The 72,089-nt window shown below is 46.1% G+C and overlaps 1 protein-coding gene across 1 annotated transcript; it reads right to left on the minus strand.

Moving 5' to 3' along the window:
• Positions 1 to 13,839: 13,839 nt before the first annotated feature.
• Positions 13,840 to 34,112, minus strand: LOC112564806. Its single transcript, XM_025239880.1, has 8 exons — positions 34,087 to 34,112; positions 33,685 to 33,921; positions 16,998 to 17,379; positions 16,283 to 16,319; positions 16,019 to 16,078; positions 15,643 to 15,717; positions 14,842 to 15,037; positions 13,840 to 14,253 (listed from the first exon to the last, which is right to left on the minus strand). Exons 1-8 carry the CDS (start codon positions 34,110 to 34,112, stop codon positions 14,082 to 14,084), a joined length of 1,185 nt encoding a protein of 394 aa, XP_025095665.1. The 3' UTR covers positions 13,840 to 14,081.
• Between the last annotated feature and the right edge of the window lie 37,977 nt (positions 34,113 to 72,089).

A 72,089-nucleotide genomic window follows, 5' to 3' on the forward strand; every position in this document is an offset into this window, starting at 1 on the left:
TGCCAAGACATCAGGCTACAGGTGTGGGCAGGTGTGGGCAGGTGAGGGCAGGTGTGGGCAGGTGTGGACAGGTGTGGGCAGATGTGGGCAGGTGTGGGCAGGTGAAGCAGTTCGTCCCACTATTGTTGCAATTATTTGGTGTCTGAATTAGAAATCACGGCCCACGTTGTCTGTTATCGCCATCTTGAAACAACAAGGTGTTGGTGGCAAAGCTACACAATGGAGCCGTTGACACACGAGACAAAGTGTCCGGCCACTGTGGCGGCCTCGCCTGCAACGTCCCCGTCACCAGACGCACGCTGACCGACCGGAAGTCGTTGTGCGCCGTCTGGGCTGCGCACGGCAAGGGGCGCTTCCGGTGCTGGCACTTCCTGTCAGGGTATCTCCCGTCATGCACTGAGCTGCCTGCTTGTTGGCTGCTGGTTGTGATGGTGTCGGTGATGTGTTATTGTCGTAGCCGCAGCTAGGCTCACTCGACTGTGTCTTCAGGTTGGATACCTGACATACTTGACTCATTTGGTATTTCAGGTTTGATGACTAACATACCCGACTGACTGTGTCTCTCAGAGTCCATAGTAAGTTCTCAGCTAGAACTTTCGAGCCCATGCGGGGCTTGACTGTGATCCTCCAGTACACAAGTTCACAACTTTACAATCTTACAGGGACTATTGTTTGGGTGCATCGTGGGTTTTGTCTGTTCCACCTCTCACACATTATTAATCCATCCAGCATGAGCAGTACATATTATATAGATTTATAGATTATCGAGAATAAAAAATATTGACAGGGTAGGATTCAGTCAGGAACAGAAAAAAAAATAAAATACAGAGACAAACATCCCCCCTGGCACCTCCCCATCCTCCAACACATGCATACAAGGATGTGGACACACGAACAATAAAGTATGCCAGATACATATGTTTATTGTGTTTGTTAATGACATCTTTTGATGACTATTACATCACATATAAACATATATATAAACATGACACAATGACATACTATAACTCTGAAGGGTATGCTCTATATTCCTAAAAAAGAATGAAGTACTCGAAAAAGAAAAAAAAGACTATTTCTAAGAATACTCCTAGACACCTTACCTCATCTTGCTAGTCTGCTTATGAGAGAGAGATAGAGAAAGAAAAAGGAGAGAAAAAGAGATGAAAATAAGACAAGCAGGTATAGAGAGGTTGTTGGCTATTATAAGTAACTCGTATGCCAGGAAAGTAGAACGGTAGAGTAGAGGGTGTGAGGAGGAGTGGTGAAGGTCGGCTACCCTCCCTCAGCTGGCGGCGGTACTTTCTGACAGACGATGTTTGTGTGGTATCGAGCTCCCCCAGACCTGCAACAAAGGTCCAGAAATAGCAGCCACGGGGTGCTGCCAACAGGGTGCTGCCCCCCTGCCCCCCTCTGGCCTCCCCGGGACGGGACCCTTGCCAGACAACGTGTAGACGCTGTAGATGTCGTGGTAGATGTGGTAGATGCCGTGGTGCCAGCGCCTCCTGACACGCTCGCTGAGTTCCAAGCAAAACAAGGAGAATCGTGGAGCGGAACAGAAACACGAGCAGAATCACCGGCTTAGTGCTGGGTGGATGAACTGGCGAGAGAGAGAGAAAGCGAGAGAGGGAGGATCCATGATAGAAAAAAAAAAAGAAAGTACGAAGGAAGGATCCAATGAACGAACGAACGAAAGAAAGGCTAGACTAAATCAAGAAAAAAAGACAAAGAAATGCAAAAAAGTGAAAAAAGAAAAAAAAAAGAGAAACAAAGGATAGAAAGAAAGAAGTAAAGAACTGAGGGAGGGCACATGTTAGCTACAGCATATTATGGAAGAGGGATGGTGGTGAATGCTGTCTACAGCAGGCTGTCTGTGGGGTGAATGTGATATACCTGTGTGATTTTCTAATGTGGGTAGACAACATTTTCAGAACTGTAGACAAAGTGCTTGTAAGTGTAGCCACCCGATCTTTGTTCAAGTAATTTCTCTCAATTTAGTTTTTAATGGACGGCCCCCCTTTCACTGTCTGTTTGTTTCCCAGAACAAAGAAAGATAACTTGCCAATGGAGAAGAATTATTTTTATTTAGAAGGTAGGCCGACATCTGGACATCACAATAATAACAAGAAAAGTGATCACACGTGTCAACAAATATCTCTAAACACGTTACTATATGCCCGCCATAACACTCTCTTTGTAGCTGTAAATATTAGCAAGGCCAGTCTCGGGTGGCGGGTGGCGGGTGGGAGCTGTAAACAAGCTGAAGATTGTACTTGTGTACACCCATCCTCTTACATCCGGGGCCCGCGCACAGCCGCGCTGATGTTGCAATCTATTCGCTGTCTTATTAGAGATGATTTATGCTCTTTCTGCTCTTTATCTTGCATTTCAACTGCAGGGAAAGTTTAGCAGTGACAGTTGTGGTCGCCGCCTCATTAATTCTGCCTAATGACCGTTGAACAGGAAGCCAGTGTCTTCAACCGTCGGCCGCTGCTCGTGAAATTTCAAAGACAAGGAATTAAAGCCGCTTTCTCACCTGCTGCAGCTTCTAGTCCCGAGAATGTGTGGCTCCAGTCAACATGGGTTTGAACCACAGGGTTGTTGTACTGTTACACTTCCGGTAGTGACTATGGCAATGCTCAGATACTTTTGCTCGCAGGGACAGTGTGTGGGACACATTATGCCCGCCTCACACTGTGTGACAATAAGTCCAGTGACAAACGATGGTCAAGAACTAACTACTCTGATGATCTGCAACATCTGTGGAAAATATCTCCGATTCACATCACATTTATGATTCACACTCAAAGGATGCCGATTGTAAACTATGTTAAAAGACCAGCTGTCAGTGTCTGGAGCATGGACATGAAAGTAATCTGGTTTTGAACAGTCAACAAGAAGTCGCAGTGTTGTGACTTTCATTGCTGCCTCTTAATCTTGGCCCTTAAGATAAAGTTTAAAGAAACCCATTTGCAATTTTGATGGAAGTGCAGTTTTACTGGAAACATGATTGATGGCGAGTAATGACCGTCCTTTTTCTGTTTACTGAAAATAGAATTGAATACAATCCCTCATTGTGCCTTCAGTCGCCATGCTGGCCTTACAAACAAGCCATCAACATCACGGTAAATAAACTGAGTGTGGTAAATAAATGTTAGAAGTAATACTTACAATCGCTGTTTAGAAGTTTTACTAGGAATTTATCCTTCAAAATATAGCCTAAGCATTAAAAAAGTTTTAACCATGTTGTTGATACAAGTTTGTATCTACTACATCTTGAGCACAGAGGCGAGTTTATACTCAACTATAACCACCACACTCTTCTTGAGATAATGATAAGGTGTGACAATAGCATTAATAACAAACTCATTAACTCTAATGACTAAAGTCCTTGCTCTCACACACTTGAGGAGCTGAGTACCTAGAGACTAACCACGTCTGTTGTGTTCAGTGGTAGAGGGACAAGCAGCCTCCTGGTTGTTGGAAGCCTACACTTGCAGGTTTGGGAGGTACTCGGGAGGTCCCTCCCATAAACACGGCCCCATGAGGTTTGTGTAGGGGAGGGGAGGCTTTAGTAGAAGTGAAATACCTGCTCCAATGTTTTGCCCTCCCGCAGTGTCGAGGTCGCTAACCTCTTGTTCATGAACCTCTGTTTGACCTGACAGACACGTGACTGCCAGCTTGGTGACACAGCTTCAGGACATCCAAGTCTATTTATAAAGTCCATTAGCATCTTCAGTCACACCTAGCAGACTCCTCTCCTCAAAGAACTGTGCACAATGCCAAGAGTATTTCCCTCCCATCATGTCGACCTCCCCCCACCGACAGCTTCAGGCCACGCATGAGTGGAGCCGTGTTCATGTCCGTGTGAACTGCACTTTGACCTCCCAGGCCGCTGTGAGCACCGTTATCTCCCAGCATCTACTTCTCTCCTCCATAGTTTCAACAACAGAAGGTCGGCAATCTCCTCAGCACCTCAAGCTAACCATCTTGTACAGGCCCCCATCTCCTCCAGAGAGAAAGATTAAAGCTGTAACCCTGGTTCGTCTGAGTGCACAGAGGGGAATGCTTTCTGTCCGTCTGTCTGTCTCTCCTTCCATCCATCCTCTCTCTGTATATAGTGTGTGTGTCTGTGTGTGGTTCGTGCGTGCGTGCATGGCTGTTGTTATGAATGGTAGTGGTGGTAGTAGAGACATCTCGCTTTGACTGCTCCTCCTCTCCACCCCTTGCCCGTGGTGTCAGCCTGTAGACTATCGTGTGCTCCTCCCAACATGTGCGCAGTGCTTGTACTACAGACGATTTACTGCGATAGTAGGTTACAGGGCATCAGAACAAACATCAGAATTTTTTGTAATAGTTAAGGGAAGTTTACACACACACACACGTGTGAACACACCTACGCGCATACTCATGCACAAGCACAGAGTACTGAAAGTATGAAAATAATAAAGACGAAAGAGAGGAAAAATACTCAGAACTAAATGCCCATACGTGGAGGGTTAGGGGAGGAACCTGAAATTGGACTTTGTTAATTGGACAATGTCTGTAACTCACAGAAGGGAATATGTTTGATTTCCCTAGAATATCATCAACGTCCTCAGTGTAGCGGGGAGTCTGGAGGAGAACCTCAACGATTTATAGCAGACAGACAACAACAGCCGCCACCACCGCCCACATCAACCCTAGCCCCACTCTCGATCCTCCCTGACAAAACCGGAGGACAAAATGTGGCGAGAGTTGGGATGGTGTGTGAGGACGAGGGCAGAACTCACGGCCAGACAAGCACCAGTCCGTGCTGCAGACCTCACCACACCCGCTGCAGCGCCACCGACAAGTGCCGCGCGACAATAGCCGGCGGTTAAGGTGGTCGCCAATCTCATAATGGCCGCCGGCTTCACTCAGCATCCCGAGGTGACGATGAGCTTAGGGAAGGGGAGGGTGGAGTGGCCCACTGAGCCATCGGGTCCTCCTCTGTCGTCACGTGGACAGCGTTGCCCTCCCTCTCCCTCCCACACACACACCAGGGCCACTGTCCTTCTGTTCATCTCTTGGTGTGCTCAGTCATAATAACAACTATTTCCTCACCGAGGTCGTGATCATCTCCAGCACACAGATTGACTGAAGACTGAGTCTATCCCCCAAACAGACGTGAGAGGCAGGCCTTATCGGCTGCCACGTGTATTTGCTCCCCTCCCTTCCCCCTTCCACCAGCGACCGATACCAGTCAAAGGACGAATGAATGAGCGTGAAAGTCCTCCCAACAACCGTTGTAGAGATGGTTTAAATTCCACTTGAAGGTCGCTGACATTGTTTCTCTGCTCTCTCTCTCTCTCTCACACACCGCTCCTCACTCCCCCTCCCGCATCCATGTTTTATAGATAAATGCAGGATTGCAGGTGCGAACATTATCACATACTGGGACGTGAGCTTATGTATCTGTATTGGTCAGTCCATCCCTTAATTACAGACAGGCCTACAATAGCATCCTTTATTTCTGCTCTCTCTCTCTCACACACACACCCGCTCCTCACTCCCCCTCCCGCATCCATGTTTTGTAAATTTTGAAGGATTGCATGTGCTTACATTATCACATACTGGGACGTGAGCTTATGTATCTGTATGGGTCAGTCCATCCCTTAATTACAGACAGGCCGACAATAACATCCTTTATTTCTTCTCTCTCTCTCATGATGGAGGAAAGTGCAGTACTTGGAAAGAATCACCAACGGGGGGTGAGTGTGAGAAGGTGTTACATTCGGAGAGAAATGTGGCGGAGAACCGACCCTCACACATTTTCTCATTATGGGGATGACAAGTGCTCAGCCACTTCGCCACCAACCGCCATCCTCCCACTTGTCTCAGACACTGAAGTCAGTGATGCCAGACTTGTTCAGAAGAAGGTCTGTCTGTCTGTGTACACGGCACTGACGGCACCAGACATCGATACACTCATCGATGTTCACTAATGTGCTATATTTAGCCTGTGTGTGTGTACGTGTAACCACACGTGCGTAGTGCGTGTGTTCATGTGTGTGCATGTGTACGGAGAACCCAGTCGTAACAGCACCGGGGTCCAAGAGCGGAGTAAGGTGTCCTAGCCGGTTCGATTCCCGTGGCGCCCATTGTACTTTGTACGAGGCTTGGGGGGTAAGGTGAGTAAGGTACAGAGAACAGCCCTACAGGTGCCATCCTCTCATGTCGCAATTTCCAACAACTGAAGGATTAGACAAGGCCTCCTATTTCGATACATGTGTATGTGAATGAATGGATGGATTTGTAAAAATGTATAAAGAGATTTATAATGACTTGTAAAACCATCATCAGAACTTTAATACCATTGTGAAGACTTCTTATGGAAATTCTTTTCTTATTTGTGCAGATTGTATGAAACTCCGGAACGATTTTCGTGAAGAAATCACAAGGTAAGCAAGTTTCTTCTTTACATTAGAATTGTTGACAACAAACAAAGTGCGCACAGACATAAAAACAAACATATTGTGCCCAAGCTGTGGTTTTGTGGGTTTTATCATTCTCAAATGGAGGAAGGCGGCCCGGGAGCGACGAGACTGGAGGGGAATGGAATCCCGTGACGTCATCGTCATTCACAATAAGCTTTAATTACAATCGCTGTCACGTGACCTCTCAGCGGGCGAGACAGTTCGTCCCATCACATTTGACAGGTGCCATGTTTACTGTAGCGGGTGTCGGAGGTTTCCTGGATGGAATGACAGACAAGAATGTCGGATGTCGGTGTCTTACAAGCATCCGCTAGAAACTCGAGTCCTGCGACTTCAACCAACGGAAAGACGGAGTGAGTGAAGGGTGAGGGAGTGGTGCACTGGTCAAGGAGTCCCCTAATGACACCTGTTGTCCTGGATGCACGTGCTTGTGATTATGTGTCTGCGCGCGCGTGCACGAGTGTGAGCATGAGAGAGAAAGAGCATGTGCGGGGGGAGGAAATGGTCATTCTTTTCTTTCCTCTCTTCACAAATGTCCTAGAGTGACAGGATCATCAGGCTAGCGACTTTCGCGACATCTTTCCTCGCACCTTCAGGGAAAAGAATACTTTATACAACTCGACAAACATAAGAAAATATGGAAACGTAAATGTACAGAGAGAGAGAGAAGGGGACAGAGGACAGTTTTGGTGGATGGTGTAGGGGATCCCCATTTCCTTCCTCTCACAGCGCTCTAAACGGTCAGGTTCACATTTAATGGCGAGGTCGACTGCGGAAAAAAAATCCCTGCTCTCACCGGGTATCGAACCGGCTAGTGCGCCAGACCCCATTGTAGGACGCCAAGTGCTGTAACCACTCGACTTACCGCCTCTCGGCTCAACACTCCCCCCACTGCATGAAGAGTGTGAGGTGGAGATGGCCAGGTGCAGGAGGCTCGGGGCGATAGCAAGAGATTAATGTGCAGCAAACGCTAAGGTGGGATTACGGCGCTGCAGCTGCTGCAATGAGGCTGCATGCAGACAGCTGTACAGCTGCACCGCTGTGCTGGGGCCTCAGTCTTTAGTTCCGGGGCTGCAGGTTTCAACCATCCATTGCTGATCGCAAGCTCTTCCTCTGACATTTCCAGACCAAGTGCTGCAGTGTATCCTTCCAAGATGTTTAGAGACAAGAGGATGTATAAAGAGGTCGTGCCTCAGCCTGCGCATGCGCACTGCATGGAGTTGTGGTTCTTTCTTTTCTCTGGTTTTGGTTGTGGGTGTAGGAGTAGGTACATGTATACACATGTGCTTCAGACAGTCTTCACTGTGACTAGAACTGTCTGACAGAGACAGTCTTCAGCACCGAGACCAGCTGAGTAGCTGAATTCTCAAGATGGAGGGACGGACTGACGCGGAGTTTTGTTCCCGGAGAGAGAGATGAAAGCCATCAAGGTGGTGCGGACAAATCAGTTGAAAGGTTGGCCCATTGCAGTGCCCAGTGACCACAACCGCTCTGTGTGCGAACCCTACAGTCGGTATCGTCAGCAACAGAAATAATTACAACGAAAGATCATCTAAAGAAAGTCCAACTTATACCGACAGACTATTCGCAACTGTGGAACTTTCTGGAAGACAAGACAGACTACAGAAATCACAGATGACAAATCCTACACACTGTCCTGTCCTGCCCACTGTCTCTACCACACCAGCAGTTGTGAGTGGTTCACAAATGCTAAATGCACTCTGGGAAGGCCTCACAAGACACAGCACTGCACTCTAACATGACAGCCTGGCCAGGGCGACACAAGAAATGAGAGAAGGAAGACAGAAATCAATGAGAGAACTGCCATCTTCTAGCGCTAATGGAAAACAAACCGTTTTAAACATGCTTCACTCAGTTCCGGTGCTTAGAAGAGGAGGAGTCTTTGAATATGACAAACAAACAAAGTCATAAATCACCGGCACATTAGTTCCTTCACACTGGTCTTTGTGAAAACATCACGAAGCTCAGATATACAGGACTCACACAATGCACAGGTAACAAATGGATCTGTGTACACACAAACAGTTCTTACAATATACATACCTCTGTCTCACACACACACACAAACACACAAACATAAACACGCACGTGCGCACACACACACAGACACAGTAGACAAAGACTGTTGCCCACAAGGAGGACACACCAAGTCCCAAAAGCCTCTTTGTCCCAATAATGTGCCGCATGTGGGGGTGTGGTGGGAGGGTGGTAGAGCGATGGACAGTATTTCCCGCCACTACACTGGCATGGAGCGAGTGCTGACTACAGTTTGTCTAACGAGAGGCTGGCGGTCTAGTCTTCATGCCATCGATCCCGGGGTTTGCAGAAGGCCTCCAGGAGTCCACACCAGGGTCTGGGTGGTGTTGTTTCAATTACATTTGCTGCAGGTTTGTGGCGGGGGTGACACAGGACTGTACTAAGGGGGCACCGACACCAGTACCGGATGCAGTAGATGAAACAAGGACATCACAAATGTTTTTGTTATCGCAGGTCGTCTGGAGCTCAGTCCGTCTGGTCTGGTACCGTGTCTATGGTTTCTGTCCTGTTGTCAGTCGGAACATTTCTGTCAGAAGACCAGTGTGTCTAGTATGAATGAGGATGTGTGTGAGTTTGTACGCGCGAGTGTGGATGTGTGACGTGTACATTACCTTCTCCTCCTAAGACTAAACGATGGAATGTTGGAATCCCAGCAGTCTCCTGTACGAATTTAGTGCCCAGGTAATTAGGAACAATTTCCACCCACTTGTCTTGAATGACACTTACGGGAGTTGGTGGAAAATTCCAACGGAAATTAAAGACAATTTCTTTGGTCTTACATTAAGTTCTCAGAAATTGTCATCGCACCAGGTAATAAATTCATTCAAACCTACATCATGGGTATCTACTGGAATGTTAAGAAGACAGAGGAGTGCAGTGTCATCAGAGAATGTGACGAGATGTTGAGCCTCACGGTTACTGTGACAACTGCTGGTCTACAGAATAAACAGAAGGGGAGATAAAAACAGCCTTGGTGTGAACCTGTGCACCTTGTGATTGTCGGAAAAAGCCATCGACAAAACCTCGCTGCTGCCTGTCAACCAAACAGGGAATGATCCAAGACACCAGCTGATGGTCAAGAGAACATTCCACAAGGAGTGTCCTGGCTAGGATATGTGGATGGATGGTGTTGAAAGAGGATGAGAAGTCATCGGACAACAGTCCCGCATGGACGTGGATTCTGTTGGTGTTTGAACAAAGTATGGAGGATAAACTATCATTTGTGCAAATTAAATAACTAACTTTCTTTCAAATTCCTGTAGTTGCTAGAAAGACTGTCAAAGAGATGATTACTCATCAAACTAAATAAACATGTTTAATGCACTTGATGACATTTTATGGCATTTCCTCCAACCCTTCCATCCAAAATATTAACATGAGCTCCTAACCCTATAGGTAGGGGAATAGCAAGAGATGTTTGGCCAATCTGGAACCAGTAGCTGTGAAACAGAGTTACCTCTTGTCACGGACCGTCCGCAGACATGCGCATTCTTTCCACAAACCAAAATATCCTGATCGCTTCAGGGTGGGCGTACCTTCTTAGAGGCACAAATAATTATTCAATTTAAATACAATGTCAAATGAAACAAAGGCAAAGTATCAACACTGATAGATTCACTCCTTCATTCGCCACACAAGATATATTACCATTCATCCATCGTACTATTAAAATTAACATGAAATCGACTCCCACAAATATTGTCACCGATGAAGACCCAATGTTCGCTCCCGATGAAACATCAACCTCTTATTAAAGTCTTTGAGACCTCCCAAGTCCTCTAATCCAATTAGTCCCACTGATCTTCTTTCACGAAGTCTATTTATTATTGGAAATTAAATGGTTTTTCACAGTACCGCACAGTTACGAGCGGAACGTCTCTGTCTTGCGCATGCGGCCGCCTCCTAGATGTTTGGCCGGATGACGTTAGATCAGCTGAAGGCCGGGAGGAAACCTTTCCTCCACCGGCGCTTACTCTCGGCTGTGAAGAACTGTCCCTTCCAGGCGACAGATGGAAGTCGGTGCCCTGACCAGTTCTTGCACCAAGTTTTTCCGTTCTTTTCTCGCTGATACAGTGTTTGGTTTCTTGACCCCCCAGAAACAGTGCTGCGGGATGCCCAAGCCACAGAGCTCCCCCACGGTGCGAACACGGACCTACAGTGACTCACGACCTGTGAAGTACATCCACCTGTAGTTTACCCACGGTATACTTCCCGTAATACTTTTTTCCGCTGTCGCAGCAGTTGCGAGAAAGTCCGAGAAAATCCACCAGCTTCCAACTTCCGTTCCGCCGTCTGCTCTCTGCTTTCCGTTTTTTCTCTCTAACGTTATTTTCCTCTATATTTACGTCACCTTATTTTGACGTCCCCGTTTACGTCATTTGCTCAAGGGCAAACAACTTCCAGCCCACTACGCTAAATCAGATCAACCCACGGTTGTCGATCTTCCCTCCTAACCCCTCTACTAAATACTTATCCGTTACATTCCTCCCTCCTGAAAAAAAAGAATGAAAAAATCAATTTAAGAGTTTTTCTTTCTTTCACTTCCTACGGATAAATTCGTCCCACTCGATCCGGGATAGATTGTCAGCGAGAAGATTCTCTGTTCCCTTAAATGTTACAGAACGTTTTTCTATTCAACTACTACCATTTCTAATACATAACAGTTTTCTGACAATCAGTTCAGTACAAGAAAAATACATTTTCCATGAAAAACACAAGACATTCTGTTTCAACTACTTTACAAGTGACAAATAAAATTCTCTTGCAGTTACACAGTTCTTCTGGATTATGGATCTGTTGATCCGTTCTGATCGTGACAGAAGGTCGGCCGTTGATTCTAAGTGTTGCAAGCTATCTCACAGCAGTCCTCTATAAATGTCCATTTTCTTTTCTTGACTTTTCCCAGCTCGGTTTTGGACTTAATGAAGCTCTTCTGATGGTCCTTACATAAGATAACCGTAACTTGTTTCTTCTTTTCCTCTTTCCTTTTCCCAAGTTGACTCTCAGATACACTTTCATTGCTTTTCTCTCATCGTATGTCTGTTCAAGTTCCCCTCACTTGTTTTATCAAATCTGCCCCATCATACTTGTTAGCTGATTTCTCCGCTTCTAATGTTTTTCTCCACGTTCCTAAGGCGCAGCTGGACGTTTTCTAAGGTAGATTTGGTTTCCAGGTGAGCAGCTCTTTCTGCCTCGAATTTTTCCTCCAGCGATTTCACTTGTGTGATGATATTCTCAGATCTTGCTATCTCTTTTCTCATTTCCACTCGTGGAATCTTTGTATTTATGGTTGGGACACTCCTTGGCGATGTGTCCAATTCTTGACATGTGTAACATTGGCGCTTTGATGTCCCTCGATGGCCGATTGCCAGAAGATGTTGTTTCTTTCTGAGCTACTTGCATTTCTCTTGTGACATAAGCTGGTTCTTCCTTCTCAGTATGAATTTATTGGGTCCTAAATATTGAGCTCTCTGGTAGAGGAGGACAGTTCCGGGCAATGTGACCATAACGTCCCAATTGTAGCATTGCCTCCGGGAAGTCCCTAGTGTGTTGGCGCACACTCTGGCAATATGTCCGAATCCCTTACATGCGTAACATTTGATCTTCCTACTGAATTTGGAGACCTCTTCTCTTGTGTATACCGAGCTCTTGGGAAATAATCGTGACACCGTGTGCTGTCGTCACGCGGCCCGTTCTTTACGAGGTGATCGCGGCCCTCACCTGCACCCTGGCTCACAGCGGCGAACTCCTGACCGTCATTTTGTTCGGCCTCAGCTTCTCTTTCGTTAGCTGCCCTTTCAGCTTCACCTTCTCTTTCTAATCTGTCTGCTGTTCTCACTCTTGATAATCTTTCTGTTTGTAGCCTAAGTCTTTCTAACTCAAACTCCCTTTCTCTCTCTCTTTCCCTTCTTTCCTTTTCTCTTTCCCTTTCTCTTTCCTTTTCCTTGGCTATCCATTCCGCTTCTTCTTTCTTTGCTAACCTATCTCTTTCTTCTTTTTCGGCTGCCCATTCCGCTTCTCTTGCTGCCCATTCTCTCTCTTGTTCCTCGTCGAACCTCTCAAGACACTGTTCGACGTATTGTTGTAGGGCACTGTTAGTATAACCCAGTTCCTGACCCTGGGCTATGAAGCTATCTATATCCGGGAATTCCATGTCTCCCAAGAACAATTTAAAGAAATGTACCCTACGATGGTAAAACACGAGTAGTCAAAATAATCCACCAGATACAGTACTAATAATACCTTTTGTACAATATTTGTAAACCACCTCGCCTAGTACCGCCTCACCCTAAAGCGATCACGTCGGGGGTCACCAAAAATGTCACGGACCGTCCGCAGACATGCGCATTCTTTCCACAAACCAAAATATCCTGATCGCTTCAGGGTGGGCGTACCTTCTTAGAGGCACAAATAATTATTCAATTTAAATACAATGTCAAATGAAACAAAGGCAAAGTATCAACACTGATAGATTCACTCCTTCATTCGCCACACAAGATATATTACCATTCATCCATCGTACTATTAAAATTAACAATGAAATCGACTCCCACAAATATTGTCACCGATGAAGAACCCAATGTTCGCTCCCGATGAAACATCAACCTCTTATTTAAAGTCTTTGAGACCCTCCCAAGTCCTCTAATCCAATTAGTCCCACTGATCTTCTTTCCACGAAGTCTATTTATTATTGGAAATAAATGGTTTTTCACAGTACCCACAGTTTACGAGCGGAACGTCTCAGTCTTGCGCATGCGGCCACCTCCTAGATGTTTGGCCGGATGACGTTAGATCAGCTGAAGGCCGGGAGGAAACCTTTCCTCCACCGGCGCTTACTCTCGGCTGTGAAGAACTGTCCCTTCCAGGCGACAGATGGAGGTCGGTGCCCCAGTCTTGCACCAAGTTTTTCCGTTCTTTTCTCGCTGATACCAGTGTTTGGTTTCTTGACCCCGCCAAGAAACAGTGCTGCGGGATGCCCAAGCCACAGAGCTCCCCCACGGTGCGAACACGGACTACAGTGACTCACGACCTGTGAAGTACATCCACCTGTAGTTTAACCACGGTATTACTTCCCGTAATACTTTTTCCGCTGTCGCAGCAGTTGCGAGAAAGTCCCGAGAAAATCCACCAGCTTCCAACTTTCGTTCCGCCGTCTGCTCTCTGCTTTCCGTTTTTTCTCTCTAACGTTATTTTCCTCTATATTTTACGTCACCTTATTTTGACGTCCCCGTTTACGTCATTTGCTCAAGGGCAAACAACTTCCAGCCCACTACGCTAAATCAGATCAACCACGGTTGTCGATCTTCCCTCCTAACCCCCTCTACTAAATACTTATCCGTTACACCTCTGGACCCCTGGGGCAATTGTTGCGTTATCTCCCCTCAGTACCTCAGACTTATCAAACTTTCTGTAGCCATAGCTGTGAACATTATGCAAAAGAGAAATACAGATTTACGCCTGTCTTTACTGTTTCTTTTTTCTTTTCTACATCTGCGCCTGTTGGGGACCGTTGGCTGGTTCTTTCTAGTCCATTCACAGCCTTGGCGGTCTTGGACACTGCTGGTGTCATCAGATGAGGAAAATGCCGAGGTAGTTGGACCTGCTGGCGTCGAGGTAGAGTCTGCTGGTGTCGGTGCGAACACTGATGTTATCGTTTTGGCGGAGGAGGAACACTCCCTGGACAAAAGGAGTTGGCCCTTGGGATTCCAACAGCTTCCGCCGGCCGTCTTGGCTGTTGTCCCTGCAAGAGAAACGCCAAGGGTTCAAATTTCAGAGCTCGAGAAAGAGAAAAAAAAGGGATTTCCATACAAACTTAACCTGATGATATTATATTTAAGACAAATTCTTAACATATTAGTTGAATCCTAGCCACCCGACACGTGCTAGCAATTCGCAAACTTGGGTTTCACGCCCTGAAGTGTCTACCACTGGCCTCGTTGTAATGAAGACAGTTCGTTTGTTGTAAATGTTTCTTTTAATTGACACTGTGTACACTGTGACATAGGCTCTCAATTTTTCTGTAGTCGTTGGGAATTTCTCTTCTCTTAATAGTACATTTATTTGTAAAAAATGAATTCGACATCATCAATGTTTTGCGCAAATACAAAACAACAGTAGATGATGAAGAGTGAACGAGTCTGAGGAGTGTTGTAGACGAAGAGAAGATGTGGACGAAAGAGGAGTGTGAGGAGTGAATGTGCAAGCATAATGAGGGGAAATGTAAGAAAGAGAATTCATAGAAGCGGTGGAGAGTGTGAGGAATGAAAGAAGGTGAGGAATGTCGAGAGAGGAAACAGTAAAAAGCGGGAAAGCTGAAGCGGGTGCTGACCTCCAGTTCAAGTACAACTGAAGTCTTGGTGGGTCCTGCGGATCAGCAACAGAGGGTTTGAACTGCAGGTGACTGTAGATGTAATAGTACCCGGGTATTCTAACAACCAGGTCTGTCTTGTTACCATTCAGCATCATGTCCCTCCACTGAGACCCCGCCATACCGCTGCTCGCCCACTTCACCGCCATTTCGTCCTCTGGTAAACAAGAGTGCAAACAGATACAAAATCAGAAATAAGAAATGTGTATGGAGAAAATAGACACAAAAAGCAACTGACTAATAGTCTATGCTGTATTTGCTGTATACCCGCACTGTAGAACGGTTAGTTGTTTACAGATCATCGTCTAACAACACAAACTGTCGATGATGATCGACCATTCACTTTCAGAACTCGTATCAAACAGAAAAAGACGAATGATTAATAAAAATCTTTGTCCTGAGAGCCTCCCTGTGACAGTTATGTAGTGTCCACTGCCTCAGCATCAACCACAACGATTGTACACAAGTCTTATCTACAAGGACATCAAGTCTCATTTCTTTCTGGAAAAATAATTAAATGGATTTAAAGGAAGAGATGCTTCGTGACACAGTGATGCTGGTAGTGGAGGGGAGGAGATGGTGAGGAGATGGTGAGGAGATGGTGAGGAGATGGGGCTCATACCAATGTCTTCATTTCAAACTTTCATAGCTTTCCTTTTGCTCCCGCAGACTAGCGAAGAATTTCAGTCAAACAGCAGAAATAGGTTTCCAACTTTGGGATCTGTGTTGTATGGATTTGTTTATCTTGTCTGATGTTCTCACCTGTGTAGACATGTCTAATGTCCAGCACCACGTGACCAAAGGGTCGAGGTTGGTACACGGGTAGTGGCCCTTCACCTGTCAACAACAAAAGTGAGATGCAAGTTTATGAGTGAGGATTTTTCACTACCATTTACAATGTTAACTGGTTACAGCTGTTTTGGACCCACATTTCTCAGTATCGGTTATAAAACGTTTTTAAACTCGTACAATTAATTATATTTGACCTAAATTTGTCCTAAATTTCTACTGAAATTCTTAACAAAGTGAACCATGCAAGAAGAAACAAAGTACATTAAAAGGAAAAAAAATCCATTCTATTTAGAGCATTCAAATAAGAACAATAAGAATAATAATGTAAAGACATTATCGCCTTTACCTTTATCGTCGTTTGACGTAGCCAGGGTTAACCTGCTGCTGCCTGCGCCCATTCCTTCCTCTGCAAGACAGAGGATTACAGGATTAGAGGACTACAACGACTAGACGAACCTTCACATGTCATCATTTAATGGAATATGTTGTCGATGTTGTTAAGAAAACGGAATTTTATCAAATGACAGACTGGAGCTCGGTGGGTCAACCCACACCTTTAAAATAAATGCTAAAAATTAGATAAATAATTTTTCCTACTTGTCACACTCACCTGGTGCCTTTATTCGTTTTTCCAAATCGTCGTAAGCCTGTTGACAAAAAGTAAATGATCTCGATGAAACGAATGATGCTGAGAAGCACGGGGCGTAAAGAAACAACATGGTGGAAGCAAGGGAGATCACTGACAGACAAGAGAAGAAAATAAAGTAAAAAGAATCACAAAAAAACAATGATGATGATGATGATGATTTCATCACTAATCTTGCTATCTTGATATCAAAAATATGATATGATCAGTCTTTTACTTCAGTCACATAAAATCTTTCTGTGTGTTTGTTTGCTTGTATGTTTGTTTGTCTTTCCGCTTGAATTAGACCGACGGTGATGTAGGTGGCGTGGGCACAAGCCGGAAGACGAGACACTCTAAGTGTCGCCACCTTGTCCAGTCTTTGGCTTTGAAGTCAGTTTCGGTTGATGACTCACAACCTTCGCTCCATCACTTCCGCGATCACGTACCTGGGCAAAGGGCGGCCCGCGGGTCGGATCAGGCCCGCCTCCTGTGTCTGACCGGCCCGCCCGCTGGCCCGCTGGCCCGCCCGCAGTATATATACTATATATACAGTATTGGGTAAAACTGAGTTAACTATATTAGTCCGGCCATCTAAAACCATCACAATTTCTCATGCGGCCCCTTGGGAAAATTAATTGCCCACCCCTGGATTAGCTCATGTCACTCCACGGATAAGCTCACCCAGGTGGCAACTCACCCGATTAAGGAGAGCAGGGATCCAGTCGAGGTTGTTGAAGCAGTACTTGTTTCTGGTCACTCTGTGGTCCATGTCTTCCCACGCCTCTTGCTTGTACAACATGTTCTTGGACACACAGTACGGATGCTCTCTGCGCTCGCCACCAAAGCCATCGTCGTCGTCAAGAGGAAACCGCCTCCAGAGGTCGACGATGGTGGCGACGTAAACCGCGAAGACGATGATGCAGATGCCGGCTATGATGTGGTTGACCAGTCGGAGGTTGCTGCATTCTTTGGCCATTCGGCGACAACGATGACAGACACAGCTGCTGCTTTCTCCTTCGCTGCCCAGGAGAGGGTAGCGGGACATCGGGGGTAGAGCATCAGAAGAGGAGGAACTGCGACTGTCAGTACAAACGTGGCTGTCACTGTTCACGCTTACAGTCGGCTGGGTTGACATGCTGTTGGTAGTTGGTAGTTGGTAGTTGCACCTGTTTTGAGGTTTCTTTTTTTTTTTTTTTTGCTTTTAATTTGTTTTTATCGTCCTTTCGGAAGCCAGCTCAATCCTTCCAACAACAAAAAAAATCCAAGTTTCCCTGGGAGCCAAGAAATGTTCCACTGATTCACTCAGTTTCTCTATTTTTAGAATGATTATGCCTTATACCTGCAGGTTGTTATTTGAAACTGCATCTTTGTTCATCTGCGTAAACTCCTATCTGACTAACCTCACATTTGTATCACGTGACTTCAAACTCTCAGCCTTGCGTGTCTGTCAGGGACCTAGGACTGAGCATGGGCGATGATAGAAGGGTGTGAATGATGGACTTTGTTGTTGGACGTTTTCGGAATGGTGCCTTTTAGATGTTTTGTTTAAAAAAAAAAAAAGAGGTGTGACTGGAGAGGGAGAGGGGAGTGAGCAATGAGAGATTGGGGGAGAGAGAGAGAGCAAAAGGCGAGAGGAGGGAAATGGGATGCTTAATTGTTGAGAGGGGGATTGTGTTTTTGGAATTGCAAGGGTGAGGTTATGATGCAAGGTTTCATCACATCTTGGACTAATAATATACCTGTATAGGCTCCCGAAGTTTTTCCCTTCATTGAGACCTTTGCGAAAAATAAATCGTTAGAAGTTACGAAGTTGCCCGAGCTGCCCACCCGCGGCTACAGTGTTTTTGTTACAACAATCTAGCATTTACTCTCGAACTGTTTTCTTAAATACGTGCGTGCGCGTGCGTACCACGTCACAATGAAACTCGCGAGTCTGTCGAGTCTGGCGCCTGGCTACAGACGAGGGCGTTGTTGTGATGTCTCCAGTCCCAGCGGCCTGTGCACCTAGGGTCCCCCTGTCAGGGAAAGAAAAATAAACAACAGTCTCACTGGCGCCGTGAACTTCTTTCATCGGCTGATACCCACCCGCTGTTGTGGGTCGCCCCACTATGTGTCATCAGTGTTTGTGGGAGGGACAATAGGTTCTAATGATGGCTGTTTATATACGCCAAACTTCTCTCTCATCACAAACTTGCAACAAGCGGGCACTCGCGCGCATGCACACACACACATGAAAACGAATGATAAGAGTTAAATAAAATGGTAAAGAAACGAACCCTACAAAAAACTTGTTGAAAATGTCTATGGGTAAAACTGAGTTAACCCTGAGACCGACCTACCGAACCCCTAGGGTTCCATCGAAACCCGTGAAGAACAGAGATTTCTCTTTGGTCAGCACTGCTGAAGGTTTGTTGTTTGGGTAAAACACAAACTATTTCGATGCAATACAGCTGTGTTACACAGTCCGTGATCATGATCTCATTGCATGCTACACTGCACAGGCGGCACCTTCACTTGTAGCTTCATGATAAGAGCATTATTGAAAATGCCCGTATGTTCGTGATCTCATCAATCTTCCAGGATGGCGTCTTGGCAGAAGTGTCACTGAGTTATGTGCTCATATTTATGATTAGCCGAGCTCCATCACATCTTTTTGACCTCCTCAGAGCAAAAAGGTCAAGCCAAAAACTGCTGGGAACTTGAGCATCTCTCCTCACGACATTCCTTTTCTGCCATTCCTCAACGTAAGCGGGGACCGAAAATAGAGCAGTCGATATCAACTGGTTGCCTAGGTTACAGCCTTGAAAACGGCGAAGTCCACTCGGGTGGTGCTCCAGCACAGAATTACAGTCCGACTTCATATCACGCGGTCGATGCTTCAAACGCGGAATTGAACTCCGACACTGTCTTGCTCCGCCTCCGGCATGTCAACAAACCCGCCGGAGCTCAACAGGGAGGAAATGTTCTTTTCCCCCAATTAGTGTCTGCAACCTACTTTTTATCTTCATAATTTAGAGCTTTATCCGAGAAATGGGTTAGTGATCTACTTCCTAGGTAGTAATAAAATAAATAAAGCACGCGTTCAAACACTCAAACGATCGTGTTGACGATTTATTCACTTTTTAAAAAAAACAACTCCCTCATCCTGAGGACAACCTCGGCAGGCGCCGGGCAGCAAGACAAACACAATTACCAGGCATCCGACAGCAGGCCACAAGTGTGTAAATTCTGTGTGTTAAGCAAACACCACTGTGCTTGTCTTCCTCCAAGAAATGGCTTCCAGAATTAAATTTGGACAGAAATTTCCTTTCTTCTTTCTTTCCCTTCTTTTAATCATGCTGCCAGAGCTCTAACGACCATTTTGTATACCTCTGTCTGTCCTGTCTGTAGAGGAATGTGTACAGTCGGACACAATAACTGTGACCGTTATTACAGTCCACAAAACACTTGTAGAAATGTCCAGAATGTTCTGACACTAGGGTGTGCTATTCTGGTAAATTGAGAAAGAGAAAAGGATTTGAAGACGATGCTGTGTTTGAGGATGGCCGTAAGACTGAGATAAAAGCTGGTTTACTAGTGTTTGTAGGAGAGCAGTGTCACGTGCTCATTGTCGTAGGAGTCAGCAAAGCCATTTCTCTTATTTTGTTTTCCTCTCCATTGTAAAGAGCAAGCGGCGGGGTCTGGACTCTCTGTCTTTGCATTACTTTTTCAAAACATAAATACTTACTTGTCTGGCGGCGAGATTGGAAAGTATTCAGACTGGATGAATAGGAAATCAAACAATCATCATCATCACCGTGTCATCTCTCACTCACACACACACATCGTCACACACACAGAAGTCAGCCGCATACTCATACACCACACACACACACAATATACACAAATTACACACACAGATATACACACAGTGCACATAAATAATAACTTTCATACGCACGCACAACACATACAGCTACACAAATGCGAACACACCCACAAACACCCGCTTTCCTACTAACCACACTCTCACAACTCTCACAACTTATCTTCTGCTGCATTTTCTTATCTCCTCACTTTTCCATGTCGCCGACACTCAGGTAGATGTTAGATATTTCCAAACCTCCATATTACACGTGTTTTAGGTTCGTATCTCACATGAGGCTTATTTACGACAGACTGAAAAGCAGAACCATTCTTTTCTAACTCACTCTCTCTCTCTTATGCCGTCCTTCTTTTTTCCTCCTTTCTGAAAGTAACAGGCAGCTGGAAAAATCCCTGTCTCTCTTTATCTTCAGTAGACCTTGCTTTAATCTGACCATGGATGATTTCTGAGTATATTGTGACTGTGTGTTTGTCTCTCTGTTTTCTTCCACGATGAGCCCATGAACACGAGACGATGAGTAGTTAGTTGCTAGGTGAGGGAGATGAGTACAGGTATGAGAGACACGAGTTCACTGGAGGGTGGAAAGACTTCGTGCATTTCAGTCACAAAATGTTGTCTCCACCTCACAGCCCATCGTAACTAAGGAGACAAACTATTTGCCATTGATTTTCTCATTTAGCCCTCGATCGACGACTTATCTCCTCATCATGGACACTGCCTCTGAAACAACATCTCTGTCACTCTGTCTCTGTCTCTGTCTCTGTTGTTGTCGTTGTTGCTGATGATACTTGGGCTGATTTTATTTATGTTTTCTATTTACATGGTGTTTGTCGTCCCCCGGGTTTGACTTTTGACATGAAGCTCTGCTTTCAAGTCTCGCCATTTCTTTTTTCTGGGACCGAACTATTTTTTCTTCCTTTCATTTCGTCTGTGGACTTGGACGGCAGACTGCGAGCAGACAAGAAGCGGAGACTGTGGGCATGCACGCACCTCGCTGATGGCCATGTTTTTATTCCGGTTTGTTCAACTCTGAAAGGAATCTTTGCACGGGGGATGCACAGGGAGGCAACACGGGGATACACAGGGAGGCAACACGGGGATGCACAGGGAGGCAACACGGGGGATGCACAGGGAGGCAACACGGGGACACACACGGGGGATGCACAGGGAGGCAACACGGGGGATGCACAGGGAGGCACACGGGGGATGCACAGGGAGGCAATCTCTTGGCTCCAGGGCCGCAAGATGGATGAGGTCTTGTCACAAAGCAGCGGCCACCCTACCTACCCTTCGCTTGTCATTGTGCAGACCTATAGGCTTTCTGTTATTTCTTAGTCTATTAAACTGCCTTCCTTCCCAGCTCTCTGTTCTTTCATTCAATCTTTCTTTCTTCTTTCTTTTATTGTTTGAGTTTTTTTTAATTATGCAAGTCTCGTAACGCAGGATTTCTTGTGATGCTTCTGTTATACCTTCAAGTTGTATTATATACAGGTGTGCATAGCAACAGGTAAACACTTTTGTCAACAAGCTCTTCATACAGCATCAATTATTTGTTACCCAGAGCTTTTTCCTGTAGGAGGAAGTATAAAGTGAGGATCTCTATAAAGTTGAAGCAGATTTTCAGTGAATAACGGTCTGCAGTTGTATTATTTAGGTTAAGATGGTGAGATTCTCCAAACATCGTCAATATTTTCTTTGAAACAATGGTGGCGTTTTTTTTTAACAAAGCAGTCTTACATGATTGTTACTTCTCTTGAGGTCTTCCACTCTCTTTGAAAGAACTCAGTCACCGCGAGTCCTTGGTGCTCTGGTAGTGCAACGGTTAGCCCGTCACCATGACAACTGACTGTCCTGGGTTCAGCTCTCGTCTCGGCCACGCTGTTTTTTCTCTGCAAGTCTCATGTTTACAGAGCTGACTGTCTTGCCGTGATATAATCTTAGCTGCTGACTCGGCGTGAAACACCCATCCTCCCCTCCCCGCTCTTCAACAGCGCGTGGCTGTTAGTCTGTTAGTCTGCTAGTCTGTCAATCTGTTAGTCTGTTAGTCTGTCAGTCTGCTAGTCTGTCAGTCTGTAGGTCTGTCGGTCACTAGGCAGTTACAGGTTGAACTGGTTGACAAACCTTCAGTGTCTCCAGCTGAAAGTAGGAGAAATGGGTAAACACGGGGTTGGTTTCCTCAAGTGGAGCTTCAGCCGGTCTCAGCGCTTGCATCACAGACAAAGGCCTGGCTGTCTGAGATTACAGGACAAACCAGTGTGAAGACACGCTATCCAATAACACAGCATGTGAACAAAGAAAGAAATGAAAGCGGAAACAAGATAAAAGCAATAAAAAGTAAGGAAAGGAATAATGTAAAATGAGTTTTTATAAGAAAACTAGTTACATCGTAGGTTGTCGTCTTCTTTCAGTATATCATATTCTATTTCTTTTGCTCTTGTTGATATCTATCTATATATCTTATATCTTAATATAGTATCTTAATACCTGCATTAATTCCCTTTTTCCAAGAACTGTAAAACTGCTCAGTTTTTTTATTATTATTTTAATTCCTACTGTTCGTTTCCTGATTCTTTGTGTCTTTTTGTCTTTTTTGACTTGTCTGCATCACTGTTTCTTCCTCCGTCCTTCATATTCTGTCTCTGTCTCCCCGTGTCTGAAGTGCTGAGAGCCCTTGCTGGGCTTGATTATGTATTATTATTGATTATGTTTGTTAATATTAGTATTTTTTAATCGTGCAATGAAGACAGTTCATTTGCATGCTGTGTATTGACATTCTTCGAAAACTAACCGATCGCTGTTTTTTTTGTCATTTTGTAAGATTGTCATCTCTCGTAACAGTGTCGTCTTGTATCTTGTAGCAGTATCATCATGTAGCATTGTCATCTTGTAACATTGTCAAAGAGAAGCATCCCCCATGTGGACTGGGAGGATAGCACCGTGCCGCCTGTGCTCCTCACCACCAGATGACTAATCGATGAGACGAGGAGGAGAGGCTGCGATGGCCGCGCTCCATCAGGAGGAAGGAGAAGGTTAATTAACCATTACTTGGCGACACCGTTGTTGCTTGCCTGAATTAAATTCGCCCCCAACAGGTTCTGTTTCACCCATTGCCTCCGTCTCACCTACTTCTGCTCCACGAGGACTTGTTGCTGTAGTCTTGCTAGGCGCCTGTCCCTGTCCTCCCATCCCCCTGAAACTAGAAGTCAACAGCCAACAGCTGACCATCACAAGCTCAGTTTATTCCCCTGTAGGAGACTATTCACTTGTATTTTATCCTTCATTACCTCTCGCAGTCCTACTGAACACCGAGGTTAATTATCAGAAGCTAAAGGAAAGAAAGTGAGAAGCACAAAAACTAGCCAAGAAACGCAAACAAGCTAAAGAAATAAAAAAAAACCAAGAAAAGTGCAATAAAGGAAGTAAAGTGGGAAAGGGCAGAAAGGGCAGGAAAAAAGCAAGGAACGCAAAACAGAATAAAATACAGACACATGAAAAAAGAAAAAACAAAATAAAATGAAAGAAAAATTAAAGTTTGTAACATGGATTAGCATTTTTTATGCATGTTTTTGTAACGAGGTTAGCAAGAAGTTACACGCTGTAGATGCGTATCTTAGTTTTGAACGCCTTCTGTCACAAACTACAAGGGGAGGTAATAGTGGAGAAGATGTTATCTCCCTTGGTCAATCTGGGCAGCTTACGTGAGGGCAGAGGGAGTTAGCTCCCTGCTGGAGGTGCCATACTCGCGGGTGCACATGTTATCTCATTGTTAGGTAAAGCGAGATAGTAGCCCGCCTTTGTGTCCAGATCCGCTAATCCGTTCTCGAGAAACGAGTCGACAAGCATCGCGAGACAAACAAGATGTCTGCCGCAGCAAACCTTCCAACATGGATACCGTGACGTTGTGCAGACCTCAGCCAATGGCGTACACACGTGACGTCACTAGTTTGACCTCTGTACCCATGTTTGTAAATCTCTGACCTCCTAGTTTACTATCTTGGTGAAACATGGAATGTACCCGACTGTGTGTTATATCCGGGTGGCAGGGCCACCTAATACATCTGTCAGGCTGTTGGCGTGAAGCATGTTTAATAAAACTTTTCTGAAGTTTGCGGAACAAAGTAGAGATCCTCACAACACCTGCTGATTTCCAAATGCGGTGCACGTGCTGAAAAGCACACAGACTATGTTTTCACGAGCGTGCATTTCCCATGATGCCCTGACTCCGAGACTGGCGGACATCCTCCACTGCGGTGATAATCTTGCTACATACAACACAGTATTCAGAGACTATTTTAAGCAGTTATTCTTTAACCCTATCATAATGTTGTTATACCTACATTGCAGATATCTAATCTGAAATAATATTTTTAAAAATAACTTTTGCGAAGATGAATGTCTGGCTACAAGAAATGCCTTAAATTTGTTGCTAAATATTTCTTGCACCCAGCGATTAACCGCCGGGTGTCGGCCTCTCATCGCAGAAAACATCAGAAAATGCGTTAGCGTAGTCGTCATGAGATAGCGCCACCTATCTACAATTATCACCCTTTCTCCTCCCCCTAAAACCACTTATTCATCTGCTTATAGATCGGAGGGTGCGACTGCTTGTTGATAGCGGGCGCTGTTAAGCTCCCTTCACACGGTACGACAAAGCTGCACCGCAACTAACCTAACCACCCAACAACTTCCAGAACTCGTCCGTCCAGAAACCCAACTACCCTCAGCGCCATGTTCTCTAATGAGAAAGTGTTGAAGTAAGGATATCTTAACTGACAAATCAAAACTGTTTGACACAAAAGCTTTTTTATGATTTCTTTCTGACCTCGTTGTGTGCGCGGGGTCGAGTGGTGTGACGCTATCGTCAGATTCAACAGATTCTCGACAAAACGCTCGCTGAGGTAAGCTGAGGTAAGCACACCTGCAAAGCCGCCAAGAAAAACAGCGAGAAAAACATGGATGTTTGCCATGCGCAGCACGAGCGCAGTGTGGAGTTGTCGTTCCTACACACAGGCATTAGAGTTGTCTCCCGCTGCAGACGCAGCTAACTTTAGGTTCGGCCATAGAACCTTTCCGCAGTCCAAAGCCATTCTGAGCACCTGCCATGCGTGAAGGAAGAAAAGAAGAAAAAAGAGAAAGAGGGCGAAGCAATGAGAGCAAGTTATAAAGCAAAGGTCGAAAGCCTTGACTGTGTTCACAGGTTCCAGACCAATCGATATTCTTCATCTAAACGTCATCGACAGAGAACCACAGCCTGCACACAGTCTAATGGATTACAGGATCGAAATGAGGCGAGCACACAAATAATTGTATCAAGGGGAACATGGACGCTATGCGCGCCAAACAAACAGCCTCTTGGGTGCAAAAACTGCGAAAATCTGTTTGTTTATTTTTATTTCTAAACATTGATTCGTGTTCAAGGCTGCTTGCACTGCGCTTGTGTGTGTGTGTGTGGGGATGGTGTGTGTGTGTGTTTTGCAGTCGTTTAGCGAATACTAAAATTTATGTAGGGTACATTACTGATGAACCTTTGCGATCAAATATTCGAGACAAAGAAAATACTAATATGAAGTGTAAAGATCACAAGGTGGCCCCTCTATAGTTTAGTTGACAAAAGGTTTCCTCTTTCATCGCATGGTTTGAATTTGTTCCAGCGACTTTGTGTTTTCCGCTGGTGGGTCTTGTGAACCACTCTAACTTATGTATGATGCTACACATTACCGACATATTTATTGTCGATTGTGTTTGACGATACCTTTATCCACATGCATTATTATTGTAGCTCACTTCTGCTGGTTGCTCTGATTTGCCCTTCAACTACTTTAAAAAAAAATTAAAATTTGTGGCGGTTAATTGGCAGTTTCCACCACACCAACCACGTCACTACTACAGCACTTGTTGATCCTGTTTCAGGACAAGTAAACAAGAAGTAAAATGTTTCTCCAGGACGACACTTGCTTACCTATGTGAGGTTCTTTCTATTCTCACTTCTCATTCTGTCTGCGGACCTTGTCGATGCCAGACATTTTCCATAAACAAGTCCGGGGCCACTTACAAAGCTTTGTTTGTTGTCTGTTAATGGACCTCATGTTTGAAATTCTCGTCCTTCCACGTCACGCATTCTTCCTCTATCTTCTCAACTTTCACACCCTCCTTCAATTGCACTTCCTTCATCAGCATTCTCTCTCGTGGCTGTTAACACAATATTTATGTCTTTGGAAAGTTGGAAATTCCTGCTAGTATCAAATATATCAATCATTTAAAAATACATGTTAGCCTTTGTTTCCAGAAATAACAAATTAACTTTCCTGCGTGTGTATGAGAGAGAGAGAGAGAATTAGGTGTAGAATGTGAGAATATATGTTCGTTCGTGTGGATTCAGAGAAGCTATCGCAATATACGAATTATTCTTGTTGTTGTTGTGGTGTTGGTGGTGGTGGCTCATTGTCTACCTCACCCAGCGCTACTCTCCGTTTGCCTCCAATGATCGTCGTTACCAAGTCCATCCCTTGTCATGTTTATGTTGTCATGTTTACATTTCTCTCTCTCACTCCTACGACACCCTCACCCCGTTGGTCTGAACATCTTTCTTACACACTCCCATCCTCTCCCTGATGTGGTAATCTCCCTTTCACAGGCTATATCCTATTGGTCTGACGATGTCAAAGAGTTGTATTCCCCTGCTGTACCATTTACCTCCCTTAACACTCACATTCTTGCTGTTGATATCTTACTATACACAATTCGTTTTTCGTCACTGCTGTACTGAGGCCCTGTCCTCTACTGTCCTGCGGTCTGCTGGACTTTGTGATGAGTCAGTGAAGTTGGTCGGTCGGTTGGCTGGTTGGTCGGTCGGTCGGCTGGTTGGTTGGTCGGTCTAGAAGTGATTTCTCAGGGGAGAGGGGAAGGAAGCTGGAGTGTCCGGAGAGCACCTATGGCCGGCCATGCGGTGAAGATGATGCTCGCCGTGTGGTGGCGCGCGCCCTGCAGGTCACGTGGAGCAGCGGACTAATCAGCCGCGCAGCATGGACCTTGCGTGTCGGTGGGGCATGACCGCCGTCCCTAGGACGTGGTGATCGAGTTCGAAACCCCTAATGAAACATTGCCGACCTACCCTGCACTGCTGGCTGATGTTTGTCGGTGAAATAGGATAGAGGGCGCCAGGGGTTAGTACTCTCATTTGTGTCCGTCTGCCTGTCTCTGTCTCTTCCTCTGTCTGTCTCTCTCCCTCCATCCTTCACAGAACTGAATTATTTAAGTGCAACTCGCCAGGTAGTCCTCTTGGAAATAACCCTCTCCCTCTACACTTCTTCACACCACAAGTACCACAACATTTATAGCAAATGGTTGATCCTTTCTTAAATATATCTCCACCTACTGTTGACACATTTAACACAAAGAACCAACACAGACAGACAGTGTAGAACCAAATATGCAGCATCTTGTTTTTATTGTGAACTGAAACGTTTCTTTTAATCTTCTCAAGCTACAGACCTTCAGCATCATCAAAGCTCAAGCTGCTCGTTTAATTCCTGCATTTACATAAAAATACTGCAATACACTGCTAGTCTGCTTATGCCAAGACATCTGTGTTCATGACACTCCTATGACCTGCCCTGTCTGTCAGACTGATGCCAGCACTGAATTGTATGGTGGCCTGCAGTCAGTAAACTCTGTCTATCAATATGTTGGTCGACCAAAAGCTCCGCCACATTTGTCACTTTACACAAACATAAAGCACAAGGAGGTCCAGCGATGGTTCTCTTAGCCCCTGTCTTGACCTTTTTTCCACAATATTCATTTCCTGTGAGTTAGCGTGAGTTTTAAAGACGATTATGAAAATACAAACAGTACAATTTATTGTATGGAAGGGGATAGTGTTATCAAGCGTGTTATCCGCTGCTGACCCAAAGGCGACCATCTGCAGCAGCATCTATGATGATGATGATGATGCATAGATAGAAACTGCAAAAGAAAAGGCGATAGAAGAGTGTAGAGGAAAGTCAATAGCAGCGGAATTGTCATTCTGGGGTCAAATATTCAATTTGTATGCCGGTGTTTTGATTGGACACCTTCACGGGCTGTGGGAGGTGCTGGCGACCACAAAGTGTGTCAATGCACCTTCTGTCGCTCCATACATCAACTTTTCTTTCTCCATTAATTCTACTTTACATCCGCCAACGTGAACCGACAAATACAAAGAAACCTGACCAGAGTTTGCGCTTGATTTCTAATATCCGCGAGAGATATTTTTTTGCCAGTTTGTGCAATTGGAGAGTTACCTCCCTTTGCACAGTGCTGACGCCCAGCAATGGCGGAAGTGACGTGGACACCACCCGGCGTTTCAAGGTTGATTAGCGAGCTTCTAAAAATACTGATATGAGGAGGGTGGAAAGCTTTCAGACCAGATCCTGTGGTAACCCGACCTTTGTGTGTCTCGGTGTCGCGGAGACAACTTACTTTGTTCGTCCTGCAAACCGAGTTGTCGTGCCATCCTCGCGTGCGGTCTGCTGGCTGGGAGGCCATCTCCCTGTAAATGTGTTCTGTTGAAATAAGGCGACAACAGATGGCTGCTCAGCGCGACTCCACGTTTCATAAATAATAAAATCACGTGACATCTTGCAGAGTTAAGCTCTACCTTTGAGTGAGAGACAGTGGCAGTAGACAGGTTGGTCGTGAAAACCTCATTGATCTGTCAAACTGTTCATTTAACCTTAGTTTTGTTTATCTTTTATCTTAACTATTGTGTATTTATGATGCTTCGCCGGTTCAGAGAGACAAAAGTGTTTAAAGTGAGTGTGTGTCGGTGGGTGAGGGGGGGGAGGTAAGCGTACAGGAATACTGTCAGACGTACTATGACGAGTTCTTCGACTGTAAATAACGATACAGAATGTAACACATCATCATCATTCTTCTTCTCTTTTATTCTGTCCTTCATTCTATGAGTATTTTCCCCAAACACTTTATCTTCATGCAGCTCTCCCCTACTCACCTCTGACATCTCAACAATTGTCGTTAGAAGCCTTGGGGGGACATGGGAGAGCACTTACATGAACTCACAGAGGGTAAGTCCATTATTTACTGAGCAGTGGATGAGTCTACTCCCTTACTCCCTTCTCCACCATTTTGTTCTGTGATGTTCTGTAATAAAGTCGATTCTGTCATCGTCCTCGTCTTCCTATCTTCCGTCAAACGCTGATCGCAGGGACATAAAGGCCAAGTTGATCGAACCTCCATCTTGTGCACAAGAGGTCTGTGGACTGTGTCTGCCAGGTTTCCCCAAGCATATTATCGACGTATCGACGGAATAATGACTAGGAGCCGAGCTGGTGACATGTAGCAGCAATGTTGTGAGCAGTTCACACATGTACAATAATTACACGTGGCGCCAGCGCCGCTCATTGGCTGCAGCCTAAGCGACTGCCATCATGAATCTTTGTGAGAAAGGAGAGAATTTCTTCTCCCTGAAGGCGAGCTGTGCCTTCATATTTGGGGAATCGATGCCTGAGAGATGAAATGCAATAAAGCAAGGCAGCGCCTGCCCAGGAGCTGTCACTCACTGACCTACATCGCCACAAAGACTTACTTTACCACGGAGGTGAAGGTCTGCAGGCAAACCCTCCCAACACCCACTTGTATGGCCAGACATCCTCTTATCCAACCGCCATTTGCTGCCATTGACAGGATGGACGTGACTCCGTGCTGACATCAGCTGTAGTCAGACTTTTCTTCTTCACTTCCTCTGGCTTTCCTCTCGACGACAGAGAAGCGATCGAGATTAGTTCGTAGTTTATTTTAAAAGACATGGAGCTCAAGAACTTAGCCTCTTACCTAACCTCCGCCCTCGTAAGTATGATGGTAAATAGAACTAAAGCTCGGGACGAAATGAGATACGAGACCGAATATTCAAACACTGATGAGGGGCACGGCTACAAGTTCCTCCCCCTGTCCGTTCCGCCTCGCGAGTTTGAGGGAGACAACTGTGGTCCAGCAGCATCTCGGTCTGTGGACATGTGTGTGTAGTGGGTGTCGTTCCCACCCTCTGTTACACGGATTGTCAAGACACTCGACTCGGGTGTTCACATAAAAGTGTACACACATTTCACACTATGGGGGTCACTCTAATGTCTCGAGAAAGCCACTCGTAAATGACATTTGATCACATGGTAAATGTGCTCCTGAATTTGCAAGTCCTATGGGCGGTTTCTAACTTTACGGAGAATTTTATGTTTGGAAAGGGAGTTGGGAAGGTGTTCACTCCACCCTGGACCCTCGGCAGCAGATCAATGGAGCTTTGCGGGGAGCGCGAGACAAGTGGGACGTAGCCAATGGGCTTTCCATGTTAAGTCTCAGACTAAGGGGTCAAGCTGTTGCCCTCCAGATTATTCCTGGACAGCTGAATACCTTAACTACATTATGGCCACCCATTGACAACATCTGCGAGGTCAGACTTTATTACTTGGCTAAGTCATCATGCTGGGTCTCCATCTAATTGACGGCGTGAAGACGACCATGCAATCGCTGAGGGTTGGACTGCGGTAACCCAGAAAGTCAAGAAACCTTTTATCTCTCCTCGCCGCAAGATTTTGTCACAGAAATGGGTTGCCCTGAGGGAAAATGTCAATGACTAAATTATTTCACTACCCGCAGATTTCAAGGGCAGTTTCTGTCCCCCTGGCTCAGGCCCCATCGCGGGGACTTGATTTCCTCTGGGCGCCATGTTGAAGTCGTTGGCGGAGCCTCGATGTGGCTGGATGAGCTTTAACATTTGCAGTTATTTTAGGAACTTGTTCACACGCTCAAAAGAACTCTCAGTCTCCTGATTCCAAAGAACGCTCTCCAGCCTCCGCTCCGCTCTTCGTGCCAGCAGGAAAGAAAAAAACAAAGTTTTTTTCTCCTTGGCATTCTAAAAACAAGTTCATCGATCATCGCCGCGGCCTCTGAAAGCTTCCAAAAAATAACCGCGCGCTCATCTTAGCGCCTGTCAGTTGTGTGAGGGACTGAGCTTGACAGCCACTGTACTGTACACACGTGTACTCACAGGCTGGCCACAGGGAATGTGTGAGTGTGTGAATGTGTGTATGTGTGTGTGTGTATGCGTGTGTATGTGTGTGTATGTGTGAGTATGTGAGTGAGTGTGTGTATATATATATATGCTTGTGTTCTTGGTCGCGGGAGAAGGTGACCGTTAAAGCATGTATTCAAGTCTCTGTTTAGTAAACCAAGTCGACGTCACTGTTGTACATACTTGTATTACAATGGACGCCACCGGGTACTCGACAAAAACGGCGCTTAATTCTTTGCACATAAAAACGAGTGCGCGCGCACACACATACACACACACATATATATAAACTCCCACCCTACGTCCCCCAGCCACCCCGGGGCTGGTGCAGTGTGTTGACTAAGGTGGTGTTGTAGTCGCCATGTGTTGCTAGCCTCCAGCGCCGCCTGGAATGTGGTCTCGCTTATTGGGCTTCGATCTCACAGCCTGTCAGACGTGTCTGGCGCTAAGAGACGGACAGCGACAGACGGGGAGGGTGAGAGAGGAGGGTAGGAGAGGACAACAGTCCACAGAACTTGTACCTTCCATCCACACCTTCCTTTCAATCGTAATTCAGGTGTGGCAGGTCTGTGTTGGACTTTCTCACGGCGGGGTAAATCCACCCTGCTAAACTAAGTCTCGGGTAGAGTCATTCATGGGTGAGCGCACTTCATTCACTCGTCGGTTAGCTGATACTTTTGACATGTGAGAATGAAACATTGAATAATACTTTTGTTATCTTACGAAGACGGGACTAGACTCATTCTTTATTTATTTGTTGTGAAAAATTATTTTGAGTCAGTGTGTCTCCAAAGAAGAAGCGACGAAAGTAAAAGAGGATTAGAAGAAGGATAAAGATACAAAAGCTTGAATGTCAACAGAAATACAAGGAGTTTACCTTGATACAACGGCTGTCAACAGGACGGGCGACTTTATGGGAGGTAATGCCTTCAGATGTCGGAACTACAGGTGTGTTTGAGAGAGAGAGACAGAATACAGGGAAGTACGGAAGAAACCGCTGACTAGGAAGAAACTTTAAGTAACGCACGTACCCAGAACACGTCAGTTCGCATTTGTAACACTGACTACGGTAAAGTATTCGTATTTTAGTCCTCTCTCTTCTTCTTTCATTTTCTCCCTTTCTCCTTCTCTCCTTCTCTCCCTCTCTCCTTCTCTCCTTCTCTCCTCTCCCTCTCTCCCTCTCTCCTTCTCTCCCTCTCTCGCCGTGTCCTGTGTCTGAGGACTGTTCCAGTCCGTGCCCATGGCCTGTACTACGTGGCAGTGCCGGGTGGCCACGTATTGGATTTTCTGTGGCGATTGCCTGACACGCACGCCGGGGTAGGTTTGAATATTAAATTACTGTCACTAAGTTTAGGCAGGAGGACGCCTGGCGGGGAGCCACCCCCCTACACAATCACGCGATGTCCTTTTACACATGTCACTTCGTCCATGCTTTCTTCCTTCATGCTTCGACATCCTCATCCTTGTGAATCGTATGATTCTTGGAGGATTTGTTCGTGTGTGTCACTTTTTCTCTGTGTGTGTGTGTGTGTGAACACTTACTGTTCAAAGCTCGCGGCTCCCTATGCATCACTGAGGAATGCATTCTGGGAGAGGGGCTCTGTCACCCGGGGTAGATGAAACTATCGCTTGTGAAGAGCCCGAGGTTCACATCTCGTCTCGGGACAATCTCTTTATGTGACACCTGTTCGCATGACCGGCCGTTGGGGATTCTCACCAGGTACTCTGCTTTTCTTCTTCTTCCTTCTGTCCCCATAGCTTCTAGAGGGCAGCACTTAGCTGCCACACCAGCCAACGTTCACTGGGGTGTAGTGTTCAGTGGCACAAACGATGTCACTGTCAGTGTCACGGTCAGTGACACTGGAGTGCCACTAGTCTGTCGCTGTGCCTGAACATATCTGCCTGTCACTGACATGTGAACATCCGCTTGTCGCTAAGAATGACCATGTGAACAGTTCACCTTTATAATAAAAATCTAATTTCTCGTGTGAGCAATTTATCTATCTTTAAAGTGTGAACAGTTCTTTCGTCTCTGTCTCATGAACAAATTCATCTATCGTTAACATGTGAACAGCTTCTCTGTGAACAGCGTGTCTGCCTCAGCACGTCTGACCTGTCTGCACCCGCCGTTAACCTCATCCGGGACATTTCAGACGAGCGACTGCGCACGTTGACTCCATCTCGTGATCGGGAAGGTACCCGAAAGTCTATACTTAGCAGCGAGGGAACCTGAGATACCCTCCCCCCCTGTTTAACGACAAGTCTGAGACCTGCTCAGCTGACATCACGCACCCGATGTAAGACCCGGGAAACCTGCTGATGGTGTACAGCATGCAATGTCGACTCAAGATCGGGTGCACCTTGACCTCAGCGAGTTGAGCGCCCGGGTGGCTAGCTCCAACCACACACGTACACGTATGCTTGTAAGATTATCTACCAATACAGATGTTTACTTACTTGCTGTGTACTGACCCCCGTGCAGACAGACAGACAAAGGGAGGGTACCCCACTTGCCGGCCCCCAATCCACGTGCGGCATGTCGTCATCAGCCAACCAGTGAACACCTCACTGAAGGCAAACCACAGAGTCAACTCACCCTTGAACCCGACGCAGTCCCTCCCGTCGACAGTCCCCGTGTCACTGCAGCTGGTGCAGCTGCCATCCCCTGACCTTGTGCAGCTGCCATCCCCGACCCTGCCGTGAACAAATCTGCTTCTGACCGCATGTTTACTTTTGCCGATTCCCTCCGCTGTTTTCCAGTCAAATTTGCAGCCAGCCTTACATTTACTCTTGAGGACCCCGACCCACCCATCACCCCAGTCCGCTGTTTGCCCCAATCACGTGTGCCACCCGCTTTGCCTGTACTCGCGAGCATCCCTCGCCATTTCGTCAATCACATCAAACTGTCCGGAAGAGGAAATGATAACAAGGTTGTAATAGATGTTTGTGTGCTGACGAGGGGAGGAGTGACTGACTGGCTGAGTGTTACAGGCCGGCGGTGCCAGTCAAGCTCCAGTCACACCTCGCTCGTGCAGGTAAATGTCATCTAAATATTTCATCTGGGCTGCAGGCGCACAGACTGACGGTGTGTTTACACACACACACTCAAACACACACGCTCATTCACACACACAGACTCACACTCACACACACACGCTCACTCACACACTCACCATTAGCTCTGCTCGCTTGAGTTAGGGGGAAAAATCATTTTTGTCGACAAATTTTAGTGTTTTGTTGAGAAGTAAATCTTACTTTGTGAGCGTCTGTACACGGACTAGCTAACATGTTGCAAGATTACTGTTTGTCATTATTTGTCAGTCTGTTATCTCCTGTAACAGCTCTGTGTTCCAGTAGTCTCATCCTCCTCACACAAGCCCACAGCAGACACAAGGGACTCGCCTCCCTCACACGATTGTCGGTCGATTCCCAAGAGGAAATCCAGAAGATGCACAGAAGGCTGAGGAAGAATTCAATATTAGCTCAAACAATCATTTTCTTGCCATTGATTGGTGCTTGTAAACCACGGGCCGCACCGAGTAACCTTTGCTCAGCAGAGCGACTGTGGGAGGAAGTGAGTGAGAGAGAAATACTCAGCGTGTGAGTTCATTAAGTGCAGTGACAGACTCCATCACATTGACAGACCACACTGACAGACTCCATCACCAGCAACTCGTCCACATGTTTACATCCTTGACTTGGACTGACTCCGCACATCCAACATACAGCAGACACGTCCACGTGCAGGAACATCTGTAACATATACATTTATAAACTTTATAAAACGAATTGAAACAGTCAAAGTAACACAATAGATGACACTACTGTCTGTCCCTACAAGGACTACAAGGTACATCAATAAGATGACAACCTGAAGGGTGAGGTGTGTCATGACTCATCCTCCCACTGCCGAGGGTTCTATGGGCGGCACCCGCTGTTCACAAACCCTCCCCAGCCTCGTGAGGGGGCTCAGGTCCTCCCATTCCTGTCATCGGGGGAAAGGACGATGGTAAAATGTTCAAATTAGGAAATGCAGTTTGGGAGATATGAATGTAACTCAACGAAGGACAAACGGATGGCAGTGAACTAGTGTTTCGGTCAATCATTAAATCAAAGAGTAACGGAATAAATGAATGGAGAACGTTCTCCGTCTGTCTGTCTCTCTGTCTGTCAGTTAATCATTTAGATTATTCTAGATCGTTATAGGTAGGTAGCTAGATTGATATATAGAGGAAGAGAAAGAGACGCACGTTTCCCGCTGTCCTTCCTCCATCATAAGTTTCTGTAGAGTGGTAAAGCTGATTGAGAAATAGGTAATGAAGCAATGAGGTAATGAAGCAATGAGGTAATGAAGTAATGAAGTAATGAGGTAATGAAGTAATGATATAAACACGCTGACATCCCGGCTGAACCCAATTTGTGAAAGGTGTTGATTGGCGGCATCTGTGACAGGTAATCACATCCCGCAGGTATCTCACGGTGTTGGCGACTGCAGCAGCCATTGAGGACGCACATCACCGACACTCGTCAGCAGCTGTTGGAGGGATTATCTCCCCGCCGCCACATCCGCCGCACACGCCGCACACGCCGCACTAAATTATGTAACGATCCGCGGGCTTTCCAAGCCTGAAACTGCTCAGTTGCAGACACCAACAGACGACAACAAAAGAAAATTGATCAAGCTGAACTCAGTCGTCTTTTCACCTCTCTCCCACCCGGTCTTCTCAGTGCGGGCGCCCTCGTCAGCATCTGTGCGGGTTTGCTCAGTCCATGTGTGTGTGTGCTGGTGTGTGTGTGTGCTGGGGTGGGTGTGGTTTAGTGTAGTGTGGTGTGGTAGTTCTCAAAGCATGTTCAGCAATATCATTATGTGAATGACTCGAGGCAAGTTGTCAATGAAAGCATTTTTCTTCTTGTTGTTAAACTACGTTGTGTAGTTGCTTCACTGACTTAATTAAATTATTGTTATATTTAATTACGGTTATATTACGATAAAACCAATAGCTGATAGTATAGTACAGGAAATTTGAAACATAACCTAAAATATAACGATTTTAATATTATTTCTGTAATAGCTTATATTGGTGGAGGCTGGCTGCTGATGAAGCACTGGCGGCGATGATAGTCTTGCTGACGCCGTGAAAATTATCTGTGACGATCGTTAGTCAGTTGTACAAACTAATCTTGTGCTGATGTCATCAAAGACATGCTTTCTTCATAATACTATAGCTACAATAAAATCCTCTGAATGAAAACGAAACTGGAAACTGGAGGCGATACGATTGCCCAGTAAAGCAATTTTCTTCGAGTCGTGTGCACGCGACTGAACTGGAATACGAACTTCAAAGGAACTCAGGCGGTGAGTACAAAACTCATTTTCTCTGCCAGAAAGAGAAAAGCCAGTGGAGAAAGATGAGATTTAAACCAGAAGCAGTATGATGGGATATCAGAGAGACTGGGGGCTCGACAACAGGTGTTTCTGTGCGCACCGTGCGGAGTCGCGCTCTGCCAGCGGCAAAGGTCACGGTTCAAGTTCAAGGCCGCTGTTCCACATGACGCGCGCGCACGTGCGGCCCCGAAATAGCAGCAACTGAGTGTGAGTTGAATGAGGGCGAAATCTCTGACCGTGACGACATGGCGAGTGTGTCCGTGTCAAGGTCCGCCGGCGCCAACTGCAGTGAATCTGTCGCTCGCCATCCTCATCTACCACCGACACACCCTCGTCCTCCTTTGCCACAGTGTCTGGGCATCTGTCATCTAGATGTGACCTGCTGGTTGTTGTCTCATTGCTGAGCCTGTAGAGCAGTCCTTGATGTGTGCGTCATCTCTCTTCCTTTTGTCGCACAGGGCCGCCGAGAGCCAGCCCGGGCCCCGGGACAGACGACCTCTCCGGGCCCCTTGTACTTGTAATCGTACATTATTTTCCCAGTATATAATGTATGTTTACAATTCGAATCTCAATATCTACACTCAAACTCAACTTCTGCATGTGTAATGCTTGGGTGTTCTGTCCTTAGACCTTTCTTTAAAAGAAAAAGAAAACGAGAAGAAGAAAAAAAAATCCACTGACCAAGGCAGGGGTACACCAGACCCCCTGTCCCCACTTCTCGTCAGACCTGTTGTCGCACACCGGGATCTCTACCTGTCCTTTCCTTCCTTCTGGATCTTGTATTTGTTAGGATCAGAGGACTGTAATGTTCTCGACCTCGTTCTTCACTTTTACTCACAGTTCCTGTTCATAAGCAGCCAATGGAAATTTAAATTTGCGTCGCCATAAAACCGGAAGGAGTGCTAAGGGAGGTAACTCTAGCGCCAGTCGCCGAGAGGACAGCCCAGGGGGCGCTGGATGAGCCTGACGATGCTGCTGCACATAAAGCAGTGCATCCCACTGAGCAGCGCTCATCCTGGTCGATCAAGTGAGTAATGACATCAGATATTTCAGGTTTGCTACTCATGTGCGTTTGACAATTACCGCAGCTTCACGTTTTAAAAGCTTTCGAAACACAGGAAGTGGTTTTCTCTAAATTGTTGTCGAGCTTGAGGTGCAGTGGGAGTTGTGGGGAGGACATCCCCTGAAGGCTTGCTGTGCTTTGCTTTTTTACACTTTCTTTTCTTTTCTGGGTCAGAATTTTTATTTGCGTGTGTGTGTTTCTGTGTGAGTTTCTGTTTAGAATTGAATGACTTTTATTTTGTATTGTGTTGCATTCTCTTATGTTGCTGTAATAATCTTGGGTAATAGTGATAAAGTGCAATAATATACTCAGCATTTTCACTAAGTCTGTACATTACGCTTCACAGTCATAAGGTGGACACGAATACAAACACACAATCAGACAACATTAATGAACATACTGCACGTGCCAACAGATACTACATTGCACACAAATGTAACAAACATAGCAACAAGCCACGTTACAAACAAAGCTATTAATACACGAAGCGTGTTGACAAAACTGTAAACGTATTAGTGAAGCAGGAGACCATGGCTACTTTGACCTTGACCTTTCCGACACGGCCTCGTGTGGCCTTGCGTTGACCTTGACACTCGAAGCATTTGGATTCACAGACAACATGGCTGCCGTTCCATCTCTCAAACTATTTCTAAACGTTTATTATACGCACCGGGTATTGTCAGGCCGTCTGTAGTGGGACACAGTAGCCACCCCACCCACACCACCCTCGTCATCGCGGACAGTTGTCACGTGATGTAAAGACAGTCACGTGGTGCAGTGCCGCCCTCTGTAGCCACGCGTGGAGGACGTGGCGTTACCTTGTCGCCATCCTGCATCGCGCATGCGCACTGTGCCTGCATGTGACCGGGAGGAAGCTTTGCCCTCCTCCTCTGTCTTCGTTTTTACTTTGCTCGCTCGCGCCAACATCTCATATCCGAGGCGCTGGCACCACGCTCCACTGCACACAGGGAACTGGAGGCACAGGGAGGGACACCTTATTGCTCCACTATTGATTGGCAGCTGATGGGGATTACAGAGATTTATTGGTCCCCCTCATCGGGGGATGCAGTTCTACTGAGGCTGTACTCAACCTGCTTCGCCACAGACCTGCTCTATCTCTCTCCCTCTCTCTCTCTCAGGTCTTTATATGGTACTTGTGTGGTTGTGTCAGCAGTGTTTGACAGTTGGTTAATAATACCACACACACACATACACACATACACACACACACTGTCACTTTTTTCAGTCTTTGCTAACTAGGATGTTTGTTTTGAAACATTATATATTTACTACTTAATTCGCCGTTTTAGAAACTAACTGTTTTCAAAGATCAAAAGAGGTTTGTGTACAAACTGCGTGTGATGGGGTGCTGGCAGCTGCTACACACTGTAGATAAAAACTTGTCGTCTAAAGGGTTTGAAATATTTCGCTGGCACCGGGGACTAATGAGGCCTCACCAACATTGGATGTGTCAGCCTCACAGAGCTGTGAACGACATGAAAGTGTCTGAATGCACGTGAAATGAGCGTGAAGCGACCTCGAGCTGCTCTCACCAAAGTGGAAAGCAATTGCACGGAGACACGAAGGAGAAGCTAAATGTTTTTAGTGACAAAGAATGAGAACACCAGTCATTAGACGAGGTCTGAATAGAAACCTAATTGTCACAGAGCTTGAGCCACTGATGGAGGACAGAACAGTTTGTGGGAGGAACCTGTAGCTCCCTCATTGCACAGTTGACTGGCTGCTCAACATCAACATGCTGCCCGGGTAGTCGAGGTCTGCAAGTGGCAGCCAGCCGCCAAGTGACGAGTAAACTCAACAAGTGGCGGCCATGTTGGCGGTCAGATGCCCAGAACATTCCTGGCGGAGAGACTGGCAGACACCAGTGCATTCTGTCCACACACAGCCTCGTTTTACTTCTTGCGAACTTTATGGAACTGAAACATGTGATCAAGAAATTTACAGAAGAAAGCAAAGATCGACCAGCGGGTACCATTAGCCATCAAAGGCCAGCATCGGAAACCGGAACCGACTTTTGTCCTTGACCCTGTCGAGTTCAATATCAGTTGGAATGGTCAAACTCTATCTGTAAACAAACATATTTCCCCTCTGAAGAAGCCATAATGGTGGAAGAGCGATAAGTGGTTGATATATTGTTGATATATTATTTCTTACAAGCGGCTTCAGTCAAGTATCAGCGGTACAAGACCCTGAAGAAGATGATTGCTTGTGCTCGCAAGTGTGTCCCCGCCCACGGGTTCTGGCTGATTGCGCCGGTGCTTCAGAGGCTGGTGACAGATGGTGTGGAGCCTCTTAGGCTGGTGATAGATGGCTGCCAGACTTCAAGCCTGGAGCAGATGGTGTCAAGACCCGCGAGCGCCGTGAGCTTTCCATTCAAACCGTTATTACAGAGGAGAGCTTTGCGTCTTACAAACAGCCCATAAATAAACCTGCTAAGAACCTGCTGTCCCATAATACTTCTTCATTGTTAATTCACACAGCTTGGCTCCACATCTTTGTGATCCTGCACACTGCATGATTAACTTTCTGGTAGACCGACATGATTTCCGTCCAGAAACAGTGAAGTGGTCAACGTCTGTCTGGCAACGAGCCCCACAACTCTGTCTCCATCCCTCGTGGTGCTTCTGAGGCTGGCAGACCCAGACTGCGACAGAAGAACCGGTAAATGCATGTCAGAGAGTCGTTAGAGAAACAAACTGACGACACAGGTGATGGTCAACAAGTGACCTTTCAGAGCATTTCATTCAGTTGCAAACATGAAATGGCAGAAACTTGCCAACTGTCGGTGCTACAAAAACGTTTTGCATCCTTGAAATCAGGATAAAAATCTGTTTATGCACGTTTTCTGTTTGCGCTTTATTGATGTGAAACACCCGCTTTTAGTACCCGGTAATAGGAAACAGCCAGAGCATCAACACGCAGTAAAATTAAGTAAACTAGAACAACAAAAAAACAGAAAAAGAAACAAGCACACGGAGCACAAAAATACACCGAGTTTGGTTGACTGAAATAAAACGACTTGTAAATAAAGAGTGTGGAAGCCTGAGTGTCGGGTGGCAGTAACACGAGTGAAGTTTGAGCCGTCGGCAAACAACAGGTGATTGTGATGATTGCAGCAACGATACATGGGATGCTATCATCTGTCATCAGGGTGTATATATATATATAGTATATATATAGTGTGAGGCTGACTGCAGTTGGGGGCAGCACATGTTTACCCACTACTCGTCTCTCATAGTCGGGTGTGTAAAGTATTTTTACTCACATCGTCAGTGTGTTTACTGACTTGGTGCAGACTAACTGCAGGATAAACAGTTCTTTTCTATCCCCGTGTGTGGAGGTGTTAATCTACCCGACATCAACTACTGATGGCTGTGATCTGTGTTCACCGCTAGAAGTGAGGAGAGTTTGTCTCAGGTTACATCCTCACCTTTAAACTTTGAGGTCCGCAGCGATGTAAATGTGTGGAATGAAGGATTTTATATTTCCTCTGGGGTCTTAAATTTAATGTGGTATACCTGTAAGTACATTGATGGGATGGATAGATATAAATAATAAATATTATATCTATAAACAACACGCAGTCTCCCTCTCCCTCAAACACACTCTTTTTTTTTTTCTTTTTTCTTCATTTGGTCTGATCGCCTGTAAAGCTTCATTGATCATCAAGGAGATCGAATGTCCCAGACCGTGTCGCTGCGGCGCAAACATTTGTCTGACCCACAAAAAGTCTTTAAATGAGGTTTGAATGCGCATTAAGACGACACCCGCTACCCGGGGTGGTTTGTAACCAGCTCCAGACACAGTTACAAAGTCTTTGTTGCTGAAAGCTGTCACTGGGTCGGTGTGTGGGTAGACAGGAGTGACAACTGTGGCGGGGTGACTGTCGGGTATGTCTCGGGTAGCTTGCTGCACGCCAAGGCATTCACGATGTCTTTTAATGACGAGGTAGACGAGGTAAACACCAATTCTACCTGGCGGCACTCCTTGAATATTGCTCACATTTGTTATTCTTCCTACTTGCTTCTGTCATCTACTTTATTCACTTACGTTTCCCCGTTCTCTTAACTATACATGCGTAGGCGCTTGTGTCTGTGCTCTCTTTTTTCAACGCATATCTCTTCTCTAACTTATTCTTTCCTGTGTTAATATACAACAAATATATTTCTACTTCGTTTCTCGCTTCTCTCAACACGCTCTCCCCTGTCTGCTACATAAGTAACCCTGGTGGTACCAGAGTTGAAGTCTGACATAACAACTTCAACTGTGAAGGCAGTACCCTCTCTTTTACGCATTTCTTTCTTTCTTTCACTTAATGTTCATTGTAAGCTGAGGGTCTTGTTATCCACTCTCCGTTTCCCTTCGGATGGGAAGAAGAAAGCAGCTCGTGCAGCCAGTACTTAGTCCGGACAGTTGTGAGAATGTCTGAAAGCCTGTGACAGTTAAATGACTGTGAAGAATGTAAAATACTTGACGGTTGTGCTAATACTGCTGAGGTATCTACCTTGTGAGACAGAGAGAAAGAAAACTGATTTAATTAAGTAGACCTGCACCCAGATGTACCTTTACATGACTTGCACTTTGGTTATTTCCAGTCCTTAGACCTTCTGTTGAGGACCATTCCATACCAAAAAGACGAAAATAGTACACGCTGATAGAAACAAAGTAAAAACGTTTTAAAAATAACATGTTATTAATGGCAAAAGCAACAAATTTTCTTGCAAATAGAAAAGAGTTGTTCCAAAGTAATAAATGTACAACAAAACACTCAGTTTGTATTTTCCTTCTTTAGTTTCTGTTAGCTTCCCATGTACCGTCGCCCCATGGTTTCTAGAATGTTACAGTTTCTTAGTGTTAGTCTGTAAGTATTACTTTCTTTATTATTATGTGTAGTGTTTTAGAGAAAATCTGGTGTTATACACCACTAGGGGTTCCTTGTATACAGCCCACAGATAATAAAGAAACCAAACTGAGGTTGTAGAGGCAACACGTGAGGCAACACGTGCGGGCACAGAGCGAGACAGAGACGACACAGGGAGACTATTAGTTACAGAGTCAGGTACACAGATATCATTCAGAAGGCAAAGGTGATGACGAGTTGACACATCTGTGAAGTGAGCAGGTCGATGACACGCAAGATTGCAACGGTACACGCGCTCAGTCATCTGACACAACACCTGCTCAAGAAAGTGTGGCGACCCCCAGGGTCCCCAGGCTGCAGCTGTCAGTTAAGTAAGGTGCGACGGCTACCACCGGGATGTCGAGCCGGCGCTGGTGTCATGCGAGCTGCTCCCATCCTCGCCATCCTCACTGTGGCAGCTGTGGTCTGGCCACCATCGTCACAGGAACTGGGGTTCCCCCAGTCTCACATTCTCACTGTGGCAGCTGTGGTCTGACCACCATCGTCACATGACTTGGGGTTCCCCCAGTCTCACATCGTCATTGTGGCAGCTGTAGTCTGACCACCATCATCACAGGAGCTGGGGCTCCCCCAGTCTCACATCCTCACTGTTTCACAGCTGTAGTCTGACCACCATCGTCACATGACCTGGGGCTCCCCCAGTCTCACATCGTCTCTCATCGTCAGCCCACTTCACCCCACTCTGGTCCACTGACCTTCGCATGGTGGGAGGGATGCACGTGATGAAAGTGTTAGGGCCGTGTGCACCTTACTCCGCCAGGTGGCGTGTTGAGCTGCTGAAACAGTTACTCGTTCTTCATCACCGACGACTGTGCTCTGATTTCTTTCTGTTGCCGGCTGCCCGACATTTCACAAAGTATTATCAAGGTGAGTAGAGGTCTGGTGACAAAAACTTGTTAACAGATTATTTCATGATGTTGTTGACGTTGTAGTATTAGTGATGACGTGGCCATGATATCCAGAGATTTCCGTTGTTCATCGTCTTTATTGTTATACAGAATTGTGTGATCTACCTGATCCAGAATTCTCCTTCCTAGTGTTCTCCTCCTTCTCTTCTTCTTGTTCGTCCCCCTCCTCTTCCATATTCTACTCCTGTTCTTTATCCTCCTTCTCGTCCTTCTATTACTTCTATTACTATTATCTCTCTTGAAACTTTCCACTCCTCTTTCTTCTCCACCTCCTCCTCCTCATCATGATCATCATCATCAACAACAACAACTTCTTCTTTTTCTTCTTCTTCTCCTCCTCCTCCTCGTACACTGTTTCACTTCTTGTTTCCCTGTGGCTTACTTGCTATTCTGTGTTCGTGTCTGTGTCCACGAGGACAGACAACAGAGGTTACTGCCGTGAAGTTCTCTGGTCGTCATTCACAGGTCACAGACCTTTGTGGTGCACAGAGCACAGAGATTGCCTGAGCATTTACATTCTATTTAATTCAATAAGCTCAGATGATATCTACCAAATATTGATGTGACATATATACATAACATACACTAGTACAGTTCACGTGCTTACGGATGTTTATGTACCTCCGCTCGTGGTGTCCTGATGCATGATGACAGCTGTGCCTGAGACAGAATCTAAGACCTGACTTATGTTTTACTTGCTGTTTGTTTGTCGGTCTATTATTTAGGGGGGGGGGGTTTTTCCAACGGAAATAGTTGATGCGTGATCCTGTTTGTATCATCTGTGAAGCAAACTTTGGTCCAATCAGTGACATGCTCTGTAGAACAGTTGTCACGTGTCCTCATCTCACCACGGGGGCTCCTCCTAACCCTGACCACAGCATCTGTTAATGAGAGCTTCCACAGGACAGTTGTTTACCACTCGGTCTTCAAGCCACCTTCACAGGGCGAATAAACAAAAACACATTTGCCAACTGCACCGCTCCCTCCCTCCACACGTGCAGAAGGACGAATGTTTATGTGATTTGGATCTGTGACCTTCTGACCCATTGGTTCAAGCTGAAGGTCGTATGTTTAGCGCCCCTGGACTGCGACAAACACAATACCCTTGTCCTCCCTGAGATTCATTGATGCTTTCCTCACAATTGAAACTGGAGAAGTAAAAATGTCGGTTGACATGTTCTCATTACCAAAGGCAGGCGTAACTAAGCAATGTTATATACATTCCTTCATCCCACCCCATCACCACCCCATTACCCCCGAGCTGTACACAAAGACCCTATCCGAGTCCTGTTTCTGGGCACAAACCCTCCTGGAGTGGGAGTGCACGGACGTTGCTAGGCGCTGTGTCTTAAGTCAACATCCAGCAGTCGGGTACTTAGTCTGGTATTAGTCTGTGATTCACCTTATGTATCCAACTAAGTGGCCATCAAGTAATATATTTATAACCAGTTAGACACCTGGCTGTAATGCTCACAACATATAAACATCACGTTGAACGTGTCGCTAGGAACTGCAAAAAAGATGAAGGAGTTATTTGCCCTTGTCACTAAAAACCGACGAAGAAGCGAAGGACGACAATGGGATGCATTCTGTTAACCGTTTGTTTTATTTTTGTCTCTTAAAAATATATTTTATACACAGTGGAGATAGAGAATTTCTTTTAACTTGTGGAGGCCTAAAATTTCATGTTTCATTTGTGCTTTGCGCGCAGAATGAAAGGTGTTTTCTTTTGATACATTTTTTTAATTTACGGCTGTTGACACACAACATGGCCGCTCTATTTTCAGTCGACCTTTGCCATTTGCTGACATCAAGGTGAGATGTCTGCGAGTAAAATTAGCAAAAAGCACTTTACCGCCCATTCATATCACCCAGCTCCATCTAATGCCTTGGAAAGTAAATTCTCCACGCTGCACGCGGATAATTATCCAGTGTCTCGGCCTCAGCGAGGTTGTACGAGAGCAATTAGGTTATTTGTGTTCATCGCTGACGTCACACATCAGCGCGCGCCTTGCCCGTGACGCTCTGCTAACCTTTGCAGTTGCTGAGGATGCCGGAGGATGCCGGAGGTGAGTGAGTGAAACAACTTGTCTCCAAGACAGCCGGGTGGCTGTAGAAATAGCGCCGCCTGCATCAAGGTGTCAGCTTTATAAGACCGTTGCTTGCCGTTGGTGTGGTAGCTGTTTTGTAAAAGCAGTTGTTGTTCAAGAAAAAGGTGTCATTGTCAATCCTACTTTTCCCTCGCACACCCACTGACCAGAGACGAGAGAAGACTGGTTTGTTTTGTGGTCACGAGGACAAATAGAAACCTCCACTCTCATCGCTTTATTACTCGGTTAATGTCATTCCTGGCGATTTCACTAATAATTCTGCAATAATCTCTCTACACCACTTGCAAATTTTGAAAGTGAAAGACAGCAATGTCATACAACTAAGCGTGGGCGGCGAAATGTTGTCTTGTGGCGCCACCTATCTGTAATCGCCATTTTGCGTTTTGTCGGCATCTGCACTTTCGTCGATATTGCCTTCAGGCTTTCCACTTTGTCTATTAATGTTAAAAATGTGCTGGGAGCCTTCAAGGCCTCAGTGACATTCAAACAGTTTCTCAGCTCAGAGTGACAGAGCGTGTGACACGTGACGAAGGTGGAAATAGTCTCTTCTGAGCAAAGTTCATCTCAGTCGCACGACAAGCGATGGAAACAGAAATGCAGCAACCTAACCTTTAACCCGAATCTCTCTAGCATCGGCATGTCTGGTGGGCTCTCTTTTTCTTTTCTTTTTTTCTCTCTTTTTTTGCTTCGACGATGACGATGATGATAGAGGAATATAGCATAGATGAAAATGTGAGTTTAAGACACCTACAGTTGTTCGGAAGTGTTTCGAGTCAGAATTCTTAGTTTAAAGGTTTTTGCAACTCGTCTGTCGGTCGGTCGGTCGGTCTGTCTGTCCAGCTGCAGACGGACAACATATTTTCTTCTTTGTCAACGATCTGTTTCAACGCTGGATCCTCATGATGACCTTCAGTTTGTTGTCATCCTCAAGGGTGGGTACATGTAGTGATCACACAATGGAGTCAAGTGTGTTGTCTGAGCAGCTAATTACTGTGTCCTTATAAATTATAAACTTATCGTCGCCACTTTGGTCTAATTACAATATTTTGATTGTGAACTGTCTCAGTCTAGCCTCTAGAAAGATGAAGAAGGTAAGGTGATAGTCGCAAGGAGCTGGTGTGGAGACACGTGTTAACCCTCTTTATGAGTCTCCTCACCTCTGGAGCCGCCCTCGCCCACAAGCAGTCAGTTCTCACACATAATAAATAAAGTACAGAAGCATGTCAACACTCGCCGATTCAGCCACAGGAGGTTTGTTGAAGGACAAAGATATACATATTCATCCACCTTTCCTAAATCATTCACTAACGCGCGAGTACACACGGACACACAAACACACACACAATATACTTGTATGGATGTCTGTACTATGCTGCCATAGAATTTGGCAAGTGCGAATATTTAAAGGTGGTGATCAACAATTAGCTCGCAAAGTTGGCACCTGACGACCAGAGTGTCAGCTGGTGCGATGCCAGAGACTGAGTGTAAACAATCGTCCACCGTTAGGACAGATTGTAAACAAAATAGGTTTGCAAGCGAACTGACGAAAGTAGGTGGAAAGACAGCGATAATTCTTCAAAGAAAAGGACCGGCAAGATGATTGGTGTAACACCATCCCGTGATCGTGGAGTTTGCCGAGTAACGGCTGCCATCTTGTAACGGGATCCGCTGCGCATCTAAGGCTCGGGAAGACCGAAGTGCGCAGACCACAAGAAAACCGGAAGTTAGCTGCTTTGTTCGGCGATTTCCGCCAGGGAAGCGTCTAATCGCGCTTGTGAGCCTCGCTTCCGGGAAAGGCTGGTGTGTGTATGCATGCACGTGACTGGCAGCGCCATCTGGCAGCGCCACAATCATTGCTGTCACGCAAACAAGACTTTTGTTGACCGTCAGGCCACTCGCCGCGTCAACAATCAACAATCGTCTCTCCTGGGACCTCGTCAAACGTTCTGTACTGATCCGACGATACCATGATAATAAAGATGATGAGAAAGAAGAAGAGATGGGGGAAGAACATGATGGATTGTCTCCCCCGTCCCCATTCCATTTTTTCTGTTGAGGTTGTCGCTGTTTGCTTCTTCATTACTGACTCACGCTCGTCTGCGGGCGGTCTGACCTTCTTTGTTTGTGTTTTTTTGAAGTAGCCACCCGCTTGTAACCTGCTAGGACACTGAATAGCAGTTTGGAGATCTTTAAGTCTGTAATCAAATTTATTCAGTTAGGAACTGACGTGTAAGAAGGAGGAAGAGAGCGAATAGAATGAGCGAAAGAAAAAATACAAATAAAAGGAGAGGCAAGTAGGGGTAGGGTGGGGGAAAGAGTCAAATAATAATAAGAAGCTCGTAAAAATATTTTGTGGTTTTCGTAGCTGCTACAAACATCGACGGCGATGATATTGCCATCACGTTCCGCGCCCTCCGCCTTTGATGTTTTTTTCTATCCTCTGCTTGCGATGCTTAACTTCTTGTCTTTTTGCCGAAAGATATTCTCATTCTTTTTCCATACTTCGTATTTTTTGAATGATTAACTTAAATCTCCTAGCTTTAATACTGAATGTAAAAGAAAAAAAGGTATCTCCTTAAATAAAAGATTGCGACAAATAAAGGAAAGCTCACCAAGATATGTAAACAACGCCTGTAAACACATGTTTACACCATCAAACAAAGTCTGTCCTCACATTCTAGCCTCAAATACAAGCTCAGTTCCAGAACTTGTCTGATGGAGAGAATGGAAGACAAGTAGACCGCGGGGCGTTTATCTGTCATTATTGCCAATGACAGTGCTACCCAGGCTGCTGGACAAATGCTGATGATTAGAGTGTTTAGTGTAGACAGGGGCTGGTGTCCACACAATACAAATAAACAGCGGGGCGCATGGGACGATGGCTGTAATGGCATCCAGACCTCGGCCCTGTGCGTGTCTTTAACTGCAACACACTGGGTAACCTGCTAGCATCCTGTCTGAGGCTGATTTATGGTCTCTGGTGGTTATCCGAGCGGTTAACATGGCCAGCATGATGACTGGCATAACAACAAGTGCTCGCCATCAGGTGAAGTGTTGTTTTCAACTCAGCCGCCTTGTTAGTCGTCCGAGCACTCTTAGCTAGCTCTGCAACATCAACTACACATTTATTGTACACATTTGCTTGCGTGCCTTTCGTCTCTTTGTTTTTGATCTTCTTTCATCAACCTTGCACGTATCGTCTACAACTTACTTCCTGCTCATGGAATAGAAACGAAGAAGCGATGAATGACAGAAAACAAAGACACCACTCAATACAATCAAATATTGGACAGCCCGGTCCAACTGACATAAAATACTCACTGCTTAATTAACAGCCAGTTGACAACAGAATTTCATCCTTTAGCAAACATTGTAAAATGTAGTTATGTAACTAGACAATTTAATAATTCCTACATTATCCAAAACTTTCTCATTTTACAGCCAGAGCTTCGTGAAGACAGCTAAGTGAGAACACGGTTTTCTCTGCAAATAAAAATAAAAGGTCAAAAAGTTGCTGTTGTAAATATTCTTCCTGTTATTTGTTTCGTCTGAATGTGATGCCATTCCTCTCTGTAAAAGACCATCCTGCTAGGCTAGCCTTATATCATTGCTTTATGAGAATGGCGCACACAGAATTGTCTGCCCGCAGTCTCAGTGGGTGAAGGTGGTTATCAGGCTACACAGCCTCGTCTTCATCGTGTTACATCGTGTTACATGCCAGTCATCTGTTTAACATACCTGTCTCTAGACTACCAGACTTGTTTGCGATGTTTGCTGTTACCATGACGACAAACTCTCCGACAATATCGGCTAGTATGTCAATATTGCGGAGGATTCCCCAAAAGCTGTTTCTAGTTTGTGATCAGTTTAATATCAAAGCTGTCGGCACATGGTGTAGTAGATGAAAAGGTTTAATCTTACTTACACCTTGCCTTGAGAAGGTTTTTAAGGTAGACTTTATTTCTACTCCCCAGACTTTGGTGGCTTCAGAAAGAGCTTTCTCAGAGGACCTCTGCCCTCCATGATGCCGTGTATCAGACCCTGACTGTCCCCCTAGTTGATACGCTTGGCTTCATTTGTAAATGTTGAGAAGTGAGATGTAACCTTCACAAACATTGGTCTGCAGATGACAGTCTTCATCCTCTTGTGTACCACTCACTCTCTCACCTGTTATTGACAGTTGCTAAGCTTCCGTTGTAGAGAGGAAAACATCGGTGAAAGGGTATGTGGGGTTAATGACGGGGTTAATTCACCAAACATCTATGTTTAAGTTTAAACTTTTGTAGCCATGACATTTGAAACATGTTTATCTTTCTTTGTGGGGCACAAGAAATGAAATCGAGAGGGTGGTGGAGGAAGGGGAGAGGGGACCTCAGCCCTCCCATTGCTCGTTACAGATGCTGATCTCCCCTGTCCTGTAGGTGGCGCCTTACACATCGTCAGTGTGCTGCTGGACAGTCTTGGGCCCCGAACGTAGAGACCGGATGGAGCTTTAACTTCGGTGTAGCTGTGGATTAGTGGTATAGTCACGGTAGTTACAGCCCTTGTGGCTAGTGGTATAGCCATGGTAGCTACAGCACGTGTCGGTAGTGGGTTGTCTGTCCACGCTTGTCGGTGTTTGTAATGTGGATCTTGACAACGGAGGAGCGGGGAAAGGGAAATTCATCGAATGTTTGGTAATTCTACCTCGTACCGAGCTCAGTCCTTTCAGTGAACGAGTGTAATCCTGTAGTTCTGCAGTTTTTATTCCGTCTGCTGACATTTACAGATTTCCTAGAGGGCGCAGAGGTAGCAACATGGCGGTTATTCACGCTTTTTGCTGGAGGTTAAACGGTAAAGCAGTAGTGGTGCACTGTCAATGGGTTTGTTGCAGTGTTACTGATGTGGTAACGTGTTACAAGGTGCGGCTGTAACTTTAATTACGAGAACAGTCGGGCAACACGATAGTCCTGAATGGTGGAGAGGTAAAGAGGAGGAGTAGGGGAGGATCTACATTACACACCTTAGTGACAGGTAGCATCAGGTAACCGTATTAATCAGGGACAAGAATCTCTCTCTACACAACCCGTCTATCTCTTACACACACATATACACGCACACACGCATACATACACACTAACTATCAGACACCCCATCCATCCCCTCTTTCGCAATGTAACCTGTAAAAGTTACCATCACTGGTCGTTTATTTATTTGGTTGTGAAAACGATGGCTCAGGTAGACATAGCCTGATGGTCTCGTGCTGTCAGAGGTCCGTGTCGCCAGGTTGACAAACATGTTGAAACTGTTGCCGCCAACCATGGTTTATACGGGTACACAAAGTCAGGAAAACAACAGGGTTAATGATGTGAAAACTAAGACTGTTTGCAGCAGTAAAGGATATCAGGATACCCTGCGTGCCAGCCAACCCTCACTGCGCAGTTGAGGTACGACACACGTACCCTGCGCTCTACCCGGCCTCCCAGCAGGCCTCCCGCCCGACACACGGGTGCGGAGGGTAGTGCATGAGAATTATATCGGTCATCAAACATTTACCCTTCGTGTTCTCGCCGCTTGGCTAGCGCTGGTTTTTTCTTGCTTTTCTTTTTATGGGAACGTCTTGGCCTCGCCAAATATTTACTCGTACTGTTCTCCCCACACCTCGCTGGTTGGCTGCAGGTCGGTAGGGAGGACGACACGGGACAGTTCCGGTTATGGTGGGATGGCAAGCTGTAGGGCACAGGTTGTTAGTGTTTGTATTGCTACACTGGGAGTAGAACCATTGTAAGCCCTCCCACCCTCGTAAAGACAGGCAACTGCCCTGCCGGGTAGACGGAGAAACTACCAGAGGTCATCGACTGTGAAGGACCAGGGCGATGTGTACAATAGATGCCTGAAGTGGCCGGCATGACACCCACAGGTAGATTGTCTTCATGTCTTTACCCGCCATTGCACGTCCTCAGTATTCACCTTGATTCCACATCCGCATCCTGCACTTGCTTAGCGACCTCTGTACGGCAACACACAGCATCTTTACAATTTCTTTCAGGTGGTGGTGGTGGTGGTGATGATGATGATGAGGAGGAGGAGGAGGAGGAGGAGGAGGAGGAGGATGCATAACTAACCCTGCTTCTGTCTGTCACTCCCCACCTTTCTGTGTTGTTTGTTCTTAAATTTTAATAAGAAGAGGCAGCGGCCTTCTGCGTGTCGAAAGCTGCTTGTGCTCCCCCCAGCTGGGAAAATGAGTCTTAAACGGTTGATCGTTCTCTCTGAATTGTTGCCTCCAACTCTTGGGCAACTGAGGCGCTCGCGATGGAGACCTTGTTTCTGGACTGAAAATAGTAAACAGCCTTTCCTTTCTTTCGTTCTTCCTTTCTTTCTTTTTTCCTTTCCTTCTTCCTTTCTTTCTTTCTGTCTTTTGAGTGGGTATCAGTATTTGAAGATTGTTTCATCTGCCTGCTGTCCAAACCGGACAGAAATAAAAATATCAAAGGTTTTGTTTTTTTAGTGATTTTATGTATCCAGATAAATATTTATTAACTTAACGTCCAGCTGGCATAGTAGTTGTCTGAGGAGACCGAAACCACGATCCTGGGATGTTGATGTCAGAGGAGGTTTGACAGTCAGGCAACAATACAATGTCCAGCCTCTAGTACTCAGGATACCCAGAAAACAGATGTCATCCAAGATGAAGTTTACTTGAACTAAAGCAAGTAGAGCTAAGGAAAACAAAACAGTTCTGATAGACAAAGTGACATCTATTTGTGCGAAGTTGTGCATTCGTTCAGGGTGTGTGGACGTCCCAATGTACACGAACAAGTGTAAACAATGAATGTATCATGCACAGAATATGTACACAGGTGTGCCACCTGCCTTAGAGACGGAACATTGATGGTCACGTGTACAATATGCTGCTGTGTGTATATATATATACTGCTTGATTTTACATTACTACGTTTGAATGTCCTCCGTATCAAACAGACGAATTCAATAATACTAACGGAAGAAAGGTCAGTCTTTCTCTCTCTCTCTCTTTCTGTTTCTCTTGCTTCCTATCTCCTAGTACCCCAGTTGAGTAGAACTGACTTTACTTACATAACAGTGGGAGCTGTTTTAGGTGAGAGAGAGAGTGTGCGCATGAAAGAGAGAGAGAGAGATAAATTTCTTCTATTTCAAAGGCTGCTTTTATTTTTCCTCTTTGTCGGACTCAGTCTGGCCTAATGTTGTTTTTCCTTCTTACTTTTGTTGTTGTATCTGTTCCATATGAAATTCTCTTAGTGCTGTTTAGTGTCCTTTTCTTTTCTTGTTTCGCGCCTTCTGTCATTACCGTTGGCAAGGGAGGAGGACAAAGTACTCCTAAGGTCCTCACACAATTTATTTTAACGCCATGTAAGAAATAAAATACAAAGGTTGTAATATATCAGTTGATTATGTTAGAATGCAGTAAGCGTCAAGGTGATTCTTTGTCTGGACAAGACTGAAAAAAACCTCGTCCCGAGGGGACGCAATCACGGGAATCTGGATTGCATGAGTTCAAGGACGCTACTCACCTACAGCATCTTGCAGACTCGAGTTAATTTCCCTTGACGATTTTGGTAATTTCCCCTCGGTTGTGGAGGGTAATTTCCCCTTGACTACGAGGTGATTTCCTCCTGTAGGTGGAGCTGACGCGCATCCCACTGCATGTCTCGGGGACCGCTTGCTGAGACCCTCAAGTCCCTCCACGACCACCGTCCGCCGCAGTCTCACCATCGATCGCTTGTATTTGGTATATCTCAAGTTCCCCTCCCTTCCTCCCTTCCCCTCCCTTCCCCTCATCCCCACAGTCCCCGAGCTCTCCCATCCTGGGCACGACACGTACAGTGACGAAGGCGAAAGAGAAGAAAGCTGTGCATGTACCCACAATACACCGCGTTAATGCGACAGTTCAGGTAGAGCTCAAACAAAGGAAATCTACCTTTATACCTTCATCATTCCGTGGAGAAAGAAAACTTTGCTCCAAGTTCTTTCAGAGCGAGCACGTGCTGTGTGTGTGTGTCACTGAGAGTCACAAAGAAGATGGCGGACGAAGACCGTTGTTCTCCCGCTCACTCGGCCATTTTGAGAGCAACTGCTGTTCTCTAATATATATGACGTCATTTTCTGCTTCTAGTGACGTGGAACAAAGAATGACGCACACAAGACGCCAGACACATGACGTCAAACACAAGACGTCAGACACAGATGACGTCAGACACAAGACGTCAGACACAGATGACGTCAGACACAAGACGCCAGACACAAGACGTCAGACACAGATGACGTCAGACACATGACGTCAGACACAGATGACGTCAGACAGACATGACGTCAGACACAAGACGTCAGACACAGATGACGTCAGACACATGACGTCAGACACAGATGACGTCAGACACAAGACGCCAGACACAAGACGTCAGACACAGATGACGTCAGACACATGACGTCAGACACAGATGAAGTCAGACAGACATGACGTCAGACACAAGACGCCATTGTACACGAGACAACACACAGGTGTAAGATGGTGTGGATACTCGGCAGCTACCTGTCTTCCAGCCATGATTGTTCACTCACCTTTATTTGTTTGTTTGTCTACTTGAGTCATGTTGTCAGTGTCCTACCTGACAGTGTTGTCATCACCAACATACAGCGCGTGGATATTTCATGGCTTTTGTTACACTTTGTACTACTGACTTATCATAGCGTGCTTACTATTGTTTGTTTACATTTTGTAATCATGGCATCCATAGCAGTGTGACTTGAGCAGATGAACTGAGGTCACGGCATCGCATTTTGCACGAATGGCTTGTTTATCCACACATCAACACATCAACACACAGTTAAAGTCAAAGTAATGCTGTAAACATGACCTGCTGATTGGCCAATTACAAACTGTCTCCCTCCCCTACACACACACGCTACGTAAACAAGGTTACAACGGTTACAAGTAAACGTCGACCTTACAGACAGACAATTGGAAAAGAAAACTGAAAGTTCATTTAATTGTTTCTTGCTCCATTTGTGTCGTCCTTGCTATTTTCTTACACTCTATCCTTTCCTCCACACTCTGAACGTGTTGTTCATACACGTGTTGTGGTGTAGGGGTGGTGGTGGGTTCGTACACTAACTTATGAACAGTGAACATAGCTTGGACACGGTGTGTAAAGTGATGGATGCTGCTGTTGGTCCTCTCATAACTGCTGCTGTTGCTTCCTCTGACATTGCAGCCTCCGTCTGTCGCCTGCATGTAAATAATTTTGTTTTGTTTGAGTACAAAATGTGGCCGGCTTTTCTATTATTCGCTGTTTGTTTGTTTGTTTTCATTACAGAATTGTTGACATAAACTACATCACTTATTTTTCGACAACAACACTAATGATGTTAAGTCAGGTGTACGAAGGGGGTTAAAGACCAATCTGAACGGTTTGCGGTTTTGTTTTCAGACATCAGCAGATACAGACGATATCAAACTAACCTGTGAATTTCAGCCTCCAAAACCCATCCGTTAATTAATTATCCACTACGATTCGAACCTGAGATCAACGAGCGCTGATAACAATGTAATACGTCACGTTGGTACACCACTCACAACATTGCCGGCTGTCAACACCAATCAGAAACAGAGAGAATGAGCGACAGTTGGATTATTCGGACGCCGACTGCATTTCTCGTGTTTCTGAACAACTGTTACTTTAGCACGAGAAATACAGACTTTACACATCCTAATAACCCGAACTGTCGCTCATTCTCTCTCTCTCTCTCGGGTGCTGACGGCGGGCAATGTTGTGAATGGTGTACCAACGTGACGTAGTACACTGTTAACGTGACGTAGTACACTGTTAACGTGACGTAGTACACTGCTAGTCTTGATGAACAAGACGCGCAACTCCGACGTCAGGTGACAACAAGGGGAGAGCACTGCTACCCAGCGCTTGATGCGCGGCGCCGAGGGAGGTCCCGTGTCACGCTTGACTTCACTCGCCATCGCCGCCGCTGCCTCAGAGGTTAGGCGGTCGCAGCGGGTGACCGTGGCGGTGTCATCACGGGCTGGTGGGCACGGCGTCGTGTGGGTGGGTAACGGGGTGGATCGAGTTCCGCCTGTGCACGGCGCCGCTGCATGGTGCAGGCTGGTGCTCGGGTGGGTGTGGAGGCCGTGGACTGTTGGTACGGACACTGAGCAACAGGACGCCAGGTGGCGCTGTAGTACTAGGATCCTATCATGTCTGGCTTCGGATCTCTTTTCCAGGTAACATTTGTTAACAAGCGGAGGGCTTCTCCCGCCCTTCTGTGTCACCCCTCACCCGCTAGGTGCGACGTCACCGATGGCAGAAAACATTTCATACAAAACTCACCGACTACCGAAGGATCTTTTGTCACTTTACACGTTGTCTTCCATTGTTGTCTTGTTTACTATCGTGGTTTATTCCAAAAGTGGATGACGGATATCACAAACGGAAAATGTGTTTCGCCATATTCTATGAACACACCTATAGGAAATGTAGGTGTCGTAACCTGGACATTGGTGTCAGTTGACGCATGTGTCTAAAGTGTGATTGACAGACAGTCGACAGAATCCACACCTAACCCTGTCGATTGTCTGTCAATCACACATGACGGTGAGCCAGGCTACAACTACCTCCACTACACTACCTACGTGGTTGTAACACTCACTCAGCTACTGTCTCTGTCTCAGGTGTGTGTTTTCACTCTGTCTTATCTTCCTCGTTCCTGTCTTTATTGTGCCGTGTGCTTCCGTATGTTCACAGCCGACAGTGTACGGAGCGTGTTACTAAAAATCGTTGAGGCTGAGGTTGGGTGGGAAAATAGAAGTAAGGAACTGGTCCTGTTGACTTTATGTCTCCCTATAATCGCCCATTGCCTTCCTCCATTCAGCTGGTTACACACCCGCTTATTTTTTTCGCGTCATTTGAACAAACTGCTGCAATAAGCCACGTGCACGCATCACATGGCACCCGTCACGGTCTACTTGCTGCCCAGCTGCTATTATGTTGAAGTTGATTCAACAGGTGTTTTCTTCTCTTTACAAATACTACCTTCTGACTTTCAGTCCAACATTTTCCGTCACAGCCCCAGGTATCCAGGTGCTTGCTCCCTAGTCCTGGGGTCACATTCAAGGTAAGACTCAGTGAAGACACAACTCCACCCTCAGTGTCTGGGGTCGATATCAAAATATCAAACCTTGGCATTTATACAACTTCACTGTCAAATGTCCTCGTCATCGGCTTTCACCTCAACGAAGGAGTGTAGAAGCTCAAGGCCCTTGTGTGAGTGATGGCAACACGATTGTGACCTGTGTCTACTGTCTAAATGCTGCAAATGCTAATATTATTTTTCATTCCGTAATTACATTCAGAAACTATCTCGTGCTTGTATATTGAGCAGGTGAAATTAGTTGTGATGATTATAGCAACAATGATGGACAATTAGACAGACTGGTCGTGGTTGCTGTCATGCAAAAATTCAAACCATTCACAACCTTCATTGATCAACTGTGCAGCCTCCACGAAGAGACTGAGTATGAAAGAACATACTTGATGCTTCTGTGAGCAAGTGTAGCTGTTCCACTGTGGTCTGTGGAACTCGCAGGAACACCAAGAGGCTAGCACGTGATGTTCAACACAACCTACAGTCATCATCTCTACTCAAATAATTACTACTTTTATCCCAAGAAAATTAAATCCTCAAAAATGGGAGAACGAACCTCGTCCAAGGGACATCACTGTCACAAGCAGATTATTTCTCTCTCTCTCTTATTCGAACTCTAGCTTTTGTGGGTTTTCTTCCCCCGAAATGTCGGCAAAAACTGTCTTTCAGCCAAGTGAGTTAAGCGTGAAGCGGCAACGGTGATTGGAGAGGTGGAGGATGTTTTTGTTTTTGTTTTAATTTCATTGTGGTTGTTTTTTGTTTGTTTGTTTGTTTGTTCGTTTGTTTTTTACTACCACTTTTTAGTTTCTTGTTGCTTTTCCTGCTGCTGTCCACAAGAATGGCGAGGCAGGCGATGGACCTGTAGGATGAGGTAACATCCGGGCAATTAGAAGCTACCCTATATTTTTGGATGAGGTGACGGGGTCTGGAAGTTTCCAAGGCTGTCTAGACACAGGCCCGAGTGTGGTGTGGTGTGGTACACCAGAGACACCCTGGTGTAAGGATGCCAGCAATGAGGTCGTCACGGTCGTATTTCTAACAAAACCCTGCGCATGCGCACTGGACAGAGGCCGCCTGGAGCGGACTGCAGTCGGGTGGATGTGAGAAACAGCATCACTTGTGTAACAGAGTCACGAGGGATGCCAACGTCTAGAAAGAAAACATAGAAAGGATGTCAAAGTGTGAGAGAAGGTGGTCAGGTGTGTAGGAGAGGTGTTTGATGTGCAATATAGTTACTGTTTGACAGGTGTAAATTTAGTGAGAGGTATCACTGATGGTATTGTTACCCTTGGTTTCTGCATTTAATACACATCTAGGACTGTTATTTTAAAGACTTCTGATGTGGAAATGTATTAGTTTTTTCGTCCAGACTCGGAGTTGATGACACGTTTTGCGAAGTTAAAAGGAAAGCAGCCATAGCAAACTAAAGGAAGAGGAGAAAAAGGAACAGCCGACCTGGTTCTATGGTGGATGAAGGGTGGAACAGAACAGGTTCACACTGTTTTCGTATCGGCATCTCATCATGTTGTATAGTGATGGTGACCTCAACATGGTGTGTGTTGCTCATTACATCACCAGAGTTCTCCCCAACATAAAACAACAACAACCTATGGTGTACACCCGTCATTACATTGCAGGTGCCGTGGTGGTTTGTTCTTTGTTTTATTTTTGTTTTTTGTTTTGCCATTCTCAGACTCTCCAGAGAGGGAGGAAGCAATATTACAGAAGCACTAAGAAGTTCGAGGCCAGAGAACCGAAGCCTGTGAAGTTTTTAAAAATAATGAAAGAGAGAGGGTGTAGATGGGGGCGAGAAAATCTCTGGCACTTTCTTTCATTTCGGCAAAACTTGTGGTCTGCTTGTCCACATAGTGACACAGGGTGTCGCCAGTCAGTTGCTATGGCTACGCACTACATAGTGATGCTGTTGGAACTAATCACTTTAATTGACAGATTGTGCGGTGGTCGTGTGTTTACTACTGCGATTTTTAAGGACTTGAATGTGGACAGTAACTTGTGTCAGGAACTCTCTCTAGAGACAGGTACATAAACAGACACATAATGCAAACAGTTGTCACACGCACGCACGCACACAATTTGAAAGAATCCATACAGACAGAGACAAGCTCACACAGGATATAAAACATAATTTCTGGAGAGGAATCAACAGACATATTTACCTAAAGGTAGGCAACAAAACAAGGTGAGAGCAGAGTGTGTTGACAGGTGAGAAGACCGTTGCATGAGGGGGGTATGGGAGGGGTAGGGAGCAGGGTCTGACCATGACGAGTCGCACCCCATTCTTCACAATATTGATCGGGTGGTTTAGCAACGGCACAGTTAACCTCGGGTGGCGCGTGAAAGGCGCGCCTGTCACCCCGATCAAAGGAGGGTTAGTGAGCGATCATTCCTCCATATTACAGCGCAGTGCCACGCCAGCACGCGCCCACACCACGTGCCAAGCCAGACACTCGCAGACTGACCTTCTGGTCAGGGTCACGTACCCGACCTCAAGAAGGCGCTTGCTGGGTGAGAAGGGGGTGTGTGGGTAGGGAGAGACGTAACGAGTTGCAGCTTGCAACATGTGACAATACTGGCCAGGGTATGTTGCGTGCAGGCAGTGTATCCACCCGTTTGTTACAGTGGACACAGCACTGAACCACTTAGGGTAAAGGTCTGTACACGTGTTCACTCTCTTTGTCACGCGCACCAACACACAGGTGTGAGCTGAAAACGGATTTTGCAATGTTTCTTCTTCGGAGTAAATCTTTGTGTGTGTTTTGTGTGTGTTTGTTTGTTTGTTTATGTGTGTAAATGTGCTTGTAAATCTGCGTGTTTGCTTGTTTGTTTATATAAATGTGTGGAAGGGTATTGCCGTGTCTGTGTGTCTCGTGTGCAAGTACTTGGACATACCTGCAGCCGATACAAACAAAGAAAAGAAAACAAACACGTCAGCAAACAATGAAGACCGAAGAAAGCAATTAATTGCAGCAACTTGACATCAAGCGGGTGTTTGCGTGTGTCTGGCAGCTGCCAAGTCAGTCCTGGCCGGATGACGGGTATGCCCAATGACACGTGACCCAGTCGTCGTTCCCTCAGCTGCATGCTGCACCCGTCAATCGATCTGCACGAAGATGAACGAGAAAAGTTGTCACGGGTCGCGTCCCCTGCTGATGGCGGGGCTCAGGTTGCCTCCGTTAGTCTTCACAAACTCCAATCCACCTCTGGCCATTCTTTGTACCCGTATCTATATTTGTGTCCTGGGTAGCAATCCTTTCCGAGAGATCAGTGAACTACGCAGTAAAGCATGATGTTCACTGGTGTTTAGTGTTCACATCGAGCTTACACTGAACGCCCTCGTTCGTTCGTCGCGTGCGTGTTCACACCGCCGCACCTCAGGTTTTCGTGAGGAAACATCAAGGCAGCTGCTAAGTTATCGCTGAACACAATTATTCGGGGTGTGGGGTGACTGGCTCTTCATTTGGCGGCGACATGTTGCTGGGTACAAGACACGTGCTGGTGCAGTCAACAATCTCTCACACTCGCTCACACGCACGCACACGCGCTACGTATGTGTGTGTGTTGTCTCACAGCAAGACAGGGTGGACATGTTTGTAATGCATGTGTGCTTGTTTGTGTGCACATGTTTGTGTTTGCGTCCGTAAGTATGTGCGTCTGTGCATGTGTGTGTGTTTGTGCGTGCGCGCATGATTGGTCGTTAATGTGTGGGGGGATGGTAGGAAGTGAAATTTTAATTAAGCTAAGAAAATCTTACCTTCATTTAATGGAAGATCAACTTTAATAATTTATTAGGAAATTCATCTAGTTAACCCTGATATATCTCTATTTAATTTTTTCTCTTTTCTTTCTGTTTTTTTTTTTTCCCTCTATCTCTCTATCTTAATCACTTTTCAGAACAAAGGAGGTATAAACAATCTCTGTCCCTGTGTTTTGCTCTCGTCTGAAGCTCGTGTCACCGTCTTGCCTGCACTCGAGCTGAGAACAAACTGTGGAAATAAGTCTTGGTGTGGTGTGGGGGGCACACAGCTCATCGTCACACCAGTCAGTGGTGGTCACACACCATTCAACCGCTTAAACACACCATTAACCCTCCCTTTCCCCTCCTTCTCCAGCCCATGAACACTGAATCACAGCCTCCTGCACTCAACCGTGCAGCCATTGCACACACTTGTGAGCAACCTTCCGTACTCAACCATGCATGTGTGTGTGTGTCTGTGTTTGTGTGTGCGTGTCTGTGTTTGTGTGTGCGTGTCTGTGTGTCTGTGTGTGTGTCTGTGTTTGTGTGAGCGTGTCTGTGTTTGTGTGTGCGTGTCTGTGTGTCTGTGTGTGTGTGTGTCTGTGTGTCTGTGTGCGTGTCTGTGTTTGTGTGACCGTGTCTGTGTTTGTGTGTGCGTGTCTGTGTGTCTGTGTGTGTGTGTGTCTGTGTGTCTGTGTGCGTGTCTGTGTTTGTGTGACCGTGTCTGTGTTTGTGTGTGCGTGTCTGTGTGTCTGTGTGTGTGTGTGTCTGTGTGTCTGTGTGCGTGTCTGTGTTTGTGTGAGCGTATGTATGTGGTGGAGGCTGTATGTTATAAGCATATGGTCGTAGGTCTGATATGCTTTCTTCCTTTCTCACACGTTTGTCGGGTGGGTAGGCTCTGCAAGTACTGAGTCGACTGTCGTGCGGGTAGCGGGACACAAATAGCAGTAGGTGAGAGTTGGACACGGGTATTGCCGTGGACAATGGCATGGGACAGACCGGTGCCAGAGAGAGAGAGGAGGTGAGATCGATGCCAGCAGACGGCCAAGTCCACCAACACCCAGTGCGTCTGCGCCTGTCTTCTGTGAGAGGCACAACCAGAGACTGAGGAGTGCAGGAGTGTAGGAGTGCAGGAGTGCAGGAGTGCAGGAGCGATGGTGAGAGACTGGAAATTGGACTGGAAGCCAGATTGCAGCCCGTCGACAAGAATACTATTCTATATTATAGCCACAACTCGTCCAGCCTCAAATTTATTGTGTGCAACGTAGCATGGAAAGGTTAGAGGTTAATGGCTGTTAACACCAGAACAACCAGCGGAGAATTAGCTGAGAGCTTATCGCGAGATTAAACTTTCAACCGCCTGATTAACAACACCGGAAGTTTATCTAAACGAAGCAGACGTGAAGTTGTTTGAACCCAAACCAACAGCGAAATGACCCGAGCATCAGGTGAAACCTTCATACGTACAGCGAGATTAGGCGCAGTGATGGAAGTGGCTCACCGGTCCCACTCCCGTCCGTTGGGTCCGCAGTCTGTACACACGGTGCAGCTGGCTGTACACAGGGTGTAGCTGTCTGTACACAGGGTGCAGCTGGTTATACACGCGGTGCAGCTGTCTGTACACATGGTGCAGCTGCCAGTACATAGGGAGCAGCTGTCTGTACACGCGGTGCTGCTGTCTCTACGCGCGGTGCAGCTGTCTGCACACATGATGCAGCTGTTTATACGCGCGGTGCAGCTGTCTGTACACACGGTGCAGCTGTCGGCACACTCGGTGCCACATTGCCGTTTCTCGCCAAGATTTACGCGGCCCTTAACTTGTGTTCCGATGCTGCAGGTAACAGCGCGTGGCGGTGCGAAGTGTGCGGCGGGCGGCTGGATGATAGCAAACAATCTTAATTACTCTCAAGAGGATAACAACATGGACCTGCTAAAAACTATGGTGTCACTGAATATTAACTTTAACAAAAACTCAGATCGGGCTGTGTTGGTTCGCTCCCTTTTTATTTATTTCACTTTCTTTGGTTGGTGGGTTGGTTGGTGTAGACTGTAGACCATTGCCCAAGCCAAACGGAAAACGAAAGCAAAAAGATCTTTGTCACTAGTGTACGTGTTATTGAGCTTTATTTAAGTGGCAGTAGCTATCTCTAAGTTTACACCAGTGGTAGTCTGTATGCAGGCCCGGTTCTACCTATTAGGCGAACTAGGCAATCGCCTAGGGCGCAGCGACCGAGGGGGGCGGAAAAAATGGCCTGCTTTTTTTTTTTTTTTTTTTTTAAATGAATAATTTTATGGAAAAATGTCATTTTCACAAAATGATATTAGCAGGACACTTTTCCTCTGCTTGTAGACTGACCACCACGCTAGTTTCTCAGTACATGTATGACATGAAAACCCCATTATCGCATTATACTAGGGCGCACCTGCAGTGACCACAGCTAACCGGCAGGCAAGTAGAGGGCGGGAGAGGGGCGGGAAAGGGCGCTGAGAGGGGCGGCATTGGTGGAAGGCACCTTTTCCTCTGCTTGTAGGTTGACTTCACCACCGAGTTTCTCAGTTCATGTAGTGATGTAGTACAGGAAAACCCATTATTACAGGGCGCACTTGAAATGACCAGCTAACCAGCGGGGAAGAAGAGGGCGGAGAATAGACAACGGAGGGGCGGGTTGGTGGATGGGGCCTGGTCAGTGCAGACCCCTACGGTGGAGTGGACCGCATTCCACTAATACCAAGCTCACCTTTCTTTCCTCTATCTTACTATTGAAGAGGTTCCACACTTATGCATTGAAAACACTGCAGCTGATATCAGGGACAACAACACTGACTTGAGTTTGCTACGCGAATTTCTCTGTGGTTATGACAACTGTTTTATGCTCAGTATTGTTTACACTTACGAACTTTCAACCCGAAGGAACTTACCTAATGTCACCAACGCTTTCTTAATTAATAAGAGTATTAAAGTCTTTAGCAGACAAACATCAAGGTAGAGCCATTTGAAGTTTATAGCATATCTACTTACTGACACTGATGGCCTATAGTCTTGTACTTACTGTTGTGACTCATGGTCGTGAATATTTAACTTTCTTATTAATTATTAAATTTCTGTTCGTTTGGTGTATTACTCTTAATTTAGTTGTCAAATTGTAATGTTTATTTTTATTATCTAAGAGTGCATCTGTTTGTCTACAGTTTGAATGGCTAGCTTGTTGTTATGCTCCATTGACAGAATATTTGAAATTGGTTATTAAGAGATAATGCGTACTAAGACCTACAGTCTATATACTTCTCTTGTTTTCAACAAACCCTATGCTGGACACCACGCAGTGTTGATCACTGGACTGTGTTTGGGGAGCTGACACCATGATTTACAACTTTGCATTGTTAGTGTCCAGAAGACTCTCTCTTGACAAACCTTGCTCCCCGCCCACCTGTGAGGTGTGACTGTGGTGTGACTTTGGATGGGAACAAAGTAGCTGCTATCAGGGTGGTCTAGAGGCTGGAAGCTGTGATAGCTTGAGTTTTAGACCACACAGCAAAATAAGACCAGAGCAAGGTGCTACACATTTCTTGTCTCCATCAGTGTGCACTCCATAAAACCTTTTACACGAGTGTTTGAAATCCCCTACTCATAAGTGTAGGTCTGATTTGGGAGGCATGCAATATCCATGTGTGTTTGATGCACGCCTGCAATTGAAAAACAGACGTACCTTTTCTTGACAAAAAGTAGTTCTTACTTATAAGTTATGAATCAAATCTGATAGCAAATTCTCGAAAAAGATTTAATTTTAGTAAGCCATTCTTTGACACTTCTGGGTTCTAATGCCTCTGGTCGTAATGAGTTCTTGTAGAAAACCACTTTTCTACTATTTTTAAGCAGCAAACATGTAGACAGTTCGGTTTTACTTGTTAGTTTATCTGTAAGATGAGAAAGAAGAGAACGATTAAAAGCACTTGCCGATGGAGGTGCTATAGGTGGACAGGCCCACAGGTAGCGATAAATCTGTCACAGTTAATGACCAGTCGGATCAGACTAGCAGACTGGACAAAGAAGTTGGTGCGATGTTACTTGATAGTTGTCCGTGAGATGAGAAAGAGAGATGAGAGAAAGATTGAAAGGACCTAAGTGGGGTGGTGGAGAAGGTAAGAGATAAATCTCTACCACTTTAAAGAAAGTCAGATCACATTACCAGGGCTGGACAGCCAGAGACTGGGGAAGAGGTAGTTTGAACTTTTAACTTAAAACCCACAGGACGATGTCAAACTTTTTCTGAGCGGCTGTAGACATCTCGTGCTGCTGTTTGAATTGACTTTGTAATCGTCTGTTCGGGTGCTTGGAGCTATCATCCTTCCACAGCTGAGTCAGTAAAGGTTGTGAACTGCATTTAGCCGTGCAAGACTGAACAGTGCTGCTGTCTACAGCCACTTCATGAGAGTTTGTACAGATAAGTTCGCATGAATTTTATACACTGTGACATAGCTGTATATATTTTATTAACACGATTTATGTCTTTCTTCACATTAATTTCATTTCCTTATTTCTTATAGTGCTTATTTTGATTGTGTGGATGCAACGGGTTGCGATAGCGGTGGTGTAACTGTTTGCAAAACTGTTCATTGCACAAACGGGTCCGTGACAGTCTGGTGGTCTTTGTCACATCACAGTCGCGTTGAGTTCTGAGACAGACCGCAGCAATCATTACTAGCTTTCTTGTTTGAACTGCGTCCATTGAAGACAGATTTAAACAGATTCAGGAGCACAGTGCATTATTTGGATTTCTTTATGATATCCAAAGCATTTCTGAAAAACCAAGGAAGGACATTTTACTATCTTGCGAGGTCTTGGCAAAGGCACTAATGCACAGAGACAGCAAAGACATTGACGCGGAGGAACTCTGTTCTGAATTACAGGTTGTGGCTAGAAGACTTCCCAAACCTATAATGAACCCCAAAGAAGTCTTAATATTCATAATCCAACATAAGCTATTTGATATTGTGCCGAATGTTGTAGTGTCTCTCAGAATTTTATTGACCCTTCCAATTTCTGTTGCCAGTGCAGAACGGAGTTTCCCAAAATTAAAATTAATTAAAAACTATATGAGATCAACAATGTTGCAAGAGAGACTGACTGACTGGCCACCATATCTATTGAGTATGACTTGGCAAATGCACTCCATCTGAAGGAACTGATAACTCGTTTTGCACAACAAAAAACAAGGACAGTGAGGTTTTAAGCATCAATTTCATGACAGGACTAAATAAATTGCAAAACAAATGATATAACATGGTTCACTTTTTGTGAGGTGGGGGGGGGGGGGCGCAGAATTTTTCTTTCGCCTAGGGCGCAACACAGCCTAGCGCCGGCCCTGTCTGTATGTGTATTATAGAGCTGTACGTGTCAGAGGTCATTGCTGAAGACGAGGGTAGCGTCTTGCAAGTCTCACTGGGATCTCGCCATACACTCACCCTGCGAGAATTCGCCGTGAATGCCGCGCTGCTGGTTTCGAGTTGCAAGCAAACATTTTTAACACCGGGTAGCTTGGGCCCGGGTGTGTTTTTGTGCATCTGACTAGGCTGGGACGGTTCCACCACAACGAAGTAGCATCATTGTGTGGCTCCATCTCCACCAGTACAGCATATACTTATATACTCCAGTCTTCCTTCCTATCTTCTTACTTCAGGCTCTTGTGAAGTGCGATTCTACGATGTTTATATTTGTACAGTCAGGTCGTGCCGACACGTGCATAGCTGAGATCTGTGCACACGATTTCGGCAACAGACCTTGCATCAATCGAAATCTGTCCAGGGATAGGGCGAGATCCAGTTACACATGCGTTTGTTCTCCTGACCACAAATATTCACGTGACTTCCCCACCCAATAGTCCAAGTCTCTTCCTCCTGCTAGGATGATGGGGAAAATGGGTAGGATAGGGGGAGGTTGAGGCTTACAGAAGGGGTGGAATGGGGTGGAAGCGTTGTACCTCCAGTATTTGAGGGAGCAGCAGTAACACCGCGAGGCACGAGGCCCGCAGCATGGTCCGCCTGCTTCTCACAGCCGCGCGCTGCATCACCTTTCATCGCCAACCGTAAAACTGTCTCCGTGGCGCTACCACTGCGCGATCCGTTTTCCTCCTCCTCTCTCTCTTCCTCTTTCTCCACCCCTTTACTAAAACGGTTAGCAGGCCACCCTCCCACTCCCTTCCTCCACTACCCACTCCTCGCACACATCCCCCGCCCCTCGCCACATCCCCCGCCCCTCACCTCCCACTCCTCCCCCCGGCCTCAGTACCACTGGCTGTAAAGGTTTGACTGTAGCGAGCGGCCGACCGACATCGGACCCGCGTCACGCGCACCGCCGACACCCGGCGACGAGTCGTGAGCTTCTCTTGACAGCAGTTGTTACTGGGTGACTGACTTCTGCAACTTTCAAGTCATTTCCTCTTTCCTTCGCTCTGTCTGCTAACCCGCCCGAGCTGCTTACATTTCGCCATGGACAGACTCGCCCTGGATGTGCTTGAGGCCACGACGACTGTGTGTCCCTCGTGTGACCGACACCAACAACCTGAAGGGAAGTAGTGAGGAGGGATTTTCACCGTACGTGGGAGGTGCACGCGCGTGCTCGTGCTTGCGTGTCTCCGTGCTTCGGCTGGAGTTGTCTTTGGGCAGAACCGTCTTCTGTTGGCTGCACGGAACGGTTCTCTGCCCTCTCCCCCTCCCCACTCACACCACCCACACCACAGCCCCCCGTACACTCCAACTCGCGCCTGCTTTTGACATCAGTGGTGTGGCGCCGACACGCACCGTGCGGCCAGTGGCGGGAAGAGAAAAACGCCGCAGACCTCCGCCTGAAGACTTCTCAGAGGTAAGTGGCGGCGTTTTGCACGGTTCTGCCTCTGTCCGGGGATTGTTGTCATTATTCTTTCATTTTCCGTCTCGCCGACAGCCGTTACCATAGACGCAGTAAGACTCCATGTTATTACGGGTATCACTGGTCCTCGTGAACATATCGATGTTTTCAGTTTGTTCACTTGGTTTAGATAGCTGCTGTAAGCACATCCAGAATTCGGTTATTTGCTGCAGATGGTCATAGTGGTGATACAGTCGGAGTAAAGGTGGTGATGCCGGTGGAGGTAGGTGTAGGGGGCTGGAGGGTGATAGAAGGGAATTACAGGATCGGGTAGTTGTCACAGGCCTGCGTTTGCGATGTACTCAGGATGTGAAAGTCGGTGAAGCGTGTAAACTCCACCCCGGTGGTGTCTGAGCCGAGACGGCGGCTGCCTGGTATATCTTTGTGGTTTATGGTGGATGCAGCTCCTAGTGAATACCGCTGTAGACCTTTCACACGAGCCCCCCTGTACCAACTTCATTTCCGATGAGCAACCCCATACTGTACCTACGGCGCTGGGTGTCTAGTGTTCTCAGTCTGGTGATCTGCTGAAATCTATCCCTCCCTTCTTCCCTCCAACGCTCCGTTTTGTGGTCTCATCATCGACGTCTTGTCCTTTTCCGTTGGCAAACAGTTGGGACAACATCTTTGTTGATGTGTTTGTGCTTTTGGTGGTCAAAACTGTCACCTCCCGTGCACACGACACACAAACATCGCAGCTTCATTGTATTTAAAGTGTGTAGGGTACAGCAACTTCTCATGTCTGTCGATCATGTCTGCCTGCCTGCCTGCCTGCCTGCCTGTCTATCTGTCGATCTGCCTGCCTGCCTGCCTGCCTGCCTGTCTGTCTGTCTGTCTGTCGATCTGCCTGCCTGCCTGCCTGCCTGTCTGTCTGTCTGTCTGTCGATCTGCCTGCCTGCCTGCCTGCCTGCCTGCCTGTCTGTCTGTCTGTCTGCCTGTCTGTCTGTCAGGCGCACAGCACACAGCAGCATAGTAAACTGATTGTTTGCATGGTGTGTGGAAACGCCAGGTGCGGGGTAAGAAGCTTTCAGTGAGTAGAGTGAGTGAGAGAAGAACCCTCACGCCGTGTTCACTTTTCTAGAAGGATCGAGTAACGACTTCTTTTCGGAAACGTGCGGTTCACGCGTGTCTCCAGTTTCCAAAAGCACGTGAGCCTGTAAAATCTGAGACCAGGGATACGAACCTGAGACTTTGAGCCTCTGTGTGTCTGTGTGTAGCTGTTCGGTTTCCACCCGTTCAAAATCTGTTCAGATTTACTCGAAATAACTAAACGGAATATTCAACTGCCACTCTGACCATATCGATGTGTGAGTGTGTGTGTGTGTGCGTGCGTTTCTATGTATGCATAGTTTGTATGTAGGTCTGTATGCGTGTGTGTCCAATAGTCTGTGTGTCTGATAGCATGCCTGTGTGTATCATGTCTATGTGTGAATGTATATGTATCAACGTGTAAATGTAGATGTATCAACGTGTAAATGTAGATGTATCAATGTATGTATCAATGTGTTTATGTATCCGTATGTCGACTCGCACGGTGTCTCCATGTTTGCTGGCGGCTGTCTGTGCCTGTGGCAGCCTCTCGTCAAGTGCAAACCTCCGTATTTCCTCCCCATTATCCCCATCTGTTGGGATGGCGGCTGTAGCCTGATCAAGGGACTACCTCCTTCCGACGACTGCTGTCTTCTAATTACAGTCACTGTCGCCTCGCCCAGCATCCTCCGACCTCGGAACCTCCCTCAACAAAACGCTCTTGAATTAAAACCCAAAAAACTAAATTTCACAAACTGCAAGAAGCTTTTAGTCTTCAGCCTCGTCAAGTGACACCTGCCTGAACCCGATGTACCCCGTGGCTGCTGGGTACTTCTGTACATTAAAGCTTGCAGGGTGAGAGGGTGTGACTGTGTCAAGGCTATCCATCCCCTGGGCAAAGCCTGGGGCAGGAAGCTGCCTGGCAGCGATGCAATTTCAAAAACAACGTTTTTATCGCGACTTTTTGTGTCGGCTGCTGCCAGCGCCGCCTGCAGGTGCTTTATGTCGGCCATCGCTGTGCTTATTTGCCTGAAACATCGCTTCGATCATCATGAATCCCTCACTCCCGCCTTGTTGCGGTAAGGCGCCGCCCCTTTTATCTTCACTCGCACGTCTGATCCACTCACTTACGGACAACAAGGGGAGATATTTACAGCAGCTGTGCACTTTAGGGATGAGAGGGAGTGGGGGGGGTGAGTGAAATGGAGCTGAGGGGGGGGAGGCGTTCACAGGCAGCAGCTTAGCGAGACGAGGGGGAGACGAGATCAGCTAATGACACGGTATTAGTGCGAAAGTTAATCAAAGATTAATTAGCGATTAACCCACATTATCTACTTCTCTCTCTCTCACTCACTCACACACACACACTCCAGTGCTCTCTCGTTCTCAATCTCATATTTTTATCTGCCGCTTTTCTCACTAGTTTTTATTCTTTTTTCTGTCTCTAGGTCTTACTTCCGCTCTTTCCCACCTTGAGATCCATGCCATGTACAATAAACAACGCTAATACCCACAATAAAACACAGAGCTAATACCTACATTCCCAGTCCTCAAAGCACGCAATTACAGTCAGGGAATAGTATTTTGCCAGATAAATATTGATTACAATAATTGTGAGGGTCGTGTTACTTTGTTAGACAAGTGTTTCAAAGGCTGTGGAGAGCCGGGGCGAGTGGCCGGCGAGTTGTGTAAGAAGCTCTTAGCACACGGGTGGCGGGTGCACAGCTCCGTGCAGCTTTCGGGTGTGTCTGTGGGACTACATCGCCATCACATCGTCTGGAGTGTCCAGAGCAGAAATATAGGAGAAGACATGAAAAGAATGCAGGATTTAGATGTCCCCCCCACGTCTCACCGATGCCGGCCCTCGTGTGATGTACGTCGTCGGTCCTCAACGCAACACGTCACTGAGTTACCTCCCGTCTCCCTCCACGGTCTGACAAATCCGCGTAACTCGGAACGGGTGGTGGAGGGGGAGAGTAGGGCCAGTGCTAAAAATGCAGGCATACCTGTCAGTGAAATGTGTTTCACCTTCAGCAAAGCAACGTCCGCCAAGCAGCCGCCGCGTGCTGCACGCGCAGGGGTCCAAGAGACCAGCAAATCAGGTAAAATGCATTCGCCAGGCAGATTTTTTATCGAGCCACGTTTTCACCGTGCAACTAAATGTGCCTCGGAAATTGACGGGCTCATTTACAAGCCAGCGATAGTAAACAGAATATAAACTTGATAGTGTAGACATCTGGAATTCATCTCAAAATAGTCTCACAATAATATGATACTGCACGATGTTTTATTGGGCGAAGCCTTTTATGAAAGTAACGACTTACGTGCGAGGACCGTGGAATGTGAAGAACAACTCACTAAACCAAGATTGCGCTTCAGATATTTTTGCCAGTGGCGGAAAAAACCTCAACTCGCCGCTCCGCTAGGACATTACCATGAAACAAGTATTTGGTGAAATTTCTGAAAATAACACACAAGAGGCGGGTTGTGTGTGTGTGTGCACGTGTGCGTTGCGTGTTCATGTGTGTTTGGGAGATTGATTCGTTTGCTCGTCTGAACTAAAAATGTGTTTGCTTTACTGACATGAAGGTCTTGATCTCGTCTTGGCTTTTTGTGTTTTGCTGGCACATCTTTATGTCCTCGCTTGCTTGAGGCGAGCCCTTGTCGGTGACTGCACGTGAACCTCAACACAGACACCACATGCTTTCGGAGAGCCATTTATGTTTCTGAAAAAAAGTCCTTATTACATCATAAGAAAATGCTGGTGTGTGGTGTGTGGGGGGGGGGTGTGAGAGAGAGGTGGAGAAGCTGAAGAAAAGAAAGTGTGCGCGTGTCGCAAGGTGTGAGCATGCTCAGAGAGATAAGATTTCACGACCCGTTAGTTTAAACCGGTTTGAATTCGTTACATCATTTTCCCCAAGGAGAAAGTTTGGATCAGATTAAACTAAAATCTGAACAAAATAATGAACAACAACTGAACGGTTATGTGAGGGGAACATGCCAAGTTCCCATATTATTTTCAGTTGGAAGTTGTTCATCAATCTCGTCCTCGATTATCCTGTGCCAAGATAAACGCATCTTTCAAAGAATAGATAAATATTAAGTCAGATAGCATACTTTGCCAAACAATACATTGTTTCACAGTTTTAATTAATAAATATTTTTATAGGAACTAAATTTGCCACAGTGCCTACAGTCTAGTTTCCCCTTCATCAGAGCATAGTATATTTCCTATCGACAACATTTTTAGTTCGTGTCCCAAACACTTTAAGCGGCTTATTCGGCGGTGGAGCCGTGGAACAGTCCTTCCTCTGGCGAGATGTACAGGTGTAGAAGTGTAGAGGGTGTAGAGGTCAGTACAGTGTGTAGAAAGTGTAGAAAGTGTACCGTGCAGATGTGCAGTAAGTTGTACAACGGCAGATGTGTAGATGAAACACACGGCACATTTCTCGGGTGTTGAGCAGACTGCGTGTCGGGTGTGTATGATATCCATACAATAGAATATTTTAAACCTGCGACTAACTTGGTGTTTAACTTTCTGTACGAGAACAGATAAAGGTAGGATGGGTGACCGCGCAGGTTCCAACGCTAATCAA

Source organism: Pomacea canaliculata, linkage group LG5, assembly GCF_003073045.1.
Source record: "Pomacea canaliculata isolate SZHN2017 linkage group LG5, ASM307304v1, whole genome shotgun sequence".
Taxonomy (NCBI): Eukaryota; Metazoa; Mollusca; class Gastropoda; order Architaenioglossa; family Ampullariidae; genus Pomacea; species Pomacea canaliculata.

Bases quoted from the DNA above. Each gene is read 5' to 3' on its own strand.
- LOC112564806 (XM_025239880.1), bottom strand. From the start codon at position 34,112: ATGGCGAGGGATGCTCGCGAGTACAG. The intron at 16,320-16,997 runs GTGAGTTGCCAC...TTTTGTCAACAG, and splicing joins TCCCTGCTCTCCTTAATCGG to GCTTACGACGATTTGGAAAA. The intron at 15,718-16,018 runs GTAAAGGCGATA...TGTTGTTGACAG, and splicing joins TACGTCAAACGACGATAAAG to GTGAAGGGCCACTACCCGTG.